This window comes from Cuculus canorus, chromosome 18 (genome assembly GCF_017976375.1).
Source record: "Cuculus canorus isolate bCucCan1 chromosome 18, bCucCan1.pri, whole genome shotgun sequence".
NCBI classification, from domain to species: Eukaryota; Metazoa; Chordata; class Aves; order Cuculiformes; family Cuculidae; genus Cuculus; species Cuculus canorus.
Window position 1 is genome coordinate 10448231 of NC_071418.1, and position 68738 is coordinate 10516968.

Here is a 68738-nt window from a genome sequence, read left to right on the forward strand (position 1 = left end):
GTCACAAAGGGCAGAGGGGATATTACAGTGCCGAGCGGTGCTGCCACTCAGTCCGGTAGCGCAGCAGTGAGCAGCAGCACCCGGGCACCCTCAAACCGCCGGAGTGTACCCCACACCCAGGCACCTAACGGTGAGCATGAGCTTTAGCTGAGGGGGAGGGACCCAAAAAGCAGGGATTTCTGCCAATCTCCGTCATCTCTTATTTCAGCCAGGCGTACCCTAAAAGGTGGGCAGGGGCTCCTGTTATGTGTTGGTGGTCCAAGTGGCAGAAGCTGTTACCCTGGAGTGACTTATCCTGAGGGGCACGCAGGGGCATTTATTTCAGCTGGAAGGCAGGGAAATGTTACTCTGGTCCATAGCCAAGGGTTTTCCTCCTTTTTCATAGAATTGTAGAATCATGGAATAATTTGGGTTGGAAGGGGCCTCAAAGCCCATCCAGTTTCCACCCCTCTTCCAAGGGCAGGGACACCTCTCACTGAAGGATTTTGCTCAAAGCCCCATCCAACCTGGCCTCAAACACCTCCAGGGATGGGGCGGACACAGCTTCTTTGGGCAACCTGGGCCAGGGCCTCCCCGGCCTCACCATGAAGAATTTCTTCCTGATGTCTAATCTAAATCTTTCCCCTTCCAATTTAAAGCCATTCCCCCTTGTCCCATGGCTCCATATCCTTGGAAAAAGTCAGTGCCTAGTGTTCCTGGAGCCCCTCTCAGTGCTGGAAGCTGCTAGAAGGTCTGCCCCGGTTCTATGATTTTTAGAAGAAGCCGACCTCTCAACTCGCCTACACGTGCAAAGAGATCAGGGTAGTCCAGGAGGAGCAATGGAACCTCTAGGCAGGAGTTGCATGAGTTGCTGTAAGAAGGAACGCAAGTGCAGGAGCTGACTGAGTGTGGTTGTCTTTCTCCATCTTCTCCCCTGCGCAGGACACAGATCTGCATAGCAGAGTTCAAGAATGGAATTTATCGGCTCTCCCTTAGGCGCAACACCCGCCCATCCAAGATCAACATCTAATGGCTTTCTTCCTGCCATCAGCACCGTGGGTTCACGCAATAAGAACCATTTGCCTTCGTACCCATTGCCTCAGAGCTGCAAGCTCCCTCGGGTACCCAGTGCCTACTACAAACCAGCCACTATCGAGCCCACTTTGGCTCCCTATTCCAAGACTCCCCAGGAGTCAACCAGCAGCAAGGGGGTTCCATTGATTTCCAGCAGAACAACCCTCTTCCCCCGCTACACCACTGACGACTGGCACAAGTCCAATCAGACCAACTACAAAGAGTCAAAGACTTGCCGGCAGTCAGCCGAGCTTCTGAGGCTTGATACCTCCCGCCTCATTCAGGATAAAAACTGGCAGACAAAGAAAACACAGGAAGAAAGCTCTAAAACCCTTCAAGTGCGCATCAATGACATGAAATTTTGGAAAACAGAGCTCTACCGTGAGCTGGATGAGATGGTCAAGGAGACCAACGCGCTCACGGGTGAGATAAGAGAACTGGAGAGAGCCTTGGCCAAGACAGAGGCCCCTCTGCAGGTAAGCACCCTGTGCCGTGGGCTGCAGGCTGTACCCTACTGCTGAAATAGCTGCAGCCGTTCAAAGCTTAAATGAAGTTTCCTTGCAGCTTTGTAACTTCTAGAAAGTTTTTATTAAGAGACCATTAGTTAAGTTAGCCATAAAGAAACCCCTTGTCATCTGCTGCATCTCCCCCCTGCACACACCGAGCACATCAGAACAGTATTTGTTGGACCAAATATATTTATGAGCGGTATATCCAAAGTCCTGATTTGGGAGACAAAAGCCCATGTCTTGCTACGAGGCTCTGGCAAGGTCGGCATCGAGGCTGACACAGGTCCCTGCATTCAGCTGTGGTTGCATGGGGGACACGTGCACTCCCTCATGTTGATCCAATGCCAACGCTGCAGCTTGGCTGCTTGTTGCCAGCTAAAGCAGCTGCCAGGGGCAGTTCTTTCCCCTGCTGTCACCTCTGTGTCCACCTATCATTTCTTTGCTTCCATCACTTGAGGTGGGGATTGTCCCTGTGGGGAACCCTGCCCCTACAGCCAGCACTGACGGCTTGTCCCCAACAGGTTGCGGAGCAGTGCTTGCTCCACCGTGACAAGAGGCTGGGCATCGACCTAGTCCATGATGACGTGGAGAAACAGCTTCTCACGGTAAGATTGGCAACTCAGATCACCTTTTAAAGCTATTTTTGCCTAAACTGCCTTCAAAGGGGTTTGCAGCCTTTTTCTCCAACTGGCTCCTCAGTCCCCCTTAGTGCAATAGAACTAACCACTACTTGACACGGATGTCAAGATGAAACCATGTTTATCACCCTACCCTGAAAGTGAATGCAAAGGTCACAGCAGTGGCCACAGCGCCCTTCTGTCCCCTCCCAGTCACCGCACACAGGCTCAGCTGCATAGGCTGAGTTTTGGGAGGTACTTTCTCCACTCCTTGCCTGTTTGCTTTGGGCAGAAAGACAACCGGGCAAGTTCTTGCTATGTGCAAGGTTGGAGAGGTCTGAGGGGATGGGTGTGACCAGGATGATGGTCTATGGACACTGACGGGGTCATGTTTCCTTTGCCCAGGAAGTCCATGTCATCAGGTCGTGCCAGGAAAGGATGCGGCAGTGCCTGGATATGGCAAATGACCAGCTCAGGTAAGGAGCTCCTTACCTCATGCCATAGGGCCGATAAGCATTTGCAGTTGTGGTGTGACCCCCGCAGCAGGGCCTGACCTCTACCCACATCGTGCAGGTGTAAAACCCATGCAGCCTCCATGGGAAGGTGGTGATGATGCTCATGGGAGGATATTGCTGCCCAAGCAGGAGCTGTGGGGGAGTGGAATGGGGAGGGAGCTGTTCCACCCCTCCATCCTCACTGACGGCCATTGTTTCCATGTTGAAGGTCTAACAGGATGGCCCAGCATGAGCTGGAGAAGGACCTGGCTGACAAGCAGGTGGCCCACCGCATCGATGAAAGGTGCCACCAGCTGAGGAACACCTCTGAAGGCATCAACTTCTACCGAGGGGTGGAGCGAATTGATGCCACGTAAGTGCACACCAAGCAGTTTGCGAGAAGCAGGCTGTCCCCAGGGTGATAGAGCCCTGGAATAGGTTGGGTTGGAGGGGACATTCTAGTCTGTGCAGTTGCACCCCCTGCCATGGGCAGGGACACCTCCCGCCATGGGCAGGGACACCTCCCGCTGGATCCGGTTGCTCCAAGCCCATCCATCCTGGCCTTCAGCACCTCCAGGGATGGGGCAGCCACCGCTTCCCTGGGCAACCTGGGCCAGGGCCTCCCCACCCTCACAGAGAGGGCCTGGCAGGGAGCCAAAGCGACATAGAAGATAAAGAACAAGAGAACATGGTCCTGTTCAGCTGATAGAGTTCAGCTGCTTTTGGGCGCCAGGAATTGCGCTTTGGCTTTGTGATAAATGAATGGTGACCCAAATCAGCACTTGCAGAGATACGCCTTGAGTGGCAAAGGGCTGTGAGGAGAAAGCTGCTGCTCACACAGGCGCAGGCACTTTGTGGCAGGTCTGAATCTCTGGGCACTTAAACGCCTTCAAGCATCTAAATGCGAGATGGATTCAAACCTCTATTTGTCTGTGGGAGTCTTTCATTCTAGCTTTCATAAGTATCACAGTTGTCTTCAAGAATATGGCATCGTTTGATAAGCATTATTGAACCAATGATGTTCAGATATTTCACTCACATATGGTCCAATTAGGAGCGTGGATTAATCAACACTTAATCCACGCTGCTCCCTGGTAGGCTCCATGGACAGCTTTAGCAGCACGGGCTAACCAGGAGCCTCTCCTTCCACCCACAGGATCTCCTTGCCAGAGTCATGGGCCAAGTTCACAGATGGCAACATCCTCCGCTCCCAGAAGGAACGGGCAGCCTCTGCCAAGATGCGGAATAACATCAGAGATCTGCTGGCGGTGACGGCCAACGAGATGATGTGCCAGTTCAATGAGGTGAACGTCGCCTTCAGCAACCGCATCGCTGAGACAGCCGATGCCAAGGACAGGATTCAGACCCATCTGAGCAAGGTAGCTTGGACTCCTCCCTTTCGGTGTGACACTGTCATTTCCTGGCGACACCATCCTCCATGCGGATTTGGCCCAGGAAGAGGAACGGTCGCTGGTTATAGCATCCTTTTCTGTTAGAAATTCAATGCCCTCAGTAGGGACTCTCTTAGAGCTGGATGAGTTGGCACTGTAATTTCATCTCAAGGGATACTGTATTTTCATAGAAACGTGGACTCATAGAATGTCCTGGGTTGGAAGGGACCCACCAATGTCATCGAGTCCAAGTCCTGTCCCCGCACAGGACACCTGAACGTTCACACTGTGGGGCTGAGGGCATTGGCCAAATGCTGCTGGGATATTGTCAGTCCTGGCGGCGTGATTGCTTCCCCGGGAGCTGTCCCAGTGCTCCACCAGCCTCTGGGAGAAGAGCAGCACAAGGATTCGTAGCAGAAAATGCCAGTGCTGGTTGCGTCTCCTGGTACTGCAGAAGTGCTGGCTTCCCTGCTGGAAGTCTTGGCTGGGCCCCTGCTGGGGTCCCTGCTGAGTGCTTTGCAGGCTCGCTGCTCCTCCAAAGATGCGCTTTCAGTCTCAGCACCCTGTGTTTGGGTTCCTGTGTGCTTCTGTATTGCTCTGCCAAGCAGAGGAAGTGGAGATGAGGGATGGGCACATGGCCCGGACTGGTGGATCTCAGGGAAAGCTTCCTGAACCGGGCATGGCATTGGGAAACATCGTATTGATTAGCACAGAGGAGGCTGGGCTGGCAGCACCGGGGGCTGCTGCCATGTGCTTGGATGAGGATCCACTAAAAAACTTCCCTCTGTTAGTTGCTGTTGACGGGTGATCAGTTCCTGCAGCAGTAATTTTTGGAAGTGGTAATTCCACAAATGCATCACTGCTCCCAAACCTCCTCTGATGTGACAGCAACAGCAAAGAGAGGCTTTTTCCAGAAGAGAAATCTCTACTGCACTGATCTGTGGCAGGGTGACGGTGCTGTGAGCCCAGGGTCTGCTTCTTGAACCTGTTCTATTCTGCAGACGGTCGGAGAAAAGGGAAACGATGTAGTCATTTGAGAACATATTTTTTAATTTATGCATGTGTTTCTTTTCACGCCAGACACTGCAGGAAATATTCCAGATGAAGATGTACATCGAAGCCATTCGAAAATGTATTAGAGACAAAATGGCTCCCTTTAAAGTGGCTCAGACCCGTCTGGATGAGCGCACGTGGAGACCAAACGTAGAGCTGTGCCGGGACAACGCCCAGCTGCGGTAAGGAAGGAGTGCGGGGTCAGCAGCAGAGGATAAGCCCTTTGCTCTCCAACAGTCCCACATTGAGAGAGCTTAGCTCCATTCCGCTGGGTAACTGCAAGAAAGGGTGCACCATAGGAAGGAGCAAGAAGAGCTGTCCTCTCCTCCCCTGGGACATTGGAAATCCTTGCAGGGACACAGTGAGATGGTTGGGATTGCATCCCAAGGGGTTCTACAGGAGCAGGCTGCCCTGAGTGCCTGGCAGCACCTTGAGCCTCACACTTCCTCCTGGGGACCCTCTGCCTTTGACTCCATGCGGAGCCTTTTAAAAGCAATTTAAACCCAGCCCTGAGTCAGTTGAGCATCTCACATGCCATTGGTCTTTCCCTTTCTCCACTTGTTTCACATTCCCTTCCAGCCTCTCCCAGCTGTCCCGCCTTGCTGCGTGGGCATCCGTGGCTGTGGGGTAGACCCCTACACAGGGAAATCCAGGAGGGGGAACCGACGAATCCGCAAAACCGCATGGGAACAGTAAACCACAGCTGCCCATCCCTCTTCTTGGTGGCACAAGTTGCTCCGGGAGACCTGGCTGAGCCTTGCCAAAAACTTAGAGCAGGCTTAGCCATGCCAGCGTGCTGAGGTCCAGAGGAGCTGTGCCCCCAGCTTTCCCATTCTTCTGCTGAAAATGAAGGGTTTGAGACAGTCTGAGATTGCCGAAAGGGAATCCTGTGCCTGAGGGGCCATGCTAGAAACCACTTCTGTACTGGCATCATTAACGAAGGTTCCTTGTTGTTTTCCAGCCTTGTCAAAGAAGTCTATGAAATCGATGAGACGGTCCATACCCTTCAGCATCGGCTGAGAGATGCTGAGGACACGCTGCAGAAGCTGGCTCATCTCAAGTCGACCCTGGAGCACGACTTGGCTGCCAAAGCCAACACACTCTTCATTGATCAGGAGAAGTGCATGGGGATGCGCAAAACCTTTCCCCAAACTGTCCGCAAGATTGGTTATGTTTAGACTGGGCGCAGCTGAACTCCCAGTATCTGTTGTGGGAGGCGTTCCTAGTTTCGCTAAGATTCTTCAAATTCTACTGTTAGACTCTCTTATTAAAAGCTGCAATAAAAACTACTCAACCACTTTGTGTGTTACGTGGCCTACTGAGATTTTCATTTTCCTTTGGTTCTTCCCTTGCACTGTGTGCCAGAAAGTACCTGAAAATATCCCATATGGAACTAGGAGTAAATCCATCCACGCGGATTCATTTGTAACCTTTTTGGTCTGTGATTTTAGGAGAAAACCTGCTGCGTTTTCCCCCTTCGGAGTCTGTCTGATGTGGAAAAAGCACAAGGGGAAGTAAAGTTAGTTGTCAGAGTAATTAACTGTTGACATCCGTAATGTAATTATTAGTGGTGCAGCAGGAGCAACACCAACTACTCTGTAAAACATTCCAGTGTGTTCTGGCCCTAAGTAGGAAAACTTGCAATTCAAGCTCATTTCTGATGATCTTTTTCTTGCTTTTGAAAGACTGGAAATGTCACCTAAATTGTCAGTGCTGGGGTCTCCAAATAAGGAAGCGCTTCAGACCACCTAATTGAAGAAAATGCTGTGCTTTTAGTTTTGATGAGTATGGGTTGCTTCCTAATTTTACCTCTTGGGTGTCATCTGTTGGTGGGAGCACCAAAGCCCTTTGAAGACAAAGGAATGAATCAGCCACCCTGACTGCCACGGTGCCTGCTCTCTTCCTGTAAATCACAACCATCTTAAGGAGCGTTTGAATTTTTGGAGGGATAATGCTTCACTCCATTTCAGTTGTAGTTTCTATCATTTCGTTCACAGGTACTTTCCGTTTTCCTCCAGCAGATTTCCCAGACATCAGTGAATGCCCAGGTCCCCTGGGGTGTTTGTTCTCTCCACACCAGCTTTCCATGAGTTAGCAATAGTGATGTTACTACTTCTGGTAGCTGGTACTCTAAAATCCCTCCCAAGCCCTTGGACTGTCTAATCCCACGTGTGCTCCGCTTTGAGCCTTTTTTAACTCCCTTCTTCCAGTATTTCCTGTGGGCACTCACGATGTGAGCCGGCCCAGCCACAACACTCAGGTTTAAACGGGTCTCTAGGGAGAGGATTTTGCATGACATTCCAATAGACGCGTAGCTTCTGGCAGGGTCTGCTGCACCGCGATGGCTGTGCCTCCCATGACTGAGCTGCTGGGGAGTCAAGCTGCTCCATTCAGTCACTGCACGGTTGTTCCAGAGGTTGCAGCTGAGCATCCTCTGCCTTTGATGTATGCCAGGTATACTATCCAATCGTCCTGCTTTCCTGCTTCTGTGTGAGAGATGCCTTTTCTTTCCCACCATCAAATGCTTTGCTGTCATTGCTCAGCCTTCTCATGCCCCTCTGCCTCAGCCGCCTCTGTGCTGACGGGTTGTTTAGTGTCTTTAAATGCCATCACTCTGGAGAATGACCGTGCCTGCTTCTATTGCTGGTTTCGTGCTGGCCGTCTCAGCCAATTTGCTGAGACAGTTACCTTGTGGACATTCCTTTGCAACCCTCAGCCATCTTTCCACTCTCCTGCATCATTCCGATAAACCCTGCAGAGCCGGGTTTGAAAACTAATTGTTTACTGGCTGGAGGATGGACAATAAATTCATAAACCCACGGCAGTGTTACTTGATGCAAGCCGAGCTTTCGATCAGCCCAGGATCCAGTCCAACAGACAGGGCCAGTCTATCAAGAAGCTCTTCAGAAAGGAGCTTGGGCAGTTTTGTTGCCTAAGAAAAGAAAATCAGTTGAACGATGGAATGGTTCGTGTTGGAAGGGACCTTAAAGCCCATCCAGTTCCACCCACTGCTGCGGGCAGGAACACCTCCCACTGGATCAGGTTGCTCTAAGCCCCATCGAACCTGACTTGAACCCCTCCAGGGATGGGGCAGCCACCACTGCTCTGGGCAGCCTGGGCCAGGGCCTCCCCACCCTCACAGCAAAACATTTCTTCCTAAGATCTCATCTCAGTCTCTCCTCTTTCAGCTCAAAACTATTCAGCCCCTGATCAAGAGCCCCTCCCCAGCTTTCCTGGAGCCCCTTTCAGTAGTCAAAGCTGCTCTAAGGTCTCCCTGGACCCTTCTCTTCTCCAGGCTGAACAACCCAAACTCTTTCAGTCTGGCTTCATATGGGAGGTGCTCCAGCCCCCAGATCATCACCATGGCCTCCTCTGGACTTGTTCCAACGGAACGTCCTGGAGGTGTCTGATACGAATTTGGGTGAAATCAAAGCCTGCCAAGACCCGTGTGAACAGTATATTAATATATTTATTATAATGTCGCTCTTTCGATGACATCCAGCAGCAGGACGGTGAGCACTGCGGCGGGGTGACAACTTGTAGCCGTGGGGCTCTTCCCAGAGGCAGGGAAAGCCCAGGAAAACCCAGGCAGGACGAACAGGTGCAGAGCGTGTTGGAAAAAGGGGGCAGTTTGAGCGGCACTTTGAGCAGGGAGGGCGAAGAGAGTGGCTGGAGGCCGTCCGGAAGGGACTGAGGACCATGGTGGCCACCTGGCATACAATTAAAGCTGCTCCAGGTGCCGCACCAGCCAGGATGGATGGAGCCTCGGTGGCACATGCAGCCACCCAGACACTGGGCTGCAGGGAGCGCCCCCTCCCACACGGAATCCCACCACCGGCACCGACTTCACTTGTGGGAGCTGTGCTGGCGTGGGGGAACTCCTCTGCTTGGTGGCAGAGCTGAGGGAGGAAGGAACCGCACTGAGGCCTGTCAGGGAGCGTGAGAGGGAAAGAGAGCAGTGGAGCAGCGCTCTCACAGGCTGAGCAGCTGCCAGAGCAAGCACAGCTGTGACCTGCCCATCCAGCAACTGCAACGCTGAGGAGAAAAGAGATGGGGAATGGCAGCAAGTTCCTGCCCGCAGCAGAAAGCCTGTTGTCCCCATTCACACAGCAAACCCCCAGGTTCCCTCGCAGAATAAATACGAAGCACTGCAAGCGGAACCAATCCCCGCAGACCAAGAGGATGGCTCCCACGGCCTAGAAGCATTCCCTACGCTGCGCCATCCTCAGAAGAACACCAAAACAACCTCTGAGAAAAAGAAGGGGAGAGGGATTGTCTTGGGGGATCCCTTCTGAAGGGAGCAGAGGGCCCTGTCTGCAGAGCGCACCCGCTGCCCAGGGAGGGCTGCTGCCTGCCGGGGGCCTCGGGGAAAGACAGCCCTAGAAAACTGCCTTCCCTGGGGAAACCCACAGGTTATTACCCTCTGCCAGTGTTTCAAAGAGGCCACAGTGACATAGAGAGGAGGAAGCTGAGGGCAATTTAGAGGGACTTCAGGGCTCTGGGTAAATGGTGAAGGGCTCTGGGGCACAAGGAGTGTTTACCTCCATTCCAACAATAAGGAACAAAGAGGGAGAGATCAAGAAGAATCAGTTGATTAATGCCTGGCTCCAAACCTGCTGTGAGGAGCAAAACTTTGGGCTTTTTGATGGTGGACTGGCCCGTGCATCTCCAGGCTTCCTTACCCAGGATGGGGCACGCGTGTCTCGTAGGGGTACAAAAATCCCCATCAGAAATCCAGCAGGGCTCCTAAACAGAGATTTAAACTGGGTGTAAGGGGGGGAGAGGGACACCACCAGGCTAGTCAGGAGTGAGCCTGGAAGTATTTAGTAGAATGCATTGCTAATGCAGCTCATTATGCCCCAGGGAGAGAGAATTCCCAAAACAGCATCAGCATTCAGGGAAAAAAAAAAAAAATGCAAACTTGTTGCTACGAGGAGGAAATCAAAAAGGGAGGGAAAAAACTTTGGCAAAACACTAAGGAAGATTTGGTCAGGATAGGAGCAGAGGAATAGGTGCCCTGGCTCCAACCAAAGCCCAGCGAGCCCCAGATTCAGCCTCTGGGAGAGCCAGCAGGAAATGCTTAGATAAAATCCCCAGACCGAGGCAAACACCCTGTGATATTTCTTTCACATGATCTTGTTCCAGTTGTTCTTCGAGTCCGTGCAGACTTGCAGCATCTGCTGTGTCCCTCAGCAGGGAGCTGCAGGGGATGGAGCAGCATCACGCTAAGAGCATCAGCGGCCGCTCTTGGAACTCTGGAGGAGACTGAAAAAGGGGTCACGGCTGGGACTGCTGAAGCCAAACATGCAAAACCCAATAGCTTGGGCACCACGGTGGCTTGAGGATGTTTTCATAGAATCATGGAACGGTTTGGGTTGGAAGAGACTTCCAAGCCCACCCAGTTCCAATCCCCTGCCACGGGCAGCGGCATCTCTCACAGCATCACTGGGCTCAAAGCCCCATCGAACCTGGCCTGGAACAACTCCAGGGATGGGGCAGCCACCACCGCTCTGGGCAACCTGGGCCAGGGCCTCCCCGTCCTCACCATGAAGAATTTCTTCCTGATGGCTGATCCAGGTCTTCTCCCTTCCAATTTAAAGCCATTCCCCCTCATCCCATCACTCCATACCCTTGGAAAAAGTGCCTCCCCAGCTTTCCTGCAGCCCCTTTCAGCACTGGAAGCTGCTCTAAGGTCTCCACGGAGCCTTTTATTCTCCATAAAATGCGTGTCAAACCATGAATCATAGCACTAGATTGCCCCTGAGTTGCCCAGAGGTGGCCCTGGGTTGCCCACCAAGGACACCAAGTTGTCCAGCAAGGGCAGGAGGTTGTCCAGGACAGGAACTAGGAAGACACGTGAGGGTCTTTTCTTGCCCAGAGGTGTCACCGGGTTGACCTTCCAGAGCACTGGGTTGCCCAGTGGCTGCATCAGGTTGCCATGGGAGCTGCAGGGAGTCCCCCCGCCAGAACCCAGTGCCCTGCGCCCATGGCAACGCTGCCCTGGTTGCGTGTCACAGAGGGCACCGCTCCCCTGGTCACGCGTGTCACAAAGGGCAGAGGGGATATTACAGTGCCGAGCGGTGCTGCCACTCAGTCCGGTAGCGCAGCAGTGAGCAGCAGCACCCGGGCACCCTCAAACCGCCGGAGTGTACCCCACACCCAGGCACCTAACGGTGAGCATGCGCTTTAGCTGAGGGGGAGGGACCCAGAAAGAAGGGATTTCTCTTAAATGATGCATATCCCACCATGTGCCGTGGAAAGGGCCACATCTCGGCAGCTCCCTGAGCCCTCCTCACTGCCAGCTGGGGACATGCGCACAAGGTGGAGAATGTTCCGCAGCTCTTCAGCTGGAAATACTTATTCAGATAATTATTTCTCTCTGTGAATGTCTGGGGGGTTGGATTTTTCCCCTCTGCTCTGCTCTGCTGAGAACCCACCTGCAGCCCTGCATCCAGTTCTGGGGTCCTCAGCACAGGAAGGACATGGAGCTGTTGGAGCACGTCCAGAGGAGGCCATGGAGATGATCCAATGGCTGGAGCATCTCCTGTACAACGACAGGCTGAGAGAGTTGAGGTTGTTCAGCCTGGAGAAGAGAAGGCTCCAGGGAGAACTTAGAGCAGCCTCCAGTAGGGAAACGGGCTCTAGGAATGCTGGGGAGGGGCTCATGATCAGGGAGATTGAGATGACATCTCGGGAAGAAATGTTTTGCTGTGAGGATGGGGAGGCCCTGGCCCAGGTTGCCCAGAGCAGTGGTGGCTGCCCCATGCGGGGAGGTCTTCAAGGCCATCTCGGATGGGGCTCGTGGCAGCCAGATCCACTAGGAGGTGTCCCTGCCCATGTCACGGGGGTTGGAACTAGATGAGGATTTAGATCCCTTTTGACCCAAACCATTCCATGATTCTATGATTTACAGATACACATGCATGGGTGTTGTTTGGAGGCGCAGTAGAGCTCCACCATAAAACGCGTGTCAAACCATGAATCATAGCACTAAATTGCCCCTAGGGTGCACTGAGTTGCCCAGAGGTGGCCCTGGGTTGCCCACCGAGAACACCAAGTTGTCCAGCAAGGGCAGTAGGTTGTCCAGGACAGGAACTAGGAAGACACGTGAGGGTCTTTTCTTGCCCAGAGGTGTCACCGGGTTGACCTTCCAGAGCACTGGGTTGCCCAGTGGCTGCATCAGGTTGCCATGGGAGCTGCAGGGAGTCCCCCCGCCAGAACCCAGTGCCCTGCGCCCATGGCAACGCTGCCCTGGTTGCGTGTCACAGAGGGCACCGCTCCCCTGGTCGCGCGTGTCACAAAGGGCAGAGGGGATATTACAGTGCCGAGCGGTGCTGCCACTCAGTCCGGTAGCGCAGCAGTGAGCAGCAGCACCCGGGCACCCTCAAACCGCCGGAGTGTACCCCACACCCAGGCACCTAACGGTGAGCATGAGCTTTAGCTGAGGGGGAGGGACCCAAAAAGCAGGGATTTCTGCCAATCTCCGTCATCTCTTATTTCAGTCAGGCGTACCCTAAAAGGTGGGCAGGGGCTCCTGTTATGTGTTGGTGGTCCAAGTGGCAGAAGCTGTTACCCTGGAGTGACTTATCCTGAGGGGCACGCAGGGGCATTTATTTCAGCTGGAAGGCAGGGAAATGTTACTCTGGTCCATAGCCAAGGGTTTTCCTCCTTTTTCATAGAATTGTAGAATCATGGAATAATTTGGGTTGGAAGGGGCCTCAAAGCCCATCCAGTTTCCACCCCTCTTCCAAGGGCAGGGACACCTCTCACTGAAGGATTTTGCTCAAAGCCCCATCCAACCTGGCCTCAAACACCTCCAGGGATGGGGCGGACACAGCTTCTTTGGGCAACCTGGGCCAGGGCCTCCCCGGCCTCACCATGAAGAATTTCTTCCTGATGTCTAATCTAAATCTTTCCCCTTCCAATTTAAAGCCATTCCCCCTTGTCCCATGGCTCCATATCCTTGGAAAAAGTCAGTGCCTAGCGTTCCTGGAGCCCCTCTCAGTGCTGGAAGCTGCTAGAAGTTCTGCCCCGGTTCTATGATTTTTAGAAGAAGCCGACCTCTCAACTCGCCTACACGTGCAAAGAGATCAGGGTAGTCCAGGAGGAGCAATGGAACCTCTAGGCAGGAGTTGCATGAGTTGCTGTAAGAAGGAACGCAAGTGCAGGAGCTGACTGAGTGTGGTTGTCTTTCTCCATCTTCTCCCCTGCGCAGGACACAGATCTGCATAGCAGAGTTCAAGAATGGAATTTATCGGCTCTCCCTTAGGCGCAACACGCGCCCATCCAAGATCAACATCTAATGGCTTTCTTCCTGCCATCAGCACCGTGGGTTCACGCAATAAGAACCATTTGCCTTCGTACCCATTGCCTCAGAGCTGCAAGCTCCCTCGGGTACCCAGTGCCTACTACAAACCAGCCACTATCGAGCCCACTTTGGCTCCCTATTCCAAGACTCCCCAGGAGTCAACCAGCAGCAAGGGGGTTCCATTGATTTCCAGCAGAACAACCCTCTTCCCCCGCTACACCACTGACGACTGGCACAAGTCCAACCAGACCAACTACAAAGAGTCAAAGGCTTGCCGGCAGTCAGCCGAGCTTCTGAGGCTTGATACCTCCCGCCTCATTCAGGATAAAAACCGGCAGACAAAGAAAACACAGGAAGAAAGCTCTAAAACCCTTCAAGTGCGCATCAATGACATGAAATTTTGGAAAACAGAGCTCTACCGTGAGCTGGATGAGATGGTCAAGGAGACCAACGCGCTCACGGGTGAGATAAGAGAACTGGAGAGAGCCTTGGCCAAGACAGAGGCCCCTCTACAGGTAAGCACCCTGTGCGGTGAGCTGCAGGCTGTACCCTACTGCTGAAATAGCTGCAGCCGTTCAAAGCTTAAATGAAGTTTCCTTGCAGCTTTGTAACTTCTAGAAAGTTTTTATTAAGAGACCATTAGTTAAGTTAGCCATAAAGAAACCCCTTGTCATCTGCTGCATCTCCCCCCTGCACACACCGAGCACATCAGAACAGTATTTGTTGGACCAAATATATTTATGAGCGGTATATCCAAAGTCCTGATTTGGGAGACAAAAGCCCACGTCTTGCTACGAGGCTCTGGCAAGGTCGGCATCGAGGCTGACACAGGTCCCTGCATTCAGCTGTGGTTGCATGGGGGACACGTGCACTCCCTCATGTTGATCCAATGCCGACGCTGCAGCTTGGCTGCTTGTTGCCAGCTAAAGCAGCTGCCAGGGGCAGTTCTTTCCCCTGCTGTCACCTCTGTGTCCACCTATCTTTTCTTTGCTTCCATCACTTGAGGTGGGGATTGTCCCTGTGGGGAACCCTGCCCCTACAGCCAGCACTGACGGCTTGTCCCCAACAGGTTGCGGAGCAGTGCTTGCTCCACCGTGACAAGAGGCTGGGCATCGACCTAGTCCATGATGACGTGGAGAAACAGCTTCTCACGGTAAGATTGGCAACTCAGATCACCTTTTAAAGCTATTTTTGCCTAAACTGCCTTCAAAGGGGTTTGCAGCCTTTTTCTCCAACTGGCTCCTCAGTCCCCCTTAGTGCAATAGAACTAACCACTACTTGACACGGATGTCAAGATGAAACCATGTTTATCACCCTACCCTGAAAGTGAATGCAAAGGTCACGGCAGTGGCCACAGCGCCCTTCTGTCCCCTCCCAGTCACCGCACACAGGCTCAGCTGCGTAGGCTGAGTTTTGGGAGGTACTTTCTCCACTCCTTGCCTGTTTGCTTTGGGCAGAAAGACAACCGGGCAAGTTCTTGCTATGTGCAAGGTTGGAGAGGTCTGAGGGGATGGGTGTGACCAGGATGATGGTGTATGGACACTGACGGGGTCATGTTTCCTTTGCCCAGGAAGTCCATGTCATCAGGTCGTGCCAGGAAAGGATGCGGCAGTGCCTGGATATGGCAAATGACCAGCTCAGGTAAGGAGCTCCTTACCTCATGCCATAGGGCCGATAAGCATTTGCAGTTGTGGTGTGACCCCCGCAGCAGGGCCTGACCTCTACCCACATCGTGCAGGTGTAAAACCCATGCAGCCTCCATGGGAAGGTGGTGATGATGCTCATGGGAGGATATTGCTGCCCAAGCAGGAGCTGTGGGGGAGTGGAATGGGGAGGGAGCTGTTCCACCCCTCCATCCTCACTGACGGCCATTGTTTCCATGTTGAAGGTCTAACAGGATGGCCCAGCATGAGCTGGAGAAGGACCTGGCTGACAAGCAGGTGGCCCACCGCATCGATGAAAGGTGCCACCAGCTGAGGAACACCTCTGAAGGCATCAACTTCTACCGAGGGGTGGAGCGAATTGATGCCACGTAAGTGCACACCAAGCAGTTTGCGAGAAGCAGGCTGTCCCCAGGGTGATACAGTCCTGGAATAGGTTGGGTTGGAGGGGACATTCTAGTCTGTGCAGTTGCACCCCCTGCCATGGGCAGGGACACCTCCCGCCATGGGCAGGGACACCTCCCGCTGGATCCGGTTGCTCCAAGCCCATCCATCCTGGCCTTCAACATCTCCAGGGATGGGGCAGCCACCGCTTCCCTGGGCAACCTGGGCCAGGGCCTCCCCACCCTCACAGAGAGGGCCTGGCAGGGAGCCAAAGCGACATAGAAGATAAAGAACAAGAGAACATGGTCCTGTTCAGCTGATAGAGTTCAGCTGCTTTTGGGCGCCAGGAATTGCGCTTTGGCTTTGTGGTAAATGAATGGTGACCCAAATCAGCACTTGCAGAGATACGCCTTGAGTGGCAAAGGGCTGTGAGGAGAAAGCTGCTGCTCACACAGGCGCAGGCACTTTGTGGCAGGTCTGAATCTCTGGGCACTTAAACGCCTTCAGCATCTAAATGCGAGATGGATTCAAACCTCTATTTGTCTGTGGGAGTCTTTCATTCTAGCTTTCATAAGTATCACAGTTGTCTTCAAGAATATGGCATCGTTTGATAAGCATTATTGAACCAATGATGTTCAGATATTTCACTCACATATGGTCCAATTAGGAGCGTGGATTAATCAACACTTAATCCACGCTGCTCCCTGGTAGGCTCCATGGACAGCTTTAGCAGCACGGGCTAACCAGGAGCCTCTCCTTCCACCCACAGGATCTCCTTGCCAGAGTCATGGGCCAAGTTCACAGATGGCAACATCCTCCGCTCCCAGAAGGAACGGGCAGCCTCTGCCAAGATGCGGAATAACATCAGAGATCTGCTGGCGGTGACGGCCAACGAGATGATGTGCCAGTTCAATGAGGTGAACGTCGCCTTCAGCAACCGCATCGCTGAGACAGCCGATGCCAAGGACAGGATTCAGACCCATCTGAGCAAGGTAGCTTGGACTCCTCCCTTTCGGTGTGACACTGTCATTTCCTGGCGACACCATCCTCCATGCGGATTTGGCCCAGGAAGAGGAACGGTCGCTGGTTATAGCATCCTTTTCTGTTAGAAATTCAATGTCCCTCAGTAGGGACTCTCTTAGAGCTGGATGAGTTGGCACTGTAATTTCATCTCAAGGAATACTGTATTTTCATAGAAACGTGGACTCATAGAATGTCCTGGGTTGGAAGGGACCCACCAATGTCATCGAGTCCAAGTCCTGTCCCCGCACAGGACACCTGAACGTTCACACTGTGGGGCTAAGGGCATTGGCCAAATGCTGCTGGGATATTGTCAGTCCTGGCGGCGTGATTGCTTCCCCGGGAGCTGTCCCAGTGCTCCACCAGCCTCTGGGAGAAGAGCAGCACAAGGATTCGTAGCAGAAAATGCCAGTGCTGGTTGCGTCTCCTGGTACTGCAGAAGTGCTGGCTTCCCTGCTGGAAGTCTTGGCTGGGCCCCTGCTGGGGTCCCTGCTGAGTGCTTTGCAGGCTCGCTGCTCCTCCAAAGATGCGCTTTCAGTCTCAGCACCCTGTGTTTGGGTTCCTGTGTGTTTCTGCATTGCTCTGCCAAGCAGAGGAAGTGGAGATGAGGGATGGGCACATGGCCCGGACTGGTGGGTCTCAGGGAAAGCTTCCTGAACCGGGCATGGCATTGGGAAACATCGTATTGATTAGCACAGAGGAGGCTGGGCTGGCAGCACCGGGGGCTGCTGCCATGTGCTTGGATGAGGATCCACTAAAAAACTTCCCTCTGCTAGTTGCTGTTGACGGGTGATCAGTTCCTGCAGCAGTAATTTTTGGAAGTGGTAAATCAATAAATCCATCACTGCTCCCAAACCTCCTCTGATGTGACAGCAACAGCAAAGAGAGGCTTTTTCCAGAAGAGAAATCTCTACTGCACTGATCTGTGGCAGGGTGACGGTGCTGTGAGCCCAGGGTCTGCTTCTTGAACCTGTTCTATTCTGCAGACGGTCAGGAGAAAAGGGAAACGATGTAGTCATTTGAGAACATATTTTTTAATTTATGCATGTGTTTCTTTTCACGCCAGACACTGCAGGAAATATTCCAGATGAAGATGTACATCGAAGCCATTCGAAAATGTATTAGAGACAAAATGGCTCCCTTTAAAGTGGCTCAGACCCGTCTGGATGAGCGCACGTGGAGACCAAACGTAGAGCTGTGCCGGGACAACGCCCAGCTGCGGTAAGGAAGGAGTGCGGGGTCAGCAGCAGAGGATAAGCCCTTTGCTCTCCAACAGTCCCACACTGAGAGAGCTTAGCTCCATTCTGCTGGGTAACTGCAAGAAAGGGTGCACCATAGGGAGGAGCAAGAAGAGCTGTCTTCTCCTCCCCTGGGACATTGGAAATCCTTGCAGGGACACAGTGAGATGGTTGGGATTGCATCCCAAGGGGTTCTACAGGAGCAGGCTGCCCTGAGTGCCTGGCAGCACCTTGAGCCTCACACTTCCTCCTGGGGACCCTCTGCCTTTGACTCCATGCGGAGCCTTTTAAAAGCAATTTAAACCCAGCCCTGAGTCAGTTGAGCATCTCACATGCCATTGGTCATTCCCTTTCTCCACTTGTTTCACATTCCCTTCCAGCCTCTCCCAGCTGTCCCGCCTTGCTGCGTGGGCATCCGTGGCTGTGGGGCAGACCCCTACACAGGGAAATCCAGGAGGGGGAACCGACGAATCCGCAAAACCGCATGGGAACAGTAAACCACAGCTGCCCATCCCTCTTCTTGGTGGCACAAGCTGCTCTGGGAGACCTGGCTGAGCCTTGCCAAAAACTTAGAGCAGGCTTAGCCATGCCAGCGTGCTGAGGTCCAGAGGAGCTGTGCCCCCAGCTTTCCCATTCTTCTGCTGAAAATGAAGGGTTTGAGACAGTCTGAGATTGCCTGAAAGGGAATCCTGTGCCTGAGGGGCCATGCTAGAAACCACCTTCTGTACTGGCATCATTAACGAAGGTTCCTTGTTGTTTTCCAGCCTTGTCAAAGAAGTCTATGAAATCGATGAGACGGTCCATACCCTTCAGCATCGGCTGAGAGATGCTGAGGACACGCTGCAGAAGCTGGCTCATCTCAAGTCGACCCTGGAGCACGACTTGGCTGCCAAAGCCAACACACTCTTCATTGATCAGGAGAAGTGCATGGGGATGCGCAAAACCTTTCCCCAAACTGTCCGCAAGATTGGTTATGTTTAGACTGGGCGCAGCTGAGCTCCCAGTATCTGTTGTGGGAGGCGTTCCTAGTTTCGCTAAGATTCTTCAAATTCTACTGTTAGACTCTCTTATTAAAAGCTGCAATAAAAACTACTCAACCACTTTGTGTGTTACATGGCCTACTGAGATTTTCATTTGCCTTTGGTTCTTCCCTTGCACTGTGTGCCAGAAAGTACCTGAAAATATCCCATATGGAACTAGGAGTAAATCCATCCACGCGGATTCATTTGTAACCTTTTTGGTCTGTGATTTTAGGAGAAAACCTGCTGCGTTTTCCCCCTTTGGAGTCTGTCTGATGTGGAAAAAGCACAAGGGGAAGTAAAGTTAGTTGTCAGAGTAATTAACTGTTGACATCCGTAATGTAATTATTAGTGGTGCAGCAGGAGCAACACCAACTACTCTGTAAAACATTCCAGTGTGTTCTGGCCCTAAGTAGGAAAACTTGCAATTCAAGCTCATTTCTGATGATCTTTTTCTTGCTTTTGAAAGACTGGAAATGTCACCTAAATTGTCAGTGCTGGGGTCTCCAAATAAGGAAGCGCTTCAGACCACCTAATTGAAGAAAATGCTGTGCTTTTAGTTTTGATGAGTATGGGTTGCTTCCTAATTTTACCTCTTGGGTGTCATCTGTTGGTGGGAGCACCAAAGCCCTTTGAAGACAAAGGAATGAATCAGCCACCCTGACTGCCACCGTGCCTGCTCTCTTACTGTAAATCACAACCATCTTAAGGAGCGTTTGAATTTTTGGAGGGATAATGCTTAACTCCATTTCAGTTGTAGTTTCTATCATTTCGTTCACAGGTACTTTCCGTTTTCCTCCAGCAGATTTCCCAGACATCAGTGAATGCCCAGGTCCCCTGGGGTGTTTGTTCTCTCCACACCAGCTTTCCATGAGTTAGCAATAGTGATGTTACTACTTCTGGTAGCTGGTACTCTAAAATCCCTCCCAAGCCCTTGGATTGTCTAATCCCACGTGTGCTCCGCTTTGAGCCTCTTTTAACTCCCTTCTTCCAGTATTTCCTGTGGGCACTCACGATGTGAGCCGGCCCAGCCACAACACTCAGGTTTAAACGGGTCTCTAGGGAGAGGATTTTGCATGACATTCCAATAGACGCGTAGCTTCTGGCAGGGTCTGCTGCACCGCGATGGCTGTGCCTCCCATGACTGAGCTGCTGGGGAGTCAATGCTGCTCCATTCAGTCACTGCACGGTTGTTCCAGAGGTTGCAGCTGAGCATCCTCTGGCTTTGATGTATGCCAGGTGTACTATCCAATCGTCCTGCTTTCCTGCTTCTGTGTGAGAGATGCCTTTTCTTTCCCACCATCAAATGCTTTGCTGTCATTGCTCACTCTTCTCATCCCCCTCTGCCTCAGCCGCCTTTCTGTGCTGACGGGTTGTTTAGTTTCTTTAAATGCCATCACTCTGGAGAATGACCGTGCCTGCTTCTATTGCTGGTTTCGTGCTGGCCGTCTCAGCCAATTTGCTGAGACAGTTACCTTGTGGACATTCCTTTGCAACCCTCAGCCATGTTTCCACCCTCCTGCATCATTCCGATAAACCCTGCAGAGCCGGGTTTGAAAACTAATTGTTTACTGGCTGGAGGAAGGACAATAAATTCATAAACCCACGGCAGTGTTACTTGATGCAAGCCGAGCTTTCGATCAGCCCAGGATCCAGTCCAACAGACAGGGCCAGTCTATCAAGAAGCTCTTCAGAAAGGAGCTTGAGCAGTTTTGTTGCCTAAGAAAAGAAAAATCAGTTGAACGATGGAATGGTTCGTGTTGGAAGGGACCTTAAAGCCCATCCAGTTCCACCCACTGCTGCGGGCAGGAACACCTCCCACTGGATCAGGTTGCTCTAAGCCCCATCGAACCTGACTTGATCCCCTCCAGGGATGGGGCAGCCACCACTGCTCTGGGCAGCCTGGGCCAGGGCCTCCCCACCCTCACAGCAAAACATTTCTTCCTAAGATCTCATCTCAGTCTCTCCTCTTTCAGCTCAAAACTATTCAGCCCCTGATCAAGAGCCCCTCCCCAGCTTTCCTGGAGCCCCTTTCAGTAGTCAAAGCTGCTCTAAGGTCTCCCTGGATCCTTCTCTTCTCCAGGCTGAACAACCCAAACTCTTTCAGTCTGGCTTCATATGGGAGGTGCTCCAGCCCCCAGATCATCACCATGGCCTCCTCTGGACTTGTTCCAACGGAACGTCCTGGAGGTGTCTGATACGAATTTGGGTGAAATCAAAGCCTGCCAAGACCTATGTGAACAGTATATTAATATATTTATTATAATGTCGCTCTTTGGATGACATCCAGCAGCAGGACGGTGAGCACTGCGGCGGGGTGACAACTTGTAGCCGTGGGGCTCTTCCCAGAGGCAGGGAAAGCCCAGGAAAACCCAGGCAGGACGAACAGGTGCAGAGTGTGTTGGAAAAAGGGGGCAGTTTGAGCGGCACTTTGAGCAGGGAGGGCGAAGAGAGTGGCTGGAGGCCGTCCGGAAGGGACTGAGGACCATGGTGGCCACCTGGCATACAATTAAAGCTGCTCCAGGTGCCGCACCAGCCAGGATGGATGGAGCCTCGGCGGCACATGCAGCCACCCAGACACTGGGCTGCAGGGAGCGCCCCCTCCCACACGGAATCCCACCACCGGCACCGACTTCACTTGTGGGAGCTGTGCTGGCGTGGGGGAACTCCTCTGCTTGGTGGCAGAGCTGAGGGAGGAAGGAACCGCACTGAGGCCTGTCAGGGAGCGTGAGAGGGAAAGAGAGCAGTGGAGCAGCGCTCTCACAGGCTGAGCAGCTGCCAGAGCAAGCACAGCTGTGACCTGCCCATCCAGCAACTGCAACGCTGAGGAGAAAAGAGATGGGGAATGGCAGCAAGTTCCTGCCCGCAGCAGAAAGCCTGTTGTCCCCATTCACACAGCAAACCCCCAGGTTCCCTCACAGAATAAATACGAAGCACTGCAAGCGGAACCAATCCCCGCAGACCAAGAGGATGGCTCCCACGGCCTAGAAGCATTCCCTACGCTGCGCCATCCTCAGAAGAACACCAAAACAACCTCTGAGAAAAAGAAGGGGAGAGGGATTGTCTTGGGGGATCCCTTCTGAAGGGAGCAGAGGGCCCTGTCTGCAGAGCGCACCCGCTGCCCAGGGAGGGCTGCTGCCTGCCGGGGGCCTCGGGGAAAGACAGCCCTAGAAAACTGCCTTCCCTGGGGAAACCCACAGGTTATTACCCTCTGCCAGTGTTTCAAAGAGGCCACAGTGACATAGAGAGGAGGAAGCTGAGGGCAATTTAGAGGGACTTCAGGGCTCTGGGTAAATGGTGAAGGGCTCTGGGGCACAAGGAGTGTTTACCTCCATTCCAACAATAAGGAACAAAGAGGGAGAGATCAAGAAGAATCAGTTGATTAATGCCTGGCTCCAAACCTGCTGTGAGGAGCAAAACTTTGGGCTTTTTGATGGTGGACTGGCCCGTGCATCTCCAGGCTTCCTTACCCAGGATGGGGCACGCGTGTCTCGTAGGGGTACAAAAATCCTCATCAGAAATCCAGCAGGGCTCCTAAATAAAGCTTTAAACTGGGTGTGAGGGGGGGAGAGGGACACCACCAGGCTAGTCAGGAGTGAGCCTGGAAGTATTTAGTAGAATGCATTGCTAATGCAGCTCATTATGCCCCAGGGAGAGAGAATTCCCAAAACAGCATCAGCATTCAGGGAAAAAAAAAAAAAATGCAAACTTGTTGCTACGAGGAGGAAAACAAAAAGGGAGGGAAAAAACTTTGGCAAAGTACTAAGGAAGATTTGGTCAGGATAGGAGCAGAGGAATAGGTGCCCTGGCTCCAACCAAAGCCCAGCGAGCCCCAGATTCAGCCTCTGGGAGAGCCAGCAGGAGATGCTTAGATAAAATCCCCAGACCGAGGCAAACACCCTGTGATATTTCTTTCACATGATCTTGTTCCAGTTGTTCTTCGAGTCCGTGCAGACTTGCAGCATCTGCTGTGTCCCTCAGCAGGGAGCTGCAGGGGATGGAGCAGCATCACGCTAAGAGCATCAGCGGCCACTCTTGGAACTCTGGAGGAGACTGAAAAAGGGGTCACGGCTGGGACTGCTGAAGCCAAACATGCAAAACCCAATAGCTTGGGCAACACGGTGGCTTGAGGATGTTTTCATAGAATCATGGAACGGTTTGGGTTGGAAGAGACTTCCAAGCCCACCCAGTTCCAATCCCCTGCCACGAGCAGCAACATCTCTCACAGCATCACGGGGCTCAAAGCCCCATCGAACCTGGCCTGGAACAACTCCAGGGATGGGGCAGCCACCACCGCTCTGGGCAACCTGGGCCAGGGTCTCCCCGTCCTCACCATGAAGAATTTCTTCCTGATGGCTGATCCAGGTCTTCTCCCTTCCAATTTAAAGCCATTCCCCCTCATCCCATCACTCCATACCCTTGGAAAAAGTGCCTCCCCAGCTTTCCTGCAGCCCCTTTCAGCACTGGAAGCTGCTCTAAGGTCTCCACGGAGCCTTTTATTCTCCATAAAATGCGTGTCAAACCATGAATCATAGCACTACATTGCCCCTGAGTTGCCCAGAGGTGGCCCTGGGTTGCCCACCAAGGACACCAAGTTGTCCAGCAAGGGCAGTAGGTTGTCCAGGACAGGAACTAGGAAGACACGTGAGGGTCTTTTCTTGCCCAGAGGTGTCACCGGGTTGACCTTCCAGAGCACTGGGTTGCCCAGTGGCTGCATCAGGTTGCCATGGGAGCTGCAGGGAGTCCCCCCGCCAGAACCCAGTGCCCTGCGCCCATGGCAACGCTGCCCTGGTTGCGTGTCACAGAGGGCACCGCTCCCCTGGTCGCGCGTGTCACAAAGGGCAGAGGGGATATTACAGTGCCGAGCGGTGCTGCCACTCAGTCCGGTAGCGCAGCAGTGAGCAGCAGCACCCGGGCACCCTCAAACCGCCGGAGTGTACCCCACACCCAGGCACCTAACGGTGAGCATGCGCTTTAGCTGAGGGGGAGGGACCCAGAAAGAAGGGATTTCTCTTAAATGATGCATATCCCACCATGTGCCGGGGAAAGGGCCACATCTCGGCAGCTCCCTGAGCCCTCCTCACTGCCAGCTGGGGACATGCGCACAAGGTGGAGAATGTTCCGCAGCTCTTCAGCTGGAAATACTTATTCAGATAATTATTTCTCTCTGTGAATGTCTGGGGGGTTGGATTTTTCCCCTCTGCTCTGCTCTGCTGAGAACCCACCTGCAGCCCTGCATCCAGTTCTGGGGTCCTCAGCACAGGAAGGACATGGAGCTGTTGGAGCACGTCCAGAGGAGGCCATGGAGATGATCCAATGGCTGGAGCATCTCCTGTACAACGACAGGCTGAGAGAGTTGAGGTTGTTCAGCCTGGAGAAGAGAAGGCTCCAGGGAGAACTTAGAGCAGCCTCCAGTAGGGAAACGGGCTCTAGGAACGCTGGGGAGGGGCTCATGATCAGGGAGATTGAGATGAGATCTCGGGAAGAAATGTTTTGCTGTGAGGATGGGGAGGCCCTGGCCCAGGTTGCCCAGAGCAGTGGTGGCTGCCCCATGCGTGGAGGTCTTCAAGGCCATCTCGGATGGGGCTCGTGGCAGCCAGATCCACTAGGAGGTGTCCCTGCCCATGTCACGGGGGTTGGAACTAGATGAGGATTTAGATCCCTTTTGACCCAAACCATTCCATGATTCTATGATTTAGAGATACACATGCATGGGTGTTGTTTGGAGGCGCAGTAGAACTCCTCCATAAAATGCGTGTCAAACCATGAATCATAGCACTAAATTGCCCCTAGGGTGCACTGAGTTGCCCAGAGGTGGCCCTGGATTGCCCACCAAGGACACCAAGTTGTCCAGCAAGGGCAGTAGGTTGTCCAGGACAGGAACTAGGAAGACACGTGAGGGTCTTTTCTTGCCCAGAGGTGTCACCGGGTTGACCTTCCAGAGCACTGGGTTGCCCAGTGGCTGCATCAGGTTGCCATGGGAGCTGCAGGGAGTCCCCCCGCCAGAACCCAGTGCCCTGCGCCCATGGCAACGCTGCCCTGGTTGCGTGTCACAGAGGGCACCGCTCCCCTGGTCGCGCGTGTCACAAAGGGCAGAGGGGATATTACAGTGCCGAGCGGTGCTGCCACTCAGTCCGGTAGCGCAGCAGTGAGCAGCAGCACCCGGGCACCCTCAAACTGCTGGAGTGTACCCCACACCCAGGCAGCTAACGGTGAGCATGCGCTTTAGCTGAGGGGGAGGGACCCAGAAAGGCAGGGATTTCTGCCAATCTCCGTCATCTCTTATTTCAGCCAGGCGTACCCTAAAAGGTGGGCAGGGGCTCCTGTTATGTGTTGGTGGTCGCAGTGGCAGAAGCTGTTACCCTGGAGTGACCTATCCTGAGGGGCACGCAGGGGCATTTATTTCAGCTGGAAAACAGGGAAATGTTACTCTGGTCCATAGCCAAGGGTTTTCCTCCTTTTTCATAGAATTGTAGAATCATGGAATAGTTTGGGTTGGAAGGGGCCTCAAAGCCCATCCAGTTTCCATCCCTCTTCCAAGGGCAGGGACACCTCTCACTGAATGATTTTGCTCAAAGCCCCATCCAACCTGGCCTCAAACACCTCCAGGGATGGGGCGGACACAGCTTCTTTGGACAACCTGGGCCAGGGCCTCCCCGTCCTCACCATGAAGAATTTCTTCCTGATGTCTAATATAAATATTTCCCCTTCCAATTTAAAGCCATTCCCCCTTGTCCCATCACTCCATATCCTTGTCCGTCCCAGTGTTCCTGGAGCCCCTCTCAGTGCTGGAAGCTGCTAGAAGGTCTGCCCCGGTTCTATGATTTTTAAAAGAAGCCGACCTCTCAACTCGCCTACACGTGCAAAGAGATCAGGGTAGTCCAGGAGGAGCAATGGAACCTCTAGGCAGGAGTTGCATGAGTTGCTGTAAGAAGGAACGCAAGCGCATGAGCTGACTGAGTGTGGTTGTCTTTCTCCATCTTCTCCCCTGCGCAGGACACAGATCTGCATAGCAGAGTTCAAGAATGGAATTTATCGGCTCTCCCTTAGGCGCAACACGCGCCCATCCAAGATCAACATCTAATGGCTTTCTTCCTGCCATCAGCACCGTGGGTTCACGCAATAAGAACCATTTGCCTTCGTACCCATTGCCTCAGAGCTGCAAGCTCCCTCGGGTACCCAGTGCCTACTACAAACCAGCCACTATCGAGCCCACTTTGGCTCCCTACTCCAAGACTCCCCAGGAGTCAACCAGCAGCAAGGGGGTTCCATTGATTTCCAGCAGAACAACCCTCTTCCCCCGCTACACCACTGACGACTGGCACAAGTCCAACCAGACCAACTACAAAGAGTCAAAGGCTTGCCGGCAGTCAGCCGAGCTTCTGAGGCTTGATACCTCCCGCCTCATTCAGGATAAAAACTGGCAGACAAAGAAAACACAGGAAGAAAGCTCTAAAACCCTTCAAGTGCGCATCAATGACATGAAATTTTGGAAAACAGAGCTCTACCGTGAGCTGGATGAGATGGTCAAGGAGACCAACGCGCTCACGGGTGAGATAAGAGAACTGGAGAGAGCCTTGGCCAAGACAGAGGCCCCTCTACAGGTAAGCACCCTGTGCCGTGGGCTGCAGGCTGTACCCTACTGCTGAAATAGCTGCAGCCGTTCAAAGCTTAAATGAAGTTTCCTTGCAGCTTTGTAACTTCTAGAAAGTTTTTATTAAGAGACCATTAGTTAAGTTAGCCATAAAGAAACCCCTTGTCATCTGCTGCATCTCCCCCCTGCACACACCGAGCACATCAGAACAGTATTTGTTGGACCAAATATATTTATGAGCGGTATATCCAAACTCCTGATTTGGGAGACAAAAGCCCATGTCTTGCTACGAGGCTCTGGCAAGGTCGGCATCGAGGCTGACACAGGTCCCTGCATTCAGCTGTGGTTGCATGGGGGACACGTGCACTCCCTCATGTTGATCCAATGCCGACGCTGCAGCTTGGCTGCTTGTTGCCAGCTAAAGCAGCTGCCAGGGGCAGTTCTTTCCCCTGCTGTCACCTCTGTGTCCACCTATCTTTTCTTTCCTTCCATCACTTGAGGTGGGGATTGTCCCTGTGGGGAACCCTGCCCCTACAGCCAGCACTGACGGCTTGTCCCCAACAGGTTGCGGAGCAGTGCTTGCTTCACCGTGACAAGAGGCTGGGCATCGACCTAGTCCATGATGACGTGGAGAAACAGCTTCTCACGGTAAGATTGGCAACTCAGATCACCTTTTAAAGCTATTTTTGCCTAAACTGCCTTCAAAGGGGTTTGCAGCCTTTTTCTCCAACTGGCTCCTCAGTCCCCCTTAGTGCAATAGAACTAACCACTACTTGACACGGATGTCAAGATGAAACCATGTTTATCACCCTACCCTGAAAGTGAATGCAAAGGTCACAGCAGTGGCCACAGCGTACTTCTGTCCCCTCCCAGTCACCGCACACAGGCTCAGCTGCGTAGGCTGAGTTTTGGGAGGTACTTTCTCCACTCCTTGCCTGTTTGCTTTGGGCAGAAAGACAACCGGGCAAGTTCTTGCTATGTGCAAGGTTGGAGAGGTCTGAGGGGATGGGTGTGACCAGGATGATGGTGTATGGACACTGACGGGGTCATGTTTCCTTTGCCCAGGAAGTCCATGTCATCAGGTCGTGCCAGGAAAGGATGCGGCAGTGCCTGGATATGGCAAATGACCAGCTCAGGTAAGGAGCTCCTTACCTCATGCCATAGGGCCGAAAAGCATTTGCAGTTGTGGTGTGACCCCCCCAGCAGGGCCTGACCTCTGCCCACATTGTGCAGGTGTAAAACCCATGCAGACTCCCCGGGAAGGTGGTGATGATGCTCAGTGGGAGGATATTGCTGCCCAAGCAGGAGCTGTGGGGGAGTGGAATGGGGAGGGAGCTGTTCCACCCCTCCATCCTCACTGACGGCCGTTGTTTCCATGTTGAAGGTCTAACAGGATGGCCCAGCATGAGCTGGAGAAGGACCTGGCTGACAAGCAGGTGGCCCACCGCATCGATGAAAGGTGCCACCAGCTGAGGAACACCTCTGAAGGCATCAACTTCTACCGAGGGGTGGAGCGAATTGATGCCACGTAAGTGCACACCAAGCAGTTTGTGAGAAGCAGGCTGTCCCCAGGGTGATACAGTCCTGGAATAGATTGGGTTGGAGGGTACATTCTAGTCTGTGCAGTTGCACCCCCTGCCATGGGCAGGGACACCTCCCGCCATGGGCAGGGACACCTCCCGCTGGATCCGGTTGCTCCAAGCCCATCCATCCTGGCCTTCAACATCTCCAGGGATGGGGCAGCCACCGCTTCCCTGGGCAACCTGGGCCAGGGCCTCCCCACCCTCACAGAGAGGGCCTGGCAGGGAGCCAAAGCGACATAGAAGATAAAGAACAAGAGAACATGGTCCTGTTCAGCTGATAGAGTTCAGCTGCTTTTGGGCGCCAGGAATTGCGCTTTGGCTTTGTGGTAAATGAATGGTGACCCAAATCAGCACTTGCAGAGATACGCCTTGAGTGGCAAAGGGCTGTGAGGAGAAAGCTGCTGCTCACACAGGCGCAGGCACTTTGTGGCAGGTCTGAATCTCTGGGCACTTAAACGCCTTCAGCATCTAAATGCGAGATGGATTCAAACCTCTATTTGTCTGTGGGAGTCTTTCATTCTAGCTTTCATAAGTATCACAGTTGTCTTCATGAATATGGCATCATTCGATAAGCATTATTGAACCAATGATGTTCAGATATTTCACTCTCATGTGGTCCAATTAGGAGCGTAGATTAATCAACACTTAATCCACGCTGCTCCCTGGTAGGCTCCATGGACAGCTTTAGCAGCACGGGCTAACCAGGAGCCTCTCCTTCCACCCACAGGATCTCCTTGCCAGAGTCATGGGCCAAGTTCACGGATGGCAACATCCTCCGCTCCCAGAAGGAACGGGCAGCCTCTGCCAAGATGCGGAATAACATCAGAGATCTGCTGGCGGTGACGGCCAACGAGATGATGTGCCAGTTCAATGAGGTGAACGTCGCCTTCAGCAACCGCATCGCTGAGACAGCCGATGCCAAGGACAGGATTCAGACCCATCTGAGCAAGGTAGCTTGGACTCCTCCCTTTCGGTGTGACACTGTCATTTCCTGGCGACACCATCCTCCATGCGGATTTGGCCCAGGAAGAGGAACGGTCGCTGGTTATAGCATCCTTTTCTGTTAGAAATTCAAAGTCCTCAGTAGGGACTCTCTTAGAGCTGGATGAGTTGGCACTGTAATTTCATCTCAAGGAATACTGTATTTTCATAGAAACGTGGACTCATAGAATGTCCTGGGTTGGAAGGGACCCACCAATGTCATCGAGTCCAAGTCCTGTCCCCGCACAGGACACCTGAACGTTCACACTGTGGGGCTGAGGGCATTGGCCAAATGCTGCTGGGATATTGTCAGTCCTGGCGGCGTGATTGCTTCCCCGGGAGCTGTCCCAGTGCTCCACCAGCCTCTGGGAGAAGAGCAGCACAAGGATTCGTAGCAGAAAATGCCAGTGCTGGTTGTGTCTCCTGGTACTGCAGAAGTGCTGGCTTCCCTGCTGGAAGTCTTGGCTGGGCCCCTGCTGGGGTCCCTGCTGAGTGCTTTGCAGGCTCGCTGCTCCTCCAAAGATGCGCTTTCAGTCTCAGCACCCTGTGTTTGGGTTCCTGTGTGCTTCTGTATTGCTCTGCCAAGCAGAGGAAGTGGAGATGAGGGATGGGCACATGGCCCGGACTGGTGGGTCTCAGGGAAAGCTTCCTGAACCGGGCATGGCATTGGGAAACATCGTATTGATTAGCACAGAGGAGGCTGGGCTGGCAGCACCGGGGGCTGCTGCCATGTGCTTGGATGAGGATCCACTTAAAACCTTCCCTCTGTTAGTTGCTGTTGACGGGTGATCAGTTCCTGCAAGCAGTAATTTTTGGAAGTGGTAATTCGATAAATGCATCACTGCTCCCAAACCTCCTCTGATGTGACAGCAACAGCAAAGAGAGGCTTTTTCCAGAAGAGAAATCTCTACTGCACTGATCTGTGGCAGGGTGACGGTGCTGTGAGCCCAGGGTCTGCTTCTTGAACCTGTTCTATTCTGCAGACGGTCAGGAGAAAAGGGAAATGATGTACTCATTTGAGAACATATTTTTTAATTTATGCATGTGTTTCTTTTCACGCCAGACACTGCAGGAAATATTCCAGATGAAGATGTACATCGAAGCCATTCGAAAATGTATTAGAGACAAAATGGCTCCCTTTAAAGTGGCTCAGACCCGTCTGGATGAGCGCACGTGGAGACCAAACGTAGAGCTGTGCCGGGACAACGCCCAGCTGCGGTAAGGAAGGAGTGCGGGGTCAGCAGCAGAGGATAAGCCCTTTGCTCTCCAACAGTCCCACATTGAGAGAGCTTAGCTCCATTCTGCTGGGTAACTGCAAGAAAGGGTGCACCATAGGGAGGAGCAAGAAGAGCTGTCCTCTCCTCCCCTGGGACACTGGAAATCCTTGCAGGGACACAGTGAGATGGTTGGGATTGCACTCCAAGGGGTTCTGCAGGAGCAGGCTGCCCTGAGTGCCCGGCAGCACCTTGAGCCTCACACTTTCCCCAGCTTTCCCATTCTTCTGCTAAAAATGAAGGGTTTGAGATAGTCTGAGGTTGCCAAAAGGGAATCCTGTGCCTGAGGGGCCATGCTAGAAACCACTTCTGTACTGGCATCATTAACGAAGGTTCCTTGTTGTTTTCCAGCCTTGTCAAAGAAGTCTATGAAATCGATGAGACGGTCCATACCCTTCAGCATCGGCTGAGAGATGCTGAGGACACGCTGCAGAAGCTGGCTCATCTCAAGTCGACCCTGGAGCACGACTTGGCTGCCAAAGCCAACACACTCTTCATTGACCAGGAGAAGTGCATGGGGATGCGCAAAACCTTTCCCCAAACTGTCCGCAAGATTGGTTACGTTTAGACTGGGCTCAGCTGAACTCCCAGTATCTGTTGTGGGAGGCGTTCCTAGTTTCGCTAAGATTCTTCAAATTCTACTGTTAGACTCTCTTATTAAAAGCTGCAATAAAAACTACTCAACCACTTTGTGTGTTACATGGCCTGCTGAGATTTTCATTTTCCTTTGGTTCTTCCTTTGCACTGTGTGCCAGAAAGTAGCTGAAAATATCCCATATGGAACTAGGAGTAAATCCATCCACGTGGATTCATTCCTACGCTTTTGGTCTGTGATTTTAGGAGAAAACCTGCTGCGTTTTCCCCCTTTGGAGTCTGTCTGATGTGGAAAAAGCACAAGGGGAAGTAAAGTTAGTTGTCAGAGTAATTAACTGATGACATCCATAATGTAATTATTAGTGGTGCAGCAGGAGCAACACCAACTACTCTGTAAAACATTCCAGTGTGTTCTGGCCCTAAGTAGGAAAACTTGCAATTCAAGCTCATTTCTGATGATCTTTTTCTTGCTTTTGAAAGACTGGAAATGTCACCTAAACTGTCAGTGCTGGGGTCTCCAAATGAGGAAGCGCTTCAGACCACCTAATTGAAGAAAATGCTGTGCTTTTAGTTTTGATGAGTATGGGTTGCTTCCTAATTTTACCTCTTGGGTGTCATCTGTTGGTGGGAGCACCAAAGCCGTTTGAAGACAAAGGAATGAATCAGCCACCCTGACTGCCACCGTGCCTGCTCTCTTCCTGTAAATCACAACCATCTTAAGGAGCGTTTGAATTTTCGGAGGGATAATGCTTAACTCCATTTCAGTTGTAGTTTCTATCATTTCGTTCACAGGTACTTTCCGTTTTCCTCCAGCAGATTTCCCAGACATTAGTGAATGCCCAGGTCCCCTGGGGTGTTTGTTCTCTCCACACCAGCTTTCCATGAGTTAGCAATAGTGATGTTACTACTTCTGGTAGCTGGTACTCTAAAATCCCTCCCAAGCCCTTGGACTGTCTAATCCCACGTGTGCTCCGCTTTGAGCCTTTTTTAACTCCCTTCTTCCAGTATTTCCTGTGGGCACTCACGATGTGAGCCGGCCCAGCCACAACACTCAGGTTTAAACGGGTCTCTAGGGAGAGGATTTTGCATGACATTCCAATAGACGCGTGGCTTCTGGCAGGGTCTGCTGCACCGCGATGGCTGTGCCTCCCATGACTGAGCTGCTGGGGAGTCAATGCTGCTCCATTCAGTCACTGCACGGCTGTTCCAGAGGTTGCAGTTGAGCATCCTTGGTATTTGATGTATGCCAGGTCTGTTAAACAATCACGTAAACATTAAACAAATCATGTATCATAGAATCATAGAATCATCACTCTTCTCCTTTCCGCAGTTGCACCGTTGTTTGAAGGCAGGATTTTTGTCCTTGTTCTTCTGTTCCCAGCCCCATGTGATCTGCTGACTTGCTGATGGCACTGCAGATTTCTGCCCCTTCCCCTTTACATTTCAAACCCTCTGTTGCCAATGCTCTTCATCACCAGGGTAGGGTACAGGAAGCAAGTCCATAAAATCATAATGACAGAGCAAAATTTATACAAGAAGCCAGAGAAAAATCTTGCATTTCACGTAGTTTTAAAATGCTTGTTTTGAGAGTGGGTTCATTCACCTCACCTGGGGAAAGGGCAGCACTGATGGCAGCAGAGCCCGTGATGCATTGTTTCAGGTGATGCCACAGACACAGTTAAATGAGTCCATGAAAGCTCACCCCTGCCGTGCTAGATTAGCATTGGAGCCCTTTAAAGTGATATAAAGCTCACTTTCCTTCCTAAATTCTTCTTATTATTTTAGTCTAGAAATTTAAGCTGAAGCATTGTAAGAATTTTAAGTGATCGCACGGAAAAGATTCAAAGTGAGAAATCCACATCTTTCTACCCAGTGTTTGCACAAGGCATCAATCTTCCAGTATTCCCAGCACAGCCTGTGGTGAATCATGTTTGTACACAAAGCATTTTTTAAATTTATTGTGGCGCCTGCTTTTATTTAGGCGGTGGCCACTGCTGGCCGCACTCGTACAGAGACTGAGCTGGGGGAGCTGGGCAGCTTTCGAGCCCCTTCACAGGGAGCACAGTGGAATTCTCCTCCTTCTTCTAGGTCGAGTGGTGACTGCATCGCTCCAGCAATATCATAGAATCATGGAATGGTTTGGATTGGAAGGGACCTCAAAGCCCATCCAGTTCCACCCCTGCCATGAGCCTCCCACTGCATCAGGTTGCTCCAAGCCCCATCCAACCTGGCCTTGAACCCCTCCAGGAATGGGGCAGCCACCACTGCTCTGGGCAACCTGGGCCAGGGCCTCCCCACCCTCACAGCAAAACATTTCTCCCTAAGATCTTATCTCCATCTCCCCTCTCTCAGCTGAAAACCATTCCCTCTCATCCTGTCCCTGCACTCCCTTATCAAGAGCCCCTCCCCAGCTTTCATGGAGCCCCTTTGAGTCCTGAAAGCTGCTTTAAGGTCTCTCTGGAGCCTTCTCTTCTCCAGCCTGAACAATTCCAACTCTCTTAGGCTGTACTTGTACAGGAGGTGCTCCAGCCCTCGGATCATCTCTGTGACCTCCTCTGGACTTACTCCAACAGCTCCATGTCCTCCCTCTGCTGAGGGCTCCAGAACTGAATGTGAAATTCAAGGGCTTTGCTGTGAACATTCTTACTTTCTCACCTCCTCTTCTTCCGGTCCAGACAGCCACCACCCGGCACCTCCAACTTTGCCTCCAGCACTTCCCTGTGAACTCACCACACTCCCTGGAGCAGCACAGTCCTCTGTCACCAGCACTGCAATAACAAATACAAGACAACTGTTGGCATAGCTGGGAGTGCTGGGAACCGTGCAGCAGTGTGCTCTCTGTTAAATCTCCAACCTGTACTGAGCAAACAGTGGGGTAATTCCTCTCCAGCCTCAGACTCTGAAACAGGCACCTTGGAAGCCAGGGAGAAAGGCATTGTCTGGGCAGAGAAGACCAAATGGTCAACTCCTAGCTGTTTTTTTTTCCTTTCGATGGCTGGACTTGATGATCTCAGAGGTCTTTTCCAACCTTGATGATTCTATGATCATATGATTCTCTCTCCAAAGCTCCACTCTGTTTGGACGAGGCATTTTTCCAAGAAGAGAAGTGTCTGAGGAGCACAGGAACGATGTGCTCTTCTTTTGGGCTTCCTCCACCCTTTCTAATCCCCACCTCTCAGCCAAAACAGGCTGCTCTTTCCCCTGCTCTGAGTTTCTGCTATGTCTCCTGTGCTTAGAGAGCTGCTTTTGGCACCATTTCCAGAACTGGAGCCGAAGTGTTTGCACTTTCCCACATTCACGGAGCAGCTCGGATGCAGCATGTGACCCACACACCTCCCGGCTGCCTTTTACCACTCTGCATGTCTCCGCTTTGCTTTTGGGAAATATAATTTATCAGCTGAGATCTCAGACTGACGATCAGAAGATTGTCTTTAATGGTAGGCTAGATCCCAGTCCCTGGAGACAGGACCCTTCTTACTCTGTGTTTGTTTGGAAAGCAAGCGTGCTCACCCAGCCCACAGAGCCCCGACCGCCCAAAATAAGCCTCATTAGCAAGGAATGTACGGATGGCTCCAGATGTTTTAGTGCTGTGGGGCTCGCAGTCAGGGATGGCACTAGTTTCTGTGTCACTGCTGTAGCAGGCAGCAGCGTCACAGGGGGGTGGTAGCAGTAGAGAAATGAGTGAGTGTTTGTTGGAGAGGAGAGCAGTTTGCATCCTTTGGCACCGGGCTGGGCAAACCTGCAGAAGGCAGAGCCAGCGCTTGCTGGAGCAAAGTTTTGCTCGGCGGCATCCTGGCGGGACGTGCAGGCATGTACTGAAACAGGGGTTCGAGCACGGTGTGAGGTTGGCGGCCTCGCTTCAGCTGCTGGCCCCTCTCCTCCCCTTGGAATTCTCTGAACTCTCGCTGGCTAATGTGTGAGATGGGACCACTTACAGGAGCGTGGAGGAGCCAGAGCCCGTGCTGCAGGGAACACACCTCTGCTTGCCAGGAGGAAGGAGCCAAGCACACTTTTCTCCCTCGTTCTCCTAAGACTTACAGTTTCAGTGGCTGGTTGCCTATTTCCCTTATCTCTGCAATGAAGCAAGATTAGTTTGGACCTGCTGTGTGAAGAGGGGAGAGGTTGGTGCTTGTGCTCAGGACTCCTGGGAGTGCAGAGGTCTCCTGCAGGGGCTGTTGAGGAGGAGGGAAATTTATTTCAACCAATTAGCTGTGTTTGAAGAATGAGTGAAGGTCGCTGTTCCAGCATGCAGCCAACCTCAGTCCTGCAGCATTTTGGAAACTCTCACCTTCCATTTAGTGAAAAGTCACTCAGTTCCATAATGTTTGCCTTTCAAATGTTAAAAATCCCCAGCCCAAGGGACAGAATCACATTGCGATCGCTGGAGCAAGTTGCAGTCCCTTTCCTGGACACACGCTGTGTAAATCTGAGACAGCTTTCCCCTTGACTTCAGCACAGCCAGATGCTCATTCCCAAAATCCTGTTGCATGGATCCCTGTCTGGGGCTACACAAACCACCTCTGCCAGGGCGAGGGGAGCCACCTGATGCAGCAGAGCTCTTTCTCCTCTCCATGTCACTTCGCTGCTGCTGATGCCTGCCTCCTCATGCATCTTTGGAAGAGGAAAGCTCCCTTCCAGCCCTCTGCAGAAGTCACTTTTCTGTTTAGGAAAATACGCAGCCTTAGGAAAATTTCCCAGCGTTAGGAAAATACCGGGGTCGGATCCTGCCCAGGGTGCTCTAGGGCTTCTTGCAGCCCCGCACTGCGCTGTGCCAGCCCCTCCGACACTCGCAGGCACCCACCTCCCAGGAGAGCAGAGACGGGCAGTGCCGCTCCCAGAAGTTTTCCTCTCTCTCCCACGAGTGGGTGAGCAGTGGGGGCTCCCACACCAGGGCTTATAGTGGGTAGGAGGCAAGGAGGGGGGGCTGCCAGACCACAGGGTGCCCCTCAAACCGCCCACCATCACCCCCAGCCAGCCACACCCCACACCTCCTCACTGGCCAGTGCGGGGCAGAAGCAGCAGCAGCCATCCCTGGATGGGGATAGAGATGGGGATAGGGATGGGAAAGGGCAAGGGAAAGGAGACAGAGATGAATGGGACAGGGGAGGAAAGGGAGGAAAGGGAGGAAAGGGAGGAAAGGGAGGAAAGGGAGGAAAGGGAGGAAAGGGAGGAAAGGGAGGAAAGGGAGGAAAGGGAGGAAAGGGAGGAAAGGGAGGAAAGGGAGGAAAGGGAGGAAAGGGAGGAAAGGGAGGAAAGGGAGGAAAGGGAGGAAAGGGAGGAAAGGGAGGAAAGGGAGGAAAGGGAGGAAAGGGAGGAAAGGGAGGAAAGGGAGGAAAGGGAGGAAAGGGAAAGAAAAAAGGGTATGGGAGAGGAGAAAGAAAGAAGGAGATGGGAAAAGAGAAAGAAAGAAGGAAGGGGATGGAAAAAAGAAAGAAATAAATAAAGAAGGGGTTGGGAAAGGAGAAAGAAAGAAGGGGAAGGAGAAAGAAAGAAGGGGAAGACGGGGACGGGGAAGGAGAAGGGCAAAGGGGAAGGAGCAGGGACGGGCCCGATGAGGCCGGGCAGCGCGCTCCTCCCGGCCGGGGCGCTGCCGCTTTATAGGCGGAGCGCCGGGCGGCGCGGAGGGGCCCTCCCTGTCCCGCAGACGCAAGTGGGGCGGCGGCCCCGGTTAAAGGGGAACCTGAGGGCGCCGCTCCCGCTCCGCAGCGCTGCCCGCTCCGCTCCGCGCCCGCCGCTCCGCGCCGTGAGTGGGGGCCGCGCCGGGGGGAACCGAGGGCAGAGGGGTCGGGGCAGCCCCTCCCTCCTCCTCCAGGGGGTCCCGAGGGGAGATGCGCTGGGAAAGGACCCGCGGTGGGGGAGCCCCTGCCCGGGGTCCGGAGGGGACACGGACGGGGAGCTCCCCCCGGGCAGAGGGACCGAGGCAGCCCCGCCGGGTGCGATGGGACGAGTCGGACCCTCCCCGGGGGTCGCCAGGGCTGGGAAAGCCTGGGGAGAGGGGCCCCCGAGACCCCCGGGTGGGGATGCCGAGAAGCCCCCCTTCCCCCCTGAAAGGGGGCGGCTGGGGGGGCCCCGCGGGGAGCCCTTCCTGGGGGGCCCAGGGGCTGGGATCCCCCCTCGGTGCGGGGTTGGGGGTCCCGCAGGGGGGCTGGGATCGATGCCCCCTCGGTGTGGGGTTGGGATCGATCCCCCCTGGGTGCGGGGCTGGGGGTCCCTCAGGGGAGTTGGGATCGATCCCCCCTCGGTGCGGGGCTGGGGGTTCCTCAGGGGAGTTGGGATCGATCCCCCTTCGGTGCGGGGTTGGGGTCCCTCAGGGGAGTTGGGATCGATCCCCCCTCGGTGCGGGGCTGGGGGTCCCGTAGGGGGGCTGGGATCGATCCCCTCTTCCGCCGCTGTCCGGGGGTCCCCAGTGCAGGCAGCACCTCCCGCTGCCCCCGGGGCCGGGCGAGCATCTCCCTCACCCTCCGCATCGTCTCCCGGTCCAGAGCTGCTCTCCACCGCCGCCAAGATGCTGATTTTGCTGCTGGGCATCATCGTGCTCCATGTCACCGTGCTGGTGCTCCTCTTCGTCTCCACCATCGTTAGTGTGAGTACAGACTTTCTGGGGGACCCGGGGAGGGGTTCTGGCATGGCAAGACCAGAAGGGGTTATTTTTATTCGTGGTTTATTTTCCACGCTGGCTTTTAGCAGCTTTTAGCTTTGTTTATTTATTTGATTTTATTTTCCTATTCTAGTCTTACTAACAGTGGGATTTTGGAGTGTTTCACACAGAAAGCTGGTTCTGTGTGTGTGCTGTTGGATGTCCCTGGTGGGTCGCTTGGTGCGTGCCACAGCAGGTGTGCAGGGCATCCCCGGGGAGAACAGAGAAGGGGCCGCAGCCCCTCAGCAAGTGGAGCTCCTTTGTGAGACGGGAAAACAGTGGCATCCCTGGGGAAGGTGGTTTGGGTGCTTGGCAGCTGCTCCATGCTGTTGAAGTCCATCTCTTCATGAGTTCATGGCCCGGAGCAGCTGCAGAGCACCTAAACACCTTGCGGGGGGGTGACAACGTTCTCCCCTCTCACAAAGGAACTGCACCTGCTGAGGGGCTGCAGCCCACAGGACCAGCACAGCCAGGCTGAGCTAACCCCGTCAGAGCCGGCTGGTTTGGGCACTGGCTCCTCAGCACCAGCAGGTTTGCCCTCCAGCCCTGTGCCTTTGAGGCTGGGAATCGGGCACACTCTCTCTCCCCTAACCCAGATGGGCTCCAACTGGTGATTTTTCAAAGCTTAAGCTTTGCAAGCTGCGGGATGATTGAGAGCTGAAGGCTGCGTGGCCAGAGGGTTCCAGCACTGTTCTCGGTTCAGAGCCCAGTTACCACGTCATCGGCTTAGGAAGAGTTCGAACGTGGTGTTTAGGCAGCAGTTTTGTGGAGCTTCAGAGTTCCAGGCTTGCTTCACCAGATGCTTCTTGCCCTTATTTTTCATATTTTTTTTGGTGGGGAGTGGTAACAGTAATAGAAGACGTTACAAAAATCTTCCGAGCTGTTAGAAATCACGTGGAAGCATTCGAATAGCCCGGCCAGGCAGCAGGCGAGGCCAGCAGAGGGGAGGGAAGCGCGCATCCCCCATGGGATTTGGGCCAGGTTTAAAAAGAATAAAGAGCTTCTGTTTTTCTGCCGTTGGGGCAACAGCAGCTAAAAGCAAACATCAGTATTTACTTTCCAAACCTCTTTTCTAAAGAAAAGCACGTGCCTGGGAGCGCTTGGCCGGGCAGACGCGTGCCGGTGAGCACTGGGGCTGCTCGGTGCCAAAGCCTTGTGGGGTGGGGGGGCACATAGCTGGCTGTCACCTCCCGGTTCATGGGCAGCATCTCTCTTGCAGCAATGGTTGGTGAACGGTGGGAATACAGCAGACCTCTGGCAGAACTGCACCTCTGGTACCATCTTCCACTGCCTGACGTCGTCCACGAATGGTGAGTGTTCCCCAGTCAAGATTGCTGCTGCTCCTTGCTTTTATTCTCATCCCCAGACCTGTAAATACAGGGAGTTTTGCCTCTGCGGATTATTTGGGATTCCCTGTTGTTTTTCTCTGCAGTACTCAAGTTGTGCCTTCCAGCCCCTTCTTCTCTGCTCCTCTGCTCTGGTGGGGAGAAGGCTCCCCCGACTTTACCAGTCCCTGAGGTTGTGTTGGGGCTTAGCAAGGGTACCAGGCTCAATGCCTATTGCTCTGCCCTGCTGCCCTTGAGCTCTGGGGCAGCTCCTGGCAGCACCGTGGTGGGGTGTTCAGCACACTCGGCCACAGTGGGGGTGACCTGCTTGAGCACTTTTCAGGGGTCTCCTCTTATTATCATAGAACCGTAGAATCATGGAATGGTTTGGGTCGGAAAGGACCTTAAAGCCCATCCAGTTCCAACCCTCTGCCATGGGCAGGGACACCTCCCACTGGATCAGATTGCTCCAAGCCCCATTCAGTCTGATCTTGGACACCTCGTGAATGTATAAACATTCAGCTGCCCTTGGAAAGGGATTTTCTGGAGGGGCCGTTTTCAATGTGCCTTCCTCTTGCTGCAGTCGCGAGGGTGTTTTAAAGTCAAGCCTGTCCCTGGAGGGCACCCTCTCCACTCTCTAGAGAGCTGCTGTAACCGGCTGGGTTTGGGCACACTCCTCGCTCTGTGGTTTGTTACCAAGCGGCATGTGCGGGGTGTGCCCAGCTCTCAGACTGCCAAACCAGCCCGCTTGGCACCTGCACATCTGGGATGGCTGAGCAGCCACGTCTGGACTGAGCTGAGTGTCACCCCGCGTGACATCACCCGTCGAGCTGATTGCTGAGGTCAGCAGGGGAGAGGTGCTTCCTAAGATGCCGTGACACAGAGTTTCCAGGGCACCCAGTGGTACTAATAGCATGAAATCTGTGCTCAGAGAGTCAGGCAAGCCTGTGCCTTGGTTTCCCCAGAAGGCTGCAGAGCTGTTTCCGGTGTTTGAGCTTGGGTTAGCCTGTTTTTTACTTTCCCATGGAAACAGATTCTCCCAGTGCAACCCTCAGTGAAACCAGTTGTGAGTCATAGCAATGTCACTGGGAGCACAGTCACACTATGCTGGAAAAGTGGTCCTGGCGTAGGAGCAAACCAGTGCCACGTGGTCTTGGCAAGGAGGGAAACAGTCACAGTGGAGAGCACTAAGTGCTTTCAGAGTCTTGTGGTGGTGGGACACTGTCAGAGGGTTTTGGAGATCCAGATCACCCTACTCCCCAGCCTGCTGGGAGCAAACCACTTGTGAGTGGCCCACCTGGGGAGGTGGGTACTGATGCTCACTCTCTCTCTTCCCTGTGTGGAAAGCAGCGGCCTCTTTCCCTGCACTGGTTTTGGTGGGAGTGAAGCCACAGCTGCGGGACTCTGCTGACGCCTGGTGGTATTGGGGCCAGCTGGGAAGCACCTGGACCCTGTCCCAGCCGAGGAGCCTTCTGGAGCCATGTCCTTCATCAGCAGTTGGCTGGGGCTGGCTATCTGCAGCTTAGGCAGGCGGCTTCATGGCCATTCATCCATGCTCCAAAACTGCTGACCTTACACTTTGAAATAAAAGGCAGCGATTGCCCCCTGGGTGTCCTGGAGCACTAAAGCCTCCCCAAATCTTTTGCTTTTCAAACTGGCACCACTTTTTCTAGGTGTTTCCAGGATGCTGTGTGTCAGGGAGCTGTCAGCGTTGAGAGGGACTTGTCCAAAATGCGGTTGGGGTGGTTTCCTCCACATCTCGCTGTCCTGCTGTGTCTCGTGACTCTATAGCGCCCTGTTCCTAGAAGCTGCTGAAAAAGAGGCTTCCCTCTGGATCCTTTCAGTGATGAATATTTATCATTAAAGAGGCTGTGTTCAAGATGGCAGTCAGGCAGCAGAGTTTGGTTCATAAGGTGCCCCAGGGGGCTGCTGTTTGAGTAGAGGTGCACTGTGCTCAAGTCTTACAGCTCTTATTTGTTGGCGTTAGGAAAAGGGCCTTTTGCTTAGGCAAAAGCTTCTGCCTCTCCACCCCACAGCAGCGGTGTGGGAGCAGTGCTGCTGAGGACCAGTTTCCATCTGGTAGGACCCTGGATGGAGGATCCAGAGCTCAACATTGCTGTAGGAACACAAAATCAAAAGATATTTCCTAGGCTTATGCCAGGCTTTTAAAATCTGTTTGTAAAAACAGAGTAAAATTCCCACACAGCATCCTTTCCAGGATGCACCTTCCCTCCCCGCTGCCCCTCTCCCAGCCTTTTGGTCCTGCCACCCCTGTGCTGCCAGGGGAGCTGCAATTGGACACTCACCAGAGTGACAGTGGCGATATCGGACAAGGGTGGTGTGGCAGGGCCACCTCTGAGGCTCACGCTCACCCCTTGGCTGGTCCTTCTTGTGCTCCCTGGACTCTTTTTCCATAGGAATATGCTTACTTTCAAAAACCTGAAAGCTCCTATACCAAATACCACAAACCGTTCCCATTTAAACCGCTTTCCAAACACAGGCTGTACATGCTACAGTGGGCTGGAGAAAGCCTTAAAAGCTTGTTTCTCTGTGCCTGTGCCAAGGACGGTGCTTAACAGTTAAACACTGAGTGCCAAGGGCTGCTCTGGCCTAAGAACAAGAAATCCTCGTTTGGGGATTTTGGCAGAGCTCGGTCTTTACGTAGAGGCAGTTTTTCCTCTGGCCATCGCAGTGGCCGCTGCAGCGCAGTTATTTCTTCCTCTCTTTTTGGAAAGGGGTGGTGCTCAGAACTTGGAATATATGGAATTTTGTAGGGCTGGGTCTTGTGTTTGCAGCATGGATGGGGTTTTGGGGCGGATGCGGCAGCAGTAGGGCTGTGATGGTCCCCTTGGTGTCAGCACAGTGAGGATGGATGAAGCCTTCTGTACCACCGCACAGGCACCCTTCTGTTTGGATGACCGTTATTTGGGTGCTGGAGCTGAACTTGCCAAAACCAAGTGCCAGCAAGGGGACAGGATTGGGACTGTGCTGGTAACCTGCTAGATCATCCCATGAGAATGGAATAAACAGCACAACAATCCAAGGGTTGGCCACGGGGGGACTGTTGGACTGTGGCTCCCCAGGACATCAGCAGACCTTGGGCACAGGGTGGAGGCGGTCTTGGTAGACTCTGAGCTCCCACCTCACCAGTTCCTCTTGGCGTGGCTTGAACGCCGCACGTATGTGAGGGCTGAGCAGTTCTGATGTCTGCGAGCACAGGGAGAGAGGAGGAAATGCCAGGTCAGGGAAGGATGCCCCCTTCTTCGCCTTTTACAACTGCCTGCTTGTTGCTTTGATGTCTGCATTTGCTTCTTAGATAATGACCTTTTTTTTTTTCCCAAGTGCCAAGAACTATGGAAAAAATGTTGCAATCTTTGCTTCGTTTGCGCTGTCAGACATTCCTGGAAAAAACTTATCTGAAGAATTCAGCTCTGAATCCCACAATTGTGCGTCGGTAGGGCTGTACGCCAGCCCCCAGCTGTGCAATCCCGCTGCAGACACAGGGCACATGGCCGGCCCTGAGCCACTCAAGTGCTCTTAAAGTAGATTCCACCCCAAATTTCCAGACAGTGATATTTTTTTTTCCTCCAAAAATGGCCTTTTCTTTCCACAATTGAATTTTTTATGCAGAGAAAATTTTTTAATTTTTTTTTCTGCTACTTTCTACTGCTCTTCCTCTGAGTTTGGTGCAAATGCTGAATCATAGAGTTGGAAGAGACCTTAAAGCCCACCCAGTTCTAATCCCCTGCCACGGGCAGGGACACCTCTCACAGCATCAGGGGGCTCAAAGCTCCATCAAACCCGTCCTGGAACACCTCCAGGGATGGGGCAGCCACCACTGCTCTGGGCAACCTGGGCCGGGGTCTCCCCGTCCTCACCATGAAGAATTTCTTCCTGATGTCTGAACCAAATCTTCTCCCTTCCAATTTAAAGCTGTTCCCCCTCATCCTATCACTCTGTGCCCTTGTAAAATGCCCCTCCCCAGCTTTACTGGAGCCCCTTTGAGTACTAGAAGCTGCTCTAAGGTCTCCCCAGAGCTTCTGAACAACCTCAAGTGTCTCAGCCTGTCCTCATTGCAGAGGTGCTTCAGCCCTTGGATCTTCCGACAAATGTGGGGAAGCAATGGAAAGCTCTACGTCAATCAGGATGTCCGTAGATGTTTTCCCTGTTGTCTTCTTACAGTTTCTCCTGTTGCTGCTCTGTGGCTTTGGCATGACTGCCTTGTTCACAGACAGGCTGGTGGTTTTGGGCTTTTTTAAAGGGAAAAGAAAACCCTTAACCTTAGGAAATTCTGCCAATCCTTGTGATTACTGTGAACTGTGTGATGCTGAAGATTTGCTGATATGATGACCACAAGCAAAACCCAGGTGGGTTGACCGGAGCAGATCTGTCCTGGACCACCTAGGCAGGCAGGGTGGACCTCTTATCAATGGAGTAGGCACTGCCACACACCAGGGGACCTTCCCTCTTCCAGAGCCCCTTTGCTCTGGCAGGCGAGACCCCAAGCAGCACTGCATTTTCTTTGTGCTGGAGGAGGCAGGGAGAGCCATCATCCCTGGCACAAGGCAGGGGCATCTGTGCCCTGACCCATCAGCTGTCCCCACAAGGAGTTGAGCTGCTTTTTTCCTCTTTAAAATGCAGGACTGAGGCATCTGAACCCATTGCTTTTTGCTCTTTCATCCACCCCAAATGGCTTTGCTGGCCTTCTCATTCTTTCAAACTGTTTCTTCTGGCAATGCTGGCACAGAGGAGGAATGGAGAGGTGGAGGTGCCATTCAACTGTCTGCCATCCTTTTTGTGGCTGAAAATGTTGTTGCACTGCAGCATTCAAGTCTTGCGGCAAGGAAAATTACTTCTCAGTGTCTAATTCCTTTATGGATAGTGAGTATAAAATATCTGAACAAAAAGAGGTAGGGGCACATTCCCCTCCAGCCCAGTGGAAGAGTCAAGACTGCACTAGCTGGATCTGTGCTCCTTGCAAGGGGGTTGGACTGGATGACCCGTAAGGGTCCCTTCCAACCCAAAGCATTCTATCATTCTATGAGTCTAAGACTTGGTGGATTTGTCAGTGATGAGGGGACCCTTCCTCAAGCAGGAGGGTGAGGTGGAGGCAATAGCCCAGTCACCCCTGCATGTTGATGTTGGGAGTTCAAAAATTTAAAGATTCAAATAGTTAATAAATTGTTTCAGCTATTTATTGAATGCTAAAGTCACCTTCTGCCCTTACGCTGTGCGTCTTGCTGAGTCTTGTGGGTACAGCGCTGTTGCAGCCCTTTGCTTTTTTTCTGCTGGGCAGCTGCAAACCAGCAAGAAGTTAACCTATATTTAAGGATGCTGAATTTTTTATAATGAAACCCTGTGGTAAATGCTGGACAGTCTGTGTCTATGATAACACACAGCCTTTATACTTGTGGTTCTAGCCGTCAGCTGCCCCCATCCAGCTTATAAAATCAGAGAATCATTTGGTTGGAAAAGACTTTTGAGATCACTGAGCCCAGCAATACCTGTCCATTACTAAACCATCCCTGAGCACCTCATCTGTCCGTCTTTTAAATCCCTCCAGGGATGGAGACTTCCCCACTGCCCTGGACGGCCTCTGCCAGGGCTTCAGGGCTTCACCACTCTGTCAGTGAAGAAATTTTTCCCAATCTCCAATCTTACCCTCCCCAGCATAACTTGAGGCCATTTCCTCTCATCCTATTATTTGTTACTTAGGAGAAGAGTTCAGCACCCTCCTCACCTGTTCTCCAGCCCCTTCCCCAGCTCCTTTCCCTTCTCCTGACACGCACCAGCCCCTCAATGTCTTTCTTGGAGTGAGGAGATTTGATTTGGGGATGTCTGTGGTCCAGCAGAGCAGGAAAGAGCCAGTTTTTAACCTGAGCACTTTGTGGTTTCTGGACATCCAGTTTATTATTAGTAGTAGATAACACTGGCCTAACTCAGGCAGGGTTGAGCCCCACTCTGCCAGCTTGTGGCTGACTGTAGCTCACCCCTTCGTTGTCTAAAACTTTGATGTATTCTAGGAGAATATTTTGTATTTCATATCAGTTTCTCTCATAACCGCGTTGCCTCTGATATGAAAGGGGTTTCCTCTGCTGAAAGCCGGGTTTTTATTGTTGCTTGATTTTCTTAAACAGAGCATCTGATAAAGAGAGGTAGGGAACTGGTGCTGGTTTTTTTCTCAGCTGCTCCAGAGCTCTTTGACTCCTGTTTTTCTGTGTAAGAAGGGCGTCAGTCAGGCTTCCTATCCAGGTGGGGGGCTTTGGCCCATAGAAGAGAAGCAAAAGTGAGGAATAAGGCAACGAGTAGGCAAATGATGACTTCAAATTCAGAAGAATGTGTGGAGCAGTCCACTGCAAAGTGCAGTGCTGGAAAGCTGGTGGTGAGAAACGAGCCCAGGTTGCCCAGAGCAGTGGTGGCTGCCCCATCCCCGGAGGTGTTCAAGGCCAGGTTGGATGGGGCTTTGAGCCCTCTGATCCAGTGGGAGGTGTCCCTGCCCATGGCAGGGGATTGAACTGGATGGGCCTTGAGGTCCATTCCAACCCAAACCATTCTATGATTCTATGAAACTCTTAAACCAACATTTTTTAGGCCTTGATGAGACTCTTGGGTGTCTCTATGGCTACAGGCTGTGTATTTCTGTGGCGTGCATGTGGGTCAAGGCATCACCACTCCCCATCCCTGCTCCTGGTGCCTGGACTTGAAATCAGTGGGACTTGGTATCTAAGCACTTCGGAGAACCTGAGCCTGAAATGATGTATCTACCACCTCTGCTCTCACATACAAGCCAAAAGGATGCCAGAGGCACCATGACAAGGGTCTTGGAGAGGAGCTGAATTGGGTGTCGTGAAACTGTTGGAAGGTGTTTTTCTTGATGCCAGCAGCTTTCTACTGCCTCAGCAGCACTGATGGTTGCCTCTGGGGGATGCGAGTTTTGAAAGTCCAACAGGATGGCTGCTATAGTCTCATGCCTGAACCATTGAGATGTGGAGGACAGGCCAGTATGAAAACTCTTCACATTTGAATGTGGCAAATCTGAAGAGCTGTAGACTTCCCGGCCTTGGGGACTTCTTCGATGGAGCTTTGAGGAGAAGGCAAAAGGAAGGACATGATAAGAAAAGAGGGCTTTGAGGGGTTTCATCTCCTTCTGAAAGAGCTACAGAAGAGAACCGGCAAGTCTTGGGCAGGAATTGCAGCACTATTCATTCAGTGCCTTCCCACAGTCCTGATGTTTCCCACCTGCTCATCCCCTAGCCCTTACAAATACCTTGGGATTTCTTTAAATCCGTCTTTTTGGTGGGATGTCCAGGAGTACCTCCATCCAGCATCATGGTCCTCTCTAGGGAATGGACATATGAGGAAAGGAGCAACTGTTGGGTACAAAGCCTTCTTTGCCTGGCTTTAGCAGCCAGCAGCCTAGGGCGCAGTCAAGGAAGATTTGACTTTGTGCCAGTGGGAGGTCTGAGACCAAAGCAGAAGAAAGTTGCAATGTCATGGAGCTGGATGTGGCTGACAATCTGTGATGCTGTCCTCCCAGCTGGAGAGATGCTTACTTCAAGCGATGGGGACATGGGTGACAGTGGGGAAGTCTGTGCTGTTCAGGAAGAGCACTGCAGGGAGCTGAGCATTTTTGCCTTTCTGAGTTGCTACAGTGAGTTGCCAAGGGGCAGTGATCCGAAGTTGAGCCCCAGAAGAATGATGGAATTGAGCTAATTGACCTTCCAGTACTGAAGGGGACTCTGGGAAAACTGGGGAGAGTCTTTTGATCAGGGAGTGCAGGGATAGAGTGAGGGGGAACAGTTTTCAGCTGAAAGGGGGCAGATTGAGATGAGAGTTCAGGAAGGACTATTTTGCTGTGAGAGTGGGGAGGCCCCGGCCCAGGTTGCCCAGAGCAGTGGTGGCTGCCCCATCCCTGTTCAGGGCCAGGTTGGATGGGGCTTGGAGCAATCGGATCCAGTGGGAGGTGTCCCTGCCCATGGCAGGGGGTTGGAACTGGATGTAGTTTGAGGTCCTTTCCAACCTAAACCATTCTATAATTCTGTAATATTCCTGCATCTTCAGTTTGCCTTTTTTCAACCATCCTAAGGAGTGTTTGAATGTCAAGTCCTAGGATTGTTGTAAGCCCCAGTGCTTGTGATGTGACCCATCTGCTTCTTAGAAAGGGTATAAGCTGGGTTCAGGTTCTTGATCGGACCTGGGAGTGTGAGCATCTGCTTTGGAAAGTATCTGTTCAGAAATCATCTTTTCCTGGCAGATCTGGGCTGGTACCTTTGTGTGAGGCATTGCAGGTGCTGTTTCTGACTCTGTTGATGTTTATTTTGCCGCATTGAGGGGGCAGGTTTTACCATGCAGATATGCTCATGAATTTCCCCTCCCTCTAGTTTTGTATATATTTCATGCTACGGTTACCTCCTTAGTGGATGTTTTCTTCCCCAGAAGTGGTTGCTTTTGAAGTGTATAGTGCAAACGCAGTTTGCAAAGGGAAAACACTGCATGCAACGTGTTACCATCAGCTGCAGGGCACAGCACATGGGGTGTGTAATTTAGTCATGTCATACAGTGAGGGTATAAGCTGATCCCTCAAATCATAGAATCATAGAATAGTTTGGGTTGAAAGAGACCTTAAAGATCATCTGGTTCCAACCCGCCTGCAATGGGCAGGGACACCTCCCACTGGATCTGGTTGCTCAGAGCCCCATCCAACCTGGCCTTGAACACCTCCAGGGATGGGGCAGCCACAACTTCCCTGGGCAACCTGTTCCAGGGCCTCACCACTCTCATCGTGAAGAAATTCCTCCTTATGTCTAGTCTAAACCTGCCCCTCTCCAGTTTGTAGCCATTCCCCCTCGTCCTATCACTCCATGCCTTTGTAAAAAGTCCCTCTCCAGCTCTCTTGTAGCCCCCTTCAGGTATTGGAAGGTGGCTCTCAGGTCTCCATGGAGCCTTCTGTTCTCCAGTCTGTTTTCTTCTTGCACTTTATTCTTTCTCATTGGCTGGGTTGAAAGAGGAATGGGGTGTCTTCAACAAAAGCAGTGAATTAAATCCTGGGGAGCCAAAGCCTGTCCTGTAAGGCTCTCTGCTCCTGGGCAAAGGTGTGTTTCTGCCTGCCCTGTCAGTCCTGCTCAGCTGCACCTCTGGTCTGGATAAAGCCTTTATGCAAGCTGGGCTGGAGCTTTGCTGGTGGGAGGTGGGTTGGCTGCAGTCTTCTGGGGGTTCAGCTGCAGTTTCTGCTCTAAGTTTCAATTTCTGCTCTAGGTTTTGAGTTTCTGCTCTGGATTTCTTTCTTTCACATTAATCTTTAGGGCAACAAAATGTAGTCCTCAGCATCCCAGGAGTGAAGCCTTTTCACTGCTACTCTAAGTAGTGACACAAGTGCATCAGAGCTTGAAGAGCTTAGGGAAATTCTGAATTTGCTTTGTAAAAACTTCATATTTTGTTTCTGACTGCCTGAAAAATGCTCTCAAAATGCCCTCGCTGGGTCCTCTCCGGAAGCGGTGTGCCGAGTGTTATCTGTCCTTTCCACTCGGTTTCCTTTTCTTCCTCCTCCTGAAGAACAAAGATATAAACAACAGAGCTGAAGAGCTGCAGGAGAAGAATGGAATAACCGACTCACTGCCCAGGGGAAGCCACAAATAACAGCCTGGCAGTAAACAGTGCTGACAGCCCTGTGGTACAAGAGGGCCCCGGGCTCTGTGGGAAACTCACTTTATTTTTAAAAGCCTATAGGTGGAACACAGCGCAAACAACAAAGGAGTTAAAAGCATGTGAGGTTGAGGAGGCAGCAACCCTATCAGCAGTTACAGTGGTGTTTTCAAATGAATTAGAGGCAATTAACAGTCCTAATGCAGCTGAAGGCTGTGGGGAGCTGGAATTGGACTTAATGGGAGTGAAGCAACTTGTGCTTGTGGGTTTCTGAGTCAGGAGCTGGGGCTGCTGCCGCTTGTTTTACAGAGGGAGCCAATAAAAGCCAACAAAGGGCTGGATGTGAGCAAGCCCAGAGCTCTGGTCTGTGGGATCAACTCGTGCTTTCCCTGCTCACAAGCTCATGTGGTTGTTGCTCTCTGGCTGCAGCAGAGCAGTATGGCCAGCTGCGAAACCCCACCGGCTACGCTGGGCTTTGCCCTCTCTCTCAGTGCCTGCCTTTATGTTCCTCTGATACGGCTTTTTACGACCATGGGATTTTGCAAAGCCCATATAAATCACTTACACTCAGATTGAAAAAAAGAAGAGGCACAGGCAGGCGGATGCAATTAAAAAGACAGCTCAACTCAGCTTTCCGTCTAGACAGACTTCTCCTAAAATAACCGACAGTTAGAGCATCCACCTCTGAGCAGAAAGGGCTCCTCTCTGGGCTGGTTCCAATGGCATTTGAAATCACAAAGGTTTTGGCTTCCTGGGTCCTCGGCCAAGCTGCGGGCCTGGGACTGGGCAGGTAGAATCAGGGAATAGTTTAGGTGGAAAGGGACATTGAAGCTCATCCAGTTCCAACAACACTGCCATGGGAAGAGACACCTCCCATCAGATCACGATGCTCAAAGCCCCATCCAACCTGGCCTTGAACACCTCCAGGGATGGGGCAGACACGTCTTCTCTGGGCAACCTGGGCCAGGGCCTCCCCACCCTCAGCGTGAAGAATTTCTTCCTATTGTCTAATCCATATCTTCCCCCCCTACAATTTAAAGCCATCCCCTCTCATCCTATCACTCCAAGCCCTTGTAAAAAGTCCTTCTCCAGCTTTCCTGAAGCCCTTTTCAGTATTTGAAGCTGCTCTAAGGTCTCCCTGGAGCCTTCTCAAGGATAAACAACACCAACTTTCTCAGCCTCTCCTCATGTGGGAGGTGCTCCAGCCCTCAGATCATTTTCGTGGCCTCCTTGGGACGCACTCCAACAGTCCCATGTTCTTCTAATGTTGGGAATTCCAGAACTGGACACAGGGCTCCAGATGCTGCACCTTGCTCTCTGGTTCAAATTCCGCTCTTGCTTCCCTGAGTGCAGCTTGTGAGGTTTCGGTGGGGAGGCATCATAACTACTCTGGGAGCAGATGCTGCTCTGGGCAGTCTCATTTGCTGCACCAGCTACTGAAGGTGGATAAGCTGAAGTGTGGCTTTATTTGAAAGTTTTGCTGTTTCAGCTTTTTGATGCAGAAAGCCGTTCCTTGTAGCGTGCAGCCGGGGGAGAGAAGCTGCTGGGAGTAAAACTGTGGCAGGAATGTGAGGCTGGGGCTGGGACTTCAGCGCTGCCTAATTCCCCCCTGTTTGAGGGTCCAGCCCAAAGCTGCCTTTTCTGCCTTTCACTGGGTAATTTGCACCTCAGTTTACTTGTAGTGAGTCCTGCCTGGCTTTTCTGGTGAATTAATCAATATTGCATCCTTAAAGACCTCTCAAGGAAGGCTGAAAATACTCATTTTGATCTCAGACTTTATAAGGGAAGGGAAAGGCGGAGGTATTTCCCTGGAGGGATTCAAAAAGCGTGTAGATGTGGCACTTGGGGACATGGTTCAGTTGGCATGGTGGAGTTGGGCTGACTGGGTGAGCTTAGAGGTCTTCTCCAACTTCAATGATTCTGTGATTCTATGATCTGTGACCGTGGCCCTGTCCGGGTGCTGGGAGGCACTGCCTCTTTCTGTCAAGCTGGGCAGCTGATGGGATGGAGCAGCATTTTGCTTGTTTATTTATATTTTTTTTAACGTGGGGAGTTACACACCCACGGAGCCTGGAAATAGCCAGGCAGTGACTCATGCAGGGGCTGGTTTAACTGGTCCACTCTGGGAGGCAGCTGCATTTGGCAGCTGGGGAAGGCTCTTTCCAAAAGGTTTGACTCTACAAGGGCAGAGGGTGTTTTCATGCACTATATATTTATTTTACTTCTGAGCTTGGCTGGCTGTGCCTCACAGCTTGTTACACATGGCTTTTATGTTTCTAGTACAGCTGAACTCCCAGCACCTGACGTGAAGCTGGGAGTGAGGATTTGTCTTGATTTCTGCAGGCTTCAGACAGGGACTAATGTCTCTGCTCATGTCTTCTTACAAATGTTCCATGAGGAAGTGCGTAGCCCTGCAGTTCATTTTTCCCCAACAGGCTGGTCCATGCACACATCATCCAAAATCCCCAGGCAGCATCATGCCCATGCTGAGGACCTCACCAGCTGATGCTGGACTGGATGTGACCACATCCCCTGGCTGTTAAGAGACTTAAAGGAACCAGGGGTGGGGTGGTAGTGCAGGGGATGATGCCAGGGCCACGGGCTCTGGTGGAGGCTCACCATCCATGCTGCTTGCACTGAAGTTTCTGTCTCTCTTTCTTTCCCCAGAATGGCTGCAGTCTGTACAAGCGATGATGATCCTCTCCATCATCTTCAGCGTCTTGTCCCTGTTCCTGTTCTTTTGCCAGCTGTTCACACTTACCAAGGGCGGGCGCTTTTACATTACTGGAATCTTCCAAATCCTTGCTGGTAAGTGAGGGCTGATCGATGGGGCTAGCGGTGGGTCCAAAGGGCTTTCAAGCAGAGGAGAGAGTACTGGTGGAACCAAACATACTCTTGGGTACCACTGGACTGGCTCCTGCATAGCTCAGTGAAGGGAACAGGACAGGAATAATTTGTGTCTGTTGAGGTCTCAGACTCCCTGGGATGGGGTCTGGCTGTCAGGACATGTTGTGCATCCAAGCCCTTCTGCTCTGGAACCAGAGAAGGTGCGAAAGGGTTGCCGCCCTGGCAGAGGTTTCGGAAGGGCAGGGTGCCAGAGCCACCAAGCCGAAGGCATTGCTGAGCCAGCAGTCCCGGGTGGTGGGGCAGGCAGGCTGTGGGGCTGTCAGACCCAGGGCTCAGCCTGCTCTTCCCACAGCTTGGGCTGGGACACTGAGGGTCCAGGATGGCTGCGTTGGTGTTGGGACCCACCTTTGCTGGCCAGGCAAGGTTTCCATGGCAGCAGGCACGGTGGAAGAAGTGGTGATGATCTCCTTTCGCTGAAAGAGAATCTGCTGGTTATTTACAAGCTTGCCATGATGGCAGCTCCCACTTCCCACATGAGCGGAGAGCGACTGGAGTGTGCAGGGTGAGCCAGCGGACTTGGAACAGCTACTATTTTTAACTCTTAAAGAACTCATTGCTGGCAGTGAGCCACAGTTCGTGTCCTGCTTTGCAGTTCTCCAAATATAGATGCTCTAAAGCTGCTGGCTTCATTTATTTTTCCGCATATGAATCCAGTGGAGAGCATTTTCAAGTGTTCAGACTAGAAAAATGAAGTAGTGCGATGAGGTTATGGCTAATTATGTCAGGCTGTCTGGGAAGGAGATGAATCATAGAATCATGGAATGGTTTGAGTTGGGAGGGACCTTAGAGACCATCTAGTCCCAACCCCCCTGCCATGGGCAGGGAAACTTCCCACTGGATCAGGTTGCTCCAAGCCCCATCCAACCTGGCCTTGAACACTACCAGGGATGGGGCAGCCACCAGTTCCCTGGGAAACCTGGGCCAGGGCCTCTCCACCCTCATTGTGAAGAATTTCCTGCTTATGTCTAGTCTAAATCTTCCCCTCTCCAATTTATAACCATTACTGTTTGGTAGAGCTTTAGATGCTGAACTAAAACCCACTTTAGGTCCGGCCAGCGTAGTGGAAAAACTCATTGGCAGAAGTTTAGAGCATCCTGTCAGCAATTGGTCTTCACAAACCCTTGAAAAGTTTAGAGCCAGCCTTTATTAGCAAGCGTAGCATGAAAGCCATGATAACAGTATCTGCTTGGCCATAATGCAGGGGATGAGTTCAGGTCAGTTCATCGTTTCTGGAAAGACAGATGTGTAGGAACCCATTACAGCCATGGAGACAAGGAGGGTAAATGGACATTAATAATGTAATCATCTGCCTGAGAGCTTATCTAATAGATCTGGGAGCTGAAAGCTTCTCTCTCCTGAGTGATTTCAAGCAAATCTTCATTCTCAGAGGAAGAGAAAATGGGATTGCAACCTCCTGTCCATGCTGTGCTGGGTGTCCTAAGGGGATGTAGCCATAGCCCTGCTGTCTCTATCCTTGTTGGGCCTGAGTCAAATGTCTCTTCAGCCACTATGAAGGGCAGGAAAATTATGACTCGATCCCCAAGAAGCTTCCCCATGACCTGGCGGACTCATAGGCAGAGGTCTGAGTCCAGATGGACCATGAAGAGATGAGTGCTGGTGGCCATCCTTGCTCACCCTTGTTCACCCTGGCCAGGGCTGGAGGAGGGTTTGGTGAAGCTGGGATCTTTGTGACCCTTAATTTCAGGGTTGTTGGTAGGAAACAGGACATGACTGTACCAGGGCTGCCAGGAGATCCCACCTGGAGGTAGGGATGACTTTAGTCAAGGGAGATGAACCTGATATGGTCTCCTGGCAGCTTGCTGTGGAAGGCCACTGCTGTCTAAAGCCAATGGAGGAAATCCATGTGACCATCAGGCTTTGCAGGTGTTCATCCATGCCTTGCCAAGCCCAGGCACTGCAAATCCCTGCTGTAGGTCTGCCAGGAAGAAGGTGTCCCACCCTCTCAAATGCTTTGTCCTCAGCTTCAGCAGAGCTGGAGACGACCTCCCTCCTTTTGGGAGGGAGTGAGGAAGCTCTTACTGAGGCCCTTCCTCACCCTACACCTCCTCCTGGAGTGATGTAGCTTGGTAAAGCTGAGGGTCTCCAGTTTTGGAGCCTGGACCTGAACTGGTGGGTGCCAGGGGCAGGAGCGCTGGATGCTGTTGGTGAAAAGCCAAGCAGTGGTGCACTGAGAGCTAGGAAAGAGGGCAGGGGCTGGTCTCCATAGTGACTTCAGCTGTGGCTCAGAGGAACGGGGGAGTGGAGATAAGGGTAAGAAGAGATGCACGAGGCCAGCTGGGTCTGTTGTGCAGCAGCAGGGCAGGATGCATCCACAGCATCTTCTCCCCACTGCTTGGAAACCAGCCCTGAAGTCTAGCTGAATTTGCCCTGATGGGATTTCAGTCATCACAAAGGTGTTAAAACAACTCCCCCCCCATCCTTGGTGGGTCCAACACATCCACAAGTAACTTCTCATAGATGTGTAAGCACAACATGAGAGAGACATTGGTTTGAGCCTCTCTGGGCTCGACCCAACCTTTCCATCACTCTCTCCGGGCTCAGCATCACTTTTATCCCTTCTCTCTCCTCCCTGCCACCCTAGAGCTGCTGTCCCCATGCAGTGGAGATGGTAGGCTTACCCTTGAGGGCTGTGCCTTCTACATGTCCCACAGCTTTTAGCAAAGCCCTGCATTGAAGAGCTGACCATGAGCATGCACCAGCACCCATCCCAGCTTGTCTGCAGGGCCAGAATGCACAGACCTGCAGGAACAAATTTTAGGTAGCATTTACCTTCCTGGCCTGTCAAAGCAAATCTAGAGTGTGTTCTTAAAATCAGGCTCTAATGTGGTCATAGAACCATAGAATCATTAAGGTTGGGAAAAATCCTCTCAGCTCATCCAGTCCAACCATCTGCCCAACCCCACCGTGCCTACTAAACTCTGTCCCCAGGTGCCATGGCCACATGTGGGGTTTTTTAACTCCTCCAGGGATGGAGACTCCTCCACTGCCCTGGGCAGCCTCTGCCAGGCCTTCACCACTCTGTCAGGAAAGAAATTTTTCCTAATATCCAGTCTGAACCTCCCCTGGCACAACTTGAGGCCGTTTCCTCTCCTTGTTTCTTGGGAGCAGAGCCCAGCACCCACCTCACCACAACCTCCGTTCCAGGAGCTGCAGAAAGCAATGAGGTCTTCCCTCAGCCTCCTCTTCTCCAGACTAAACAGATCGCTCGTCTGCTCCTCATAAGACTTGTTCTCTAGACCCCTCACCTTCACTCTTCATGGTGATGCGCTCTCGCTGTCATTGGTGCAGACAGCTGAATGCAGCTGCCCTTCCCAAATGTGTTCTCTGGACCAAACTCAGTGCAGATGCTGCAGAAACCGTCGCCTCCGTTTTGCCGCCAAATTCCTCATGCGGACAATTGCCGCTGTATTTTCTGCTGTCTGTAGGTGACTGGCGTGGCCGCATGCTTGTTCTCTATCCCACCAGCATCCGCGGACAATTGTTGTGTGCTCTGTGCATGGGCTGGGATGGTGGGAGTTGGCTCTTGTGCTTAGAGAATGGAAGCTGCACCAGCGGCGCGTTAACGAAACATATTCCCACTTGTGCACTTTCCTAGAACAAAGGACCAGTGTCAAGTGGAATTACAGCTCAAATATCATGGTGGTTAAATGTAGGTGGTCCCAAGGTCCGTGCAGGGGATTTGGAACTTTACTCCAACAACAGTCCCGCGACTGTATAATAGAACTGCTGGGATTGACTGAAAGAGCTTGTTTTGGGCAGAAATAGAGGTGGCTTTGTGTTGGCTCTGGGCAGTCCCCAACGCTGATGGGTTGGTTTTTGCAACAAAGCTAAAATGCTGCCTAACAGAGCTGGGCACAGCCAGACAGCCCTCGGGGACCTGCACTGGCCTGTGGCTGTCAAGGAGCCGGGGATGAGGGATGAACTGTGGGTGCAGAGGGATTTGCAGAGAGTAGGGGTTGCAGCTGGGCTCCTCTCAGCCTGGAGGAGGACGGGGGCTCACAGAGCACAGACCAGAGTGCCCTTGGCCCCAGCTCTGCTTGCCTGGGCAGGTGATAATGAAACTTCTGTGCTTTAAAAGAAGTGGGGTTTGTGTCTGACCTCTTGCAGCACCTCTGGTAGGGTGGCTCAGGCCACAGTCTGGGTTTTAAATAATCCACCCTGGGGAGCAGAGCTCGTCCAGAGCAGCAGCCCAGAGCTGGGGTGTACCAATGCTTCCTGAGGGATGAGTTAGCTCAGGTGATTCTCCAGCTTTGCTTGCTCCATAGGTTCCATTTTGCTTGCTGAACCTAGCAGGGATATCCCCACCCACCTGCAGCCAGGGCAGAGCCCACAGCATCACACCCCCCATATTGTACTGTAGTTCCCAGGAGACAGGGTAAAAAGGGGCAATAGTGAAAACAGTTTCCCATGCTGGTGTTGAGTATTATCCTAGAATCAGAGAATTGTTTGGTTGCAAAAGACCTTTGAGATCACCGAGTCCAACCATACCTGGGCACTGCTAAACCATAGCCCTAAGCACCTTGTCTGCCTGTCTTTTAAACCCCTCCAGGGAAGGAGACTCCACCACTTCCCTGGGCAGCCTCTGCCAGTGCCCGAGAACCCTTTCAGTGAAGACATTTTTTGAAATATCCAATCTAACCCTCCCCTGGTGTAACTTGAGACCATTTCCTCTCATCCTGTCACTTGTTACTTGGGAGAAGAGACCAATAACCACAACGCTTGTTCTCCAGACCCTTCCACAGCACTGATCCCCTTCTCTGGACACACTCCAGCGCCTTAATGTCCTCCTTTTATTGAGGAGTCCAAAACTGAACCCAGGATTCAAAGTGCAGTCTCACCAGCACCAAGTCCAGGGGGACAACCCCTTCCCTGCTCCTGCCAGCCACCCCATGTCTGATCCAAGCCAGGATGCTGGTGGCCGCCTTGGCGGCCAAGGTACCTGCTGCCTCGTGTTCAGATGCTGCCACCCAGCAGCCCCAAGTCCTTTCCTGTGGGGCAGCTTTCCAGCCACTCTTTCCCAAGCCTGGAGCTGCACGGGGTTGTTGTGACTCAAGTGGAGGACGTGGCACTTGGCGTTGTTGAACCTCATCCCGTTGGTCACAGCCCACTGATCCAGCCTTCCAGGTCCCTCTGTAGAGCCTTCCTACCCTCAGGCAGATCCTTTCCAGCTCTGGGTTCCCAGAAGAGCACTGCTCTGTGCGTGGCGTTGTTAACCCATTCTTATATGTGCTTCATTGGCAGGGCTCTGCGTGATGAGCGGTGCGGCCATCTTCACAGTGAGGCACACGGACTGGCACCAAGCCTCGGAAAACACCTCCTACGGCTTTGCCTATATCCTGGCGTGGCTGGCCTTCCCCCTGGCCCTTGCCAGCGGCATCATCTACGTCATCCTACGGAAACGCGAGTGATGCTGCAAGGTGGTGATGTGGCACGACAAGGGCACTGATGACGTCCATGGAGGAGGCGGAGGCGGGGGAAAATAGACGAGAAAACGGAAAAGAAAATTAACAAAAACAAAACAAAAAAAAAGAAAACCCTCCCACCAAACCCAAACCCAATCGACCCCAAATGGAAACACTCAAAGGGTTACTTGTTAATTGAAGATGTATATAGTATCTATGGTTTAAAAAGCCTATTTATAACACTTTTTACATATATGTACATAGTATTGTTTGCTTTTGTTGACCATACGCTATGTTTTAAAGCCTAAAGCAAGTGCCTAAGGAACTATTACTCCTAACAGTGTAACAAGAGCGTGGTGATTTTCTCTCATGCAAAATCCTCTTTGGCCTGAACTTTCTTTTCCCATGCCAGCCCCTATCCAACCACCAGAAGTCCCCAGCTCTGGCTGGTTTTAGGTTGGCAAAAAGCAGAATTAGGCCTGTTTATGCTAACCTGAGGGCTGGTCCTCCCTCCTGCCACATGCTGTGTTCCTTGTAACTAAAGTGCACGTCCAGATCTGATGGGAGATGCTTCCAAAAGGTTTGAAGGATTTTGGAGTGAAGGCTTTGATCGCCCCAAGTGCCTAAATGACTTATGTGCCTAAGTCCCGTTGCCTTGCCACCACACCCGCTGGGAATTTGGGCTTTTAAATCACTTAGGTGGAATTGCAATCCAGCGCGGGCTCTGTGGGTGCCCCCGGTGCTGGTGGGGCAGGGGTGTGTGCTGAGCCGAGCCCAGATGTCGGGGCATTGATGCTCCCAACCATGAAACGTGCTTTATCCTTGCCGTGGAGCTAGGCTGCCAATGAGAAAGAAGTAAACCCAGACTATCTATGAAATCAAATAACAGATATATGAAATGGTGCTATCTATTTACCATTCCTTGTATTGCTAGCCATTTAACCTTATTCACTGGAAATTCAGTTAACGATCTTGAGGTAAACAACAAAGCTAGAAATGAGAAATAATTCTGTGTAATATACATGAGCTGTAACTGCTTTTGTACTTAGACTTGCTCTTACTATTATTTTTAATAAAGCATTTATAACCAAGGTTCCTTTCTTCCCCCCTTCGTGGTCAAGAGGAACAGAAACAGCTCTGGGTGGAGCTCAGCTGCTGGAGCGAGAGGTCTGTCCTCTGTCTGTGTGTCAGCAACATGTCTGGCCATGAATTGAATGGGCACCTGCATGGACCCCAGGCTGCCTCTGAGGACTCCAGACACTGTGTTGCTGTTCTTTTTGTTTCATTTCATGTTTTTTGTTCTCTTTTTTTTTTTTTTTTTGCTTTGCTTTCCTGATTTTATACCGACTGTGTGGACTAAGAAGCAATGAAATAAAAGTCAGAATAACTTAGTTGCTTCTGCTTTTTGGCATTTTTAGGGGTTAGAGCCAGGCTGTGCTCCACCAGTCTGCTTGCCGGGCTGTCCGTGATGGTCTCTGTGATGCTGTGTAGCAGGTTTGTGAGCTAATTCCTGCCTCTGAGAGAGGCTGTTTGTGTCAGAGATGGGCTGTTTGTGTCAGAGATGTACCTATGTCGGAGGAGTAAGGCTTTAATGCCGGCGCCAGGACTGGAGCTCATGGCCCATGCCATAGTGCTGATGTGGGTTCATCTTTCTGCCTTTACCCTAAGGTGCTCCTGTGATGTGACCACCCGCTCCCCAAAGACATCAGCTGAGCTGTAGCTGGCAGGACCGCACTCATGCTGTCCCAGTCTCCTGAGCAGGGATGGCTAAGGTCAGGGTCAGCCACCCTGGGGGGATCTGGCCAGCTCTGCCACACCGCGTAAACAGCAGAAGCCTTTTTGTCCTGTGTGCCAAAACCCCTGGAGCCCAGGGATGCAATTGCGGCTGGTGGGATTAGCACATTGTGCACTGTACGCGCACCCATAATAGCTGGCACGGAAGCGTTCACCTTTCCGTTTGCTCATTCATTTGGCTATGAAATATCCGAGCTGATGTAGCGACTGGTGCTGGCAGAAACACAATGGCTCTTGCAAGGCCGCCTGTTGAGGCCAGTTATTAAGATCAGGCCAGACCCCAAAGCCCTCAGCGCAGCCTCATCCCAAAGGAAAGATGCAGGAGCTGCCTCTCACCTCCTCAGCCGCTCAGCGCAGAGCCCGGGCAGTGCAGTGTGACCACCCTGGCATCTGGCTTGATAGCTGAGGTCATGGTTGTCATCTTCCAGCTGGGAGACTTCCCCTGTGTGTTCATTTTGCTGAAATCCAACCAAGCCAGAGTCACCAATCGTACCCCATGAGCTGCAGCACTGGACCACAATCTGGCTCCTGACAGGCTTCACACCATGGACCTTCCCTTCTGAGGAGCAGGCAGGCACACAGATGTTTCTTACCCTCTCCTGCAGGAAAACTAAAGATGCCCTTTTCCAGTTTTGATTATTGCTCAGAAGGCACAAAAAAATTTGACTGCTGCATTTCTGCCTCTCAGTGGTCCATTCAATATATAAACAAGTGAGCAGCCTCAGTCTGTATCAACATCTCAGTGCTACACAGTTGCTCTGGCTCAGGGATGCAGTTTTGAAAGCATGCGGAGCAAGATGATTTTTGAAGTGGAAAGAAAGCAAAGAATTGAATCTCTTTTGGAAATAGTCCAAAGGGAAACTACCACTGATTTGCACTAGAATTGACAGCAGCCCTGAGGAGAAGGACTTGGGGTGCTGATGAATGAGAAGCTCAAAATGAGCCAGCAACGTGTACTCATAGCACAGAAAGCCAACCGTGTCCTGGGCTGCATCCACAGCAGTGGGACAAGCAGGATTCTGCCCCTCTGCTCTGCTCTGCTCTGGTGAGACCGCACCTGCAGCCCGGCATCCAGTTCTGGAATCCTCAGCACAGGAAAGACATGGAGCTGTTAGAGTGAATCCAGAGGAGGCCACAGAGATGATCCAAAGGCTGGAGCACCTCTTGTATGAGGGCAGACTGAGAGAGTTGGGTTTGTTCAGCCTGGAGAAGAGAAAGCTGTGAGGAGACCTTAGAGCAGCTTCCAATACCAAAAGAGGCTCCAGGAAAGTCAGGGGTGGGCTCAGTATCTGGGAGAGCAGGTGTATGATCAAGAAAAGAGTTTTCAGCCGAAAGAGGGGAGATTGAGACAAGAGTTTAGGAAGAACTGTTTTGCTGTGAGGGTGGGGAGGCCCTGGCCCAGGCTGCCCAGAGCAGTGGTGGCTGCCCCATCCCTGGAGGGGTTCAAGGCCAGCTTGGATGGGGCTTGGAGCCCCTGATCCAGTGGGAGGTGTCCCTGCCCATCGCAGAGGGCAGAACTGGGTGAGCTTTGAGATCCCTTCCAACCCAAACAATTCCATGATTCCATGAAGATGACAGAAGATGGTGAAGCAGGACCTAGTGTTTCTCTAAGGTCCCTTCCACCACAAATTATTCTGTGACTCTCTGATACCATCACAAACAGTCCTGTCTGGGTTTGAAAGTGCCAGCCCCCGTTCCCCTGGCTCAGACGTGCGGGCAGGAGCTCCTGGGCAAGACCTGGCAGCTGCCTCTGGTCCCATTCGGGACTTTTTTTCCCTCATTCCGTGAGCTCCGACCCCGCGGTGCCCCGGGGACGCAGAGGCGGTGGCTCCATCGCGGTGCGCGGCCGCCGCCCCGTGGCTGCAGGCGGCACCGAGCCCCAGCCCCACGGCATCGCCCATCCCTGCAGTGGGAGCATCGCCCATCCCTGCAGTGGGATCATCACCCATCCCTTCAGCCAGGAGCATCATCCATCCCTTCAGGCAGAGTATCACCCATCCCTGCAGTGGGAGCATCACCCATCCCTTTAGTCGGAGCATCATCCATCACTGCAGTCAGAGCATTGCCCATCTCTTCAGTCAGGACATCACCCATCCCTTCAGTGGGAGCATCCACATACCCCTTTAGTCAGAGCATCGCCCATCCCTTCAGTCAGGGCATCACCCATCCCTTCAATCAGGGCATTGCCCACCCCTTCAGTGGGAGCATCACCCATCCCTTCAGTCAGAGCATCATCCACCCCTGTAGTCAGAGCATCACCCATCCCTTCAGTGGGAGCATCGCCCATCTCTTCAGTCAGCGCATTATCCATCCCTTCAGTCAGGGCATCACCCATCCCTTCAGTCAGGGCATCATCCATCCCTTCAGTCAGGGCATCACCCATCCCTTCAGTCAGGGCATCATCCATCCCTTCAGTGGGAGCATCACCCATCCCTTCAGTCAGGGCATCACCCATCCCTTCAGTCAGGGCATCATCCATCCCTTCATTTGAAGCATCACCTATCCCTTCAGTTGAAGCAACATCCATCCCTTCAGTCAGAGCATCGCCTTTCCCTTCACTTGGAGCATCACCCATCCTTGCAGTCGGAGCTTTGCCCATCCCCACACTCAGAAGCATCATAGTCAGAAGTCCTGTGGCCAGACCATCACCCATCCTCACAGTCAGAGCACTGCTCACCCCCATGGAGGTAGTATCACCCATCCCTGTGGTGGAAACATAACCAATTCCATGGCAGGAGCATCACCCATCCCCATGGTCACCAGCCACTGATCACTGTGGTGGGAGCATCACTCATCCCTGTGGTTGGCTGGTGGGTGGTGGACATGGTTCCCAGTCCTTGCTTTGGCATATGAAGGGCTGCCTCCCCCAGCATCTCTCACTGCCCACTGGGAATGTCTGGTTAAAGTGCCAATAATTAACAATAAAAATGCAGGAAGCTGCAGAGGTCTCTGCTCCTGTCTTCTTCTTGGTGTGGAACCATCACCAGTGTCACACTGGGCTGGGCTTTTTTTATCCAAGCCTTGAAAATCTCCAGGTATGCATAGTCTCCAGCACACCCTCCCCAGTAGAAAAGCCTTCCCTAAAAGCCAGCCTGAATGCCCCAGGTCTCAGCTTGCCCTTCATCACATCAACTGGCCACAGTGCCTGTCCTCTAAACCCCAGTCAAGGAATCCAACTCCACAAGGGATGCGGGGACCACCAGCAGTAGGGCTGGAGGTGCATCGCCCACTTTGGGTGCTCCATCTCCCACACATGGCTCTTCCAGCTCACAAGATGAGGATTCAAGCACCTTGATCCAACAGGAGGGGCTTCAAGGTCCCTTCCAAACCAAACCATTCTGTGATTCTATGATTCTGTGAAGGTGACAGAAGATGGTAAGGCAGGACTCAGCATTTCTGCCTGATCAGCTGTAAGCACACTTTGAGCTAAATGGAACTCAATAATTTGAGTGCACCTGGGGCTACAGCCCAATTAAAACCAAGGCAGCCCATAAACTCTCTGGCTGAACCGCAGAGCGGTGTGAGGTGACAGAAGTGTGAAAAAAACATTAGGGAAGTTTCTCTAATGTGTGTTGCATCATAAAAGCGATTGTTCAAATGGCTTCTCTAGTGCTCTCAGCAGTAAATACTTCTGAAAAAAAAACATGCTGAGCAAATCCCATCTTCCTCTTTCATTTACTGCCTTGTAAATTGGGAAATTATGGTTGGAATAAACACAGGCGGTGGCAGCGCAGAGCTGCCATTCCCAGAGCGCTCCTGGATCCAGGGATAGGGAACATCAGCCCCGGGCCCCACTGGTGCCACCCACCCTGCTCCAAGGGCATGAACCCCTCTCAGAGGGACCAAGAGATGCTCCCTGGGCAGGGCTGGAGCAGCAGGAGCAGCTACGCCTGGCAGAGAGTAGGTTCCAACCCAGCTGGGTGTCCTTGCAGTCCTGAGCAGAAAGATGGGGCTTGGTCTGGGCTTGGCCAGGCTGCAGATCCAGGTGGGAATGGTCACAGTGTGAGCCAGCTGTTCTGGACCAGTCTGTCAGCCAGGTCTCTGGGCCCAGTGTAGTTAAACATCTTTGTTGGAGGCATGGCCAGTGGGATTGAGGGCACCCTCAGCTGGTTTACCAGTGACACCAATTTGAGTGGTGCGGTTGACCTGCTGGAGGGAGAGGGTGCCATTCAGAGCGACCTAGACAGGCTGGAGAGGTGGGACCGTGGGAAAAGGGTTGGAGCTGGGATACAGTGAGTGAATGTATGTTGAGATCCATTCAGGACTGGGCTGGAGCAGTCTCAGCCTACTTTCAGACACTAGCAACACTTTTGCATTCATTACCCATCCCCCGAGACCTCTGTGCCCCCAGTGTCCTCATCCTCCAGCCTGCCCTCAGACTTCAACCTTCCCTCTCTGCCCTCCAGGGCTGACCCCATAGCTCCGCTCTTCTCACTTGGTCAACCTTTTCCCCCTTAATTATTTAATGTTATTACCAATGCTTCTCTGAACATGGCCTCTTTGTGCAGTGATTTGTGAGTGCTCCCTGTGCCACAGCTTCCCTCTCCCCTCACGGGGATGGGCTGATCAGGGGTTGCAGTTGGGAGGTGCTGCTTTAGCCTGGGTGCAGAGCACTGAGTCAGTGTGTGCAAGCGCTGAAATCCAGTGTTTAGAAATCAGGAGGTGCCTGGGTAGCTGCAGAGAAACTCGGGGTGCGTTTAGTGGGTCTGACTCCGACTTCAGCCAAGGAAGAACTATCATAGTTTGGGTTGGAAGGGACCTTAAAGCCCATCCAGTTCCACCCTCTGCCATGGAGAGGGACATCCTTCCCGGGATCAGGGGGCTCCAAGCCCCATCCAGCCTGGCCTTGAACACCTCCAGGGATGGGGCAGCCACCACTGCTCTGGGCAATTTGGGCCAGGGCCTCCCCATCCTCACAGGAAAATATTTCTTCCTAAGTTCTCATCTCAACCTCTCCTCTTTCAGCTGAAAACAAGCATGTCTATAATTTGCATGTGACATTATCTCTTAACACAGGTACCTCTCAATCGTCTGTCCAGTTTGCAGCCTGCAAGGCCACTTCTGCCTTTTCTAGAAAGACAGAGGCCAAAGGAGGCTCCGGTTCCCCAGTACTCATTTCCACACACAAACCCCCCACTACCACCTTTAGTCTGACCAAGCTAACTGCAGCATCCTTCATCTCAGCTCATGGGCAAATCCGGTCAGGTCCTCACGTCCTGGTTCGGGTACACAAAGGGCAGTGCAGGGCATTGGGAACACACACCCTGCAGAGCTTTAACAACCATCGGAGCTCGGGAACCTCCTGCTCCAGCTGTTTCTCTGCTGCAAAGGGTCAGGCCGAGCCCCAGCTCCACCAGCATGGCCAGGGGCACCAGGGCCAGGCTGGGGTACCCCTGGGCTTGGAAGGGCTCTCATTAGGAGGGAATAAGAGAGAGGAAAACAACAAAATAATAGATACTAGACTGAAGGAAAGGGAGGTGGAAAATAACTCATTATCCCATCTTTCTCTCAGGGCCATTAAATGTTCACCATCCTCTCAGTGTGGGTGGGAGGAAATCCTGCCCTGGTGAGGGCAGATGGGATCATCTCCAAATCACCCCCAGGTGCTTCACGGTCAATTAGAGGCGAGGGGGAGCAAGGCAGAGGGGTTAAAGATTATGCAAAGGGCCAGGCCAAATACACAGCAGGGAGCTCCTCTGCTCATCTATATCATAGACACTAATTTGCTTTAATTGACTTCAAAGGCTTTCCTGTAGGCTGCGGCATACGCAGGGCTGGGTTCTATTTTTCTCAAAAGAGGTTTGAAAGAGGGCAGGTTTTTTCTCTTGAAAGCATCCCAGGGAGAGCGCTTTGGGGTTTGATTTCTTTACAAGGACTGTCTCCAAAGGCAGATAAGAGGGAGCCCTGGGAAATGAAAGCCAAAGAGGTATATATGAAAGGAAACACAACCAACAAAGACTGAGATGAAGCAGTTAAGACACTTTAAAATCAAACCTCTCCCCACCCGGTGCCTGCAGAGGGGCAAAAAAAACGATCCAGCAAAGTGCTAACCAAAGATTCCCCCCAGGAAATCATACCCTTTGGGGAAAGTTACAGATGTTGAATTACCCCCCAGGAAGTGAATAAACCAGGGACAACTCAGTGCTTTTATCCTTTCATCAGTCTTGGGAGAAGCGCCTTGTTAATGCTGAGGGGCTCAGGGAGAATGTAAACCCAACTGAAGAGCCAGAAGGCCGCGGGGCAGGGAGTGGGGTGGCCCCTTGTCAAGTGGGGAGCAAAACGGGGGGACCGGGCCCCAGACTGCAGCCATGGACCTGAGCCCTCCTACATTGTGCATAAGGAAGAGATCGGAGCCCAGGAGCCCCAAAGCTCCCAGCCCAGCTCTGAGCATCTTTCTGCAGCTTTGCATCCCACTCCAGGGAAGGGACAACACCTCCATGGGTGGGGGCAATGCCAGACAGAGTGAGGGCTAAGGGATGTGAAACCTCAGGGACAGACTCTGTGGAGCATCCCCAGAGCCGTGTGCTTTCAGCCTCAGCATAGGTTGAAATGAGATCTTAGGAAGAAATGTTTTGCTGTGAGGGTGGTGAGGCCCTGGCCCAGGTTGCCCAGAGCAGTGGTGGCTGCCCCATCCCTGGAGGGGTTCAAGGCCAGGTTGGATGGGGCTTGGAGCAACCTGACCCAGTAGGAGGTGACCCTGCTTGTGGCAGGGGGTTTCAACCGGGTCAACTTCAAGGTCCCTTCTGACCCAAAACATTCTGTGATGTGTTCCAGTGGATGGGGCTTGGAGCAACATGATCCAGTGGGAGGTGACCCTGCCCATGGCAGGGGGTGAGACTCGATGGGCTTTGAGGTCCCTTCCAACCCAAACCATTCCATGATTCTATGTGAAAGGAAAGCATTGCAGATGCAAATGACCCACTGGTGGCAGAAGATAACTGTGTATCTGATAACCCTTCAGCACCTGAGGAGGCCCGTATACTTGCCCTGGGAGAGTTGTCCTGTGGGCTGGCTCCAGTCACAAACGGCAGCCCTACCTACCCTCCAGATGCTGCTCCAAAAATGCTCTGCTCTCCTGAGGTCCTGAGTCACATCCCCCACTGTTGCCTGGATGTCTCAGGCACTGGGATGAGCCCACACAATGCCCTGGGTGCCTGCGGGCCATGGCCTATTAGGTGCTTGTCCAGGTATATTCAGTACGCTTTGGAGGATGGCTGTGGGACTCGGTTCTCCAGGGAGACAGCAGGGAGAAACCACTGGGGCTGAGCACTGCCTGAGTGCTCCTGGCAGGTTCAGTTCATGGTCCTTTGGGTAGGATCTGTGCCAGAGAGGGATTTGTACTGCATTATATGCTCCCCACACTGTCCCCAAGGCCTATTTGAATGCCCCTGATCCTTTGCGAGATTTTGGGGCTCACCAGAGAGACCTGCAGCAGGGTCACCTACCCCTTTTCCTGAGACGTCTCAGGGCAAACCTTAGAGACATCCTTGGGACAACTGTCCTTGTGCTGAGATGTCTTTGTGTAGTGATAACAGTCTCCTAAGAGCTTTGAGCTCAGATGGTGGCACCAGCTGCATATCTTCCAGCAGGGAGCAACCAGAATCGCCTGGACGCAGCCAGGAAAGAGATGGGAACACAAGCATGAAATTTTGTGTTAACACCAAAGGGCTGCATGACAATGTCCTGGTCTAGGAGTGGATGCTCTGCAGTCCTGCAGCAGCCTGGGAGCGTTACCTCTGGGGCTGTTCTTGCCTGGCAGCATACGTGGCAATTATTTCGGTCCCTGCAAGCATTCATGTGGACAGAGGTTTCAGAAAGGGCTGCATATTTTATAAGTGTGGCTATAAATAAATCACTGCCAAATTAAATCACGAACCAAAATAAAACACCATGAAGCTGACGGGCAAACAAACAAAACCTGTGATCCCTAGAAGCATGCTGGAGAGGGCAGCACGTTCCTACAGCATTTGCTGCAGGCTGCTGGGTTCCTGGGAGGTCCTGTGCTGGGACAGTTCATCCTGGAGTGGAGCTGAGCATCCACACAGTCTTGTGAGTAGATTTGAGAGTGTGAACCTGAAAACAGTGCTGTGCAGTGCAATTCTGTTGACAAACAAGGGCTGCCGCAGTTTCCCCACTTGCAAAGCACGGGTAGGAGTGCCAGATGCTATTCTGCACGTGATTTGGCTTGTTCTCCTGAATCTGGTGATACAGATACCCTGACTTTGATGGCCTGGCTTGGATCAGCCATGAGGTGGCCAGCAGGAGCAGGGATCGTCCCCATGCCCTCAGTGCTGGTGAGGCCACACCTCGGATCCTGGGTTCAGTTTTGGTCCCTCACTCCGTGAAATACATTCATGGCCTGGAATGCATCCGGAGAAGGGAATGGAGCTGGGGAAGGGGCTGGAGCCAAGAGATTCTGGGAGCAGCTGAGGGCTGTTTAGCCTGGAGAAGAGGAGGCTGAGGAGAGACTTCGTCATTCTCTGCAGCTCCCAGAAAGGAGGTTGTGATGAGGTTGCGGGCGCTGGGATTTTCTCCCAAGTAACAGAGATAGGATGAGAGGAAACCGCCTCAAGTTGGCCAGGGGAGTGTTAGATTGGATATCAGGAAAATTTTCTTTCCTGACGGAGTGGTGAAGCCCCGGCAGAGGCTGCCCAGGGCAGTGGGGGAGTCTCCATCCCTGCAGGGGCTCAACGAACATGTGGCCATGACAGATGGGGACAGGGCTTAGCAGGCATGGTGGGGTTGGGCTGATGGTTGGACTGGATGAGCTTAGAGGTCTTTTCTAACACCAACGATTCTATAATTCTATAATTTCTGCATGAGGGAAGGCAAAGTTTTTCAGGAGGCTGACCAAAGCCCCAGTGTAATGCAGAGGCACCAAGGTATGAGCCACCCACTGCGCTGAACAGTCACCCACAGCATCTTCCTCCTCTGGCCTGGCTGAATAAAGCCCAACCCAAGCATTTGGTTTTATTTTTTATGCGTAAGGATTCCCAGGCAGGACCAATTTTACTTTAAAGCAACAACTCTCTGGCTCTACGCTGCAGATTCACTTCAACCTAGACTAAATCAGACCGACAGCAGTGATCAGCATGGTATGTGGGACTGAGTTTTGGGATGAAATGGTCCATTTTCAGAATGGACTCATGCCCTCCAGAGGCCTGATGCTCAGCGTTTTCTGGGCCACTGTGGGGGACACGCAGAAACGATTTCCTCCAGTCCTGGGCTCTTTGACTGATGCTTGAAAAAAATCAAATGGTCCCACAGTGAGGCTTAATTCAGGGCAAAGGGAAGACCCAGTAAATCTCTATGAATGTAAATGATGTCATCATTGAAGAAGGCTGTGTAGTGGGTGAGGCTATTACAGGAGGGCAGGCGGCTCCACGCTGTAAGGTCAGGCTGGGTTATCTGGTGCCCTCAGGGGCTGGGAACAGTCTGAGCAAGTTAACATCCCTTGCCCTTTCCCAGCAGTCTTCTAATGTCGGGAATGGCATGAGACCTCTTCTGCATAGAAAACCTGCATTTGTACCTAGGGAAATGCAAGGAGAGGCTTGTTAGCTGGGAATCAGAGCAACAAAAAGGAAACTCTCATTGCTGGGGGTGGTAGGAGGGTTTGTTCGCTGTTCTAAGTGGTCTTACTGAATGCTTCAAGTGCTCAGAGGAGAAGAGACAAGGGGAGAAAGCAAAAGGCAAAAATAAGAAAGACTGGCATTTTCATGTAGCTTTGCAGGGTTTCCCAACGTTCCAGGGTGACCACCATTCATGACATGTTCTCATCCTCCTGCATGGATGGGCAGTGCTGGTGGTGGCTGAGCATCTCGCTTGTTCTTCCAAAGCACTCTACGATTCCCACACCTCCTTGATCCATCTCCTCCAGTCTCGAACCTACCTCTTACCACCAATACAAGTAGATTGAACCCTGTCAGTCTACTGATAACTGTGATGAGCAACTGAGCCCACCTGGTGTAGGTCCAGGCATTCAGCCAAAGCTACATCGCACCAAGAGAGCAAGATTCCTCTATCCATTTCAGCTCAAATTTGGGTCTTGTATATGCATTTACCTGAAATCAAACAGTCATGGATATTGTCTGAAAAGAGTGTCACAGATACAACATTTTCTCCCTTTCTGAGATGGAAAATTTGGGTTTACTCAGTTTCTGGAGGCCTTGCTAACAGCAAAAAAGTGTTGGGCTGGCCTGTGGGCAGCACTGCATAAACTTCTTTCCTCCTCTCCCCT

General features: G+C 52.4%; 4 protein-coding genes across 4 annotated transcripts; all 4 read left to right on the top strand.

The window, feature by feature from the left end:
* The first annotated feature begins 950 nt into the window (after positions 1-950).
* On the top strand, positions 951-6493 carry LOC128853991 (tektin-3-like). Its single transcript, XM_054083444.1, has 7 exons — positions 951-1529; positions 2084-2167; positions 2585-2655; positions 2903-3046; positions 3830-4052; positions 5145-5299; positions 6079-6493. The coding sequence occupies exons 1-7, from the start codon at positions 951-953 to the stop codon at positions 6293-6295; spliced, it is 1473 nt and encodes a 490-aa protein (XP_053939419.1). The 3' UTR covers positions 6296-6493.
* Positions 6494-13361: 6868 nt separating this feature from the next.
* LOC128853990 (tektin-3-like) lies at positions 13362-18803 on the top strand. Its single transcript, XM_054083443.1, has 7 exons — positions 13362-13940; positions 14495-14578; positions 14996-15066; positions 15314-15457; positions 16240-16462; positions 17557-17711; positions 18493-18803. Exons 1-7 carry the CDS (start codon positions 13362-13364, stop codon positions 18707-18709), a joined length of 1473 nt encoding a protein of 490 aa, XP_053939418.1. The 3' UTR covers positions 18710-18803.
* A 6969-nt stretch (positions 18804-25772) lies between these two features.
* Positions 25773-30756, top strand: LOC128853986 (tektin-3-like). The gene is made up of 7 exons (XM_054083423.1): positions 25773-26351; positions 26906-26989; positions 27407-27477; positions 27726-27869; positions 28652-28874; positions 29969-30123; positions 30531-30756. The coding sequence occupies exons 1-7, from the start codon at positions 25773-25775 to the stop codon at positions 30745-30747; spliced, it is 1473 nt and encodes a 490-aa protein (XP_053939398.1). The 3' UTR covers positions 30748-30756.
* A 5607-nt stretch (positions 30757-36363) lies between these two features.
* On the top strand, positions 36364-57798 carry PMP22 (peripheral myelin protein 22). Its single transcript, XM_054083422.1, has 5 exons — positions 36364-36516; positions 37256-37356; positions 38630-38720; positions 51045-51185; positions 56547-57798. Exons 2-5 carry the CDS (start codon positions 37279-37281, stop codon positions 56711-56713), a joined length of 477 nt encoding a protein of 158 aa, XP_053939397.1. The 5' UTR covers positions 36364-36516; positions 37256-37278; the 3' UTR covers positions 56714-57798.
* Positions 57799-68738: the final 10940 nt, after the last annotated feature.

Bases quoted from the DNA above. Each gene is read 5' to 3' on its own strand.
- PMP22 (XM_054083422.1), top strand. From the start codon at position 37,279: ATGCTGATTTTGCTGCTGGGCATCATCGTGCTCCATGTCACCGTGCTG. The intron at 38,721-51,044 runs GTGAGTGTTCCC...TTCTTTCCCCAG, and splicing joins CCTGACGTCGTCCACGAATG to AATGGCTGCAGTCTGTACAA. The intron at 51,186-56,546 runs GTAAGTGAGGGC...CTTCATTGGCAG, and splicing joins AATCTTCCAAATCCTTGCTG to GGCTCTGCGTGATGAGCGGT.
- LOC128853986 (XM_054083423.1), top strand. From the start codon at position 25,773: ATGGAATTTATCGGCTCTCCCTTAGGCGCAACACGCGCCCATCCAAGA. The intron at 27,870-28,651 runs GTAAGTGCACAC...TTCCACCCACAG, and splicing joins GTGGAGCGAATTGATGCCAC to GATCTCCTTGCCAGAGTCAT. The intron at 28,875-29,968 runs GTAGCTTGGACT...TTTTCACGCCAG, and splicing joins TTCAGACCCATCTGAGCAAG to ACACTGCAGGAAATATTCCA.
- LOC128853991 (XM_054083444.1), top strand. From the start codon at position 951: ATGGAATTTATCGGCTCTCCCTTAGGCGCAACACCCGCCCATCCAAGA. The intron at 3,047-3,829 runs GTAAGTGCACAC...TTCCACCCACAG, and splicing joins GTGGAGCGAATTGATGCCAC to GATCTCCTTGCCAGAGTCAT. The intron at 5,300-6,078 runs GTAAGGAAGGAG...GTTGTTTTCCAG, and splicing joins CGGGACAACGCCCAGCTGCG to CCTTGTCAAAGAAGTCTATG.
- LOC128853990 (XM_054083443.1), top strand. From the start codon at position 13,362: ATGGAATTTATCGGCTCTCCCTTAGGCGCAACACGCGCCCATCCAAGA. The intron at 15,458-16,239 runs GTAAGTGCACAC...TTCCACCCACAG, and splicing joins GTGGAGCGAATTGATGCCAC to GATCTCCTTGCCAGAGTCAT. The intron at 16,463-17,556 runs GTAGCTTGGACT...TTTTCACGCCAG, and splicing joins TTCAGACCCATCTGAGCAAG to ACACTGCAGGAAATATTCCA.